At 43.4% G+C, this 71,530-nt stretch overlaps 2 protein-coding genes across 4 annotated transcripts in view; both read left to right on the forward strand.

Annotated features, from left to right (window-relative positions):
- Ggt1 (gamma-glutamyltransferase 1) overlaps nt 1–2,961 on the forward strand; it is a 15,847-nt gene extending 12,886 nt beyond the window's left edge. Inside the window, exons 9-13 of the mRNA XM_047561366.1 lie at nt 1,305–1,492; nt 1,728–1,855; nt 1,957–2,069; nt 2,146–2,259; nt 2,597–2,961. Coding sequence (XP_047417322.1) covers nt 1,305–1,492; nt 1,728–1,855; nt 1,957–2,069; nt 2,146–2,259; nt 2,597–2,743 — 690 coding nt within the window. The 3' untranslated portion in view covers nt 2,744–2,961. The remainder of the gene's footprint in view (nt 1–1,304; nt 1,493–1,727; nt 1,856–1,956; nt 2,070–2,145; nt 2,260–2,596) is intronic.
- A 2,893-nt stretch (nt 2,962–5,854) lies between these two features.
- On the forward strand, nt 5,855–36,248 carry Ggt5 (gamma-glutamyltransferase 5). 3 transcript variants are annotated; one of them, XM_047562919.1, is made up of 12 exons: nt 5,855–6,375; nt 25,386–25,516; nt 25,779–25,874; nt 26,379–26,574; nt 27,174–27,331; nt 27,774–27,920; nt 30,899–31,035; nt 31,372–31,562; nt 31,969–32,075; nt 32,245–32,363; nt 32,501–32,611; nt 35,797–36,248. In XM_047562919.1, exons 1-12 carry the CDS (start codon nt 6,203–6,205, stop codon nt 35,941–35,943), a joined length of 1,713 nt encoding a protein of 570 aa, XP_047418875.1. In that variant the 5' UTR covers nt 5,855–6,202; the 3' UTR covers nt 35,944–36,248. The 3 variants fall into 3 exon arrangements, with proteins under 3 accessions (XP_047418875.1, XP_047418876.1, XP_047418877.1); XM_047562920.1 differs by lacking the exon at nt 35,797–36,248 and adding an exon at nt 33,281–33,304; XM_047562921.1 differs by lacking the exons at nt 26,379–26,574; nt 27,174–27,331.
- Nucleotides 36,249–71,530: the final 35,282 nt, after the last annotated feature.

Consider the following 71,530-nt stretch of genomic DNA (forward strand, 5'->3'; position numbering starts at 1 on the left):
CTGGCCTGGTGTTACTGGGAGCTGCCCACGTCAGAACTTCCCTGAGGGTCTCAACGTCTTAGGTTCAGGATTCATCAAGTCACATGCAATTTGGCCATGATGTCTCTCCAGTCTCTCAAACTACAAGAGACCCCCTTGGTTGGTTTGTTGATAAAGCCCAGGGCAGCTATCTCAAAGCATGTCCCACATCCCAAATTTTTCTGTTTCCATGGGAGTAAATTTGGGCTGAACATCTTTCCCTTGCATTGGTCAGTTAATGCACAAGAGTTGCCCAAACCCTCTTGAGGCATTTTCCTTAATCCTGCTTTGGGGACCTTGGCCAGACTTTCATGACTTTGAATAGCTGCTTGGTACCAACATTATATTTATCTCTCAGCCTGACCTTGCCCATCAACTCCACACACCCGTGCTCGTGGATCCACCCACCTGAGTCATGCTCTTCAGTGCCTTGATGTGTCTAAACTCAAGCCCTTATTAGTCCCAGACCTGCCTCTTCTACAGTGTTTATCTCCCCAGTTAATGGCCACTCTGGGCCAAAGACCTCAAGGTCATCCTCTCTTCTTTCTCATGGTGGGGTTGGAGGTGAGTCACCATTATCTCTCCCTTAGTTGTTCACAGCTTCTCCTTATCCCTGACATGGCCCAGCATGCTCACTCCTCTGCCCCAATCCTGAGTGACTCAGATCAAAAACCCAGTCTGTCATTGGACCTACAAGACCCTATGGAATGGGCCCCAGCCTATATCTCTAATCTCTTCCCCTCGTGTCACTTACTCTCTGCCTGTCGTCCCCAGGCATGTACCACTTGTCTCAGGAACTTTGCCTCATTTTCAGATGTCACTTCCTCTAGGAAGCCCTCTCTGACCACTCTTCCCATACCTCACTCCTCTCCATCCCCCTTATCTGGCTTCTTATTTCCAGCACTTTCCATGCCTGCTATTGTTTTTGAATGCAGGGAATGGTGTCTGTTCCCTGCTGATTCCTCAGCTCTGGGTATGCAGTACAACTCCATAAGTACTTGCGTTAATGATTAAATGTGGCAAGAATCTGGAGGCTTAGGGGAGGGACAGGCAGACAGACACCCAGAACTGTTGAAATGCAACTAAGATAGGCTAGGGAGCCAATGAGATGAGTTATGTGAATACTGGGCCTGTTGTCTGGGCCCTGGGGAGACCCCGAGGGTTTAGGGTGAAGACTGCTTGGGTCAGACCCATTCTTGGGCTTCCCAAGACCTGCTAGGACAACCCTGTGCCCTGCACCTGCCCTCCCTTCCCACCCTCTCAGGTCAGCTCTGGGTCTCTGACAGGTGATCCACAACATGACCTCCGAGTTCTTCGCTGACCAGCTCCGAGCCCGTATCTCTGATGACACCACTCATCCAGCCTCCTACTATGAGCCTGAATTCTACACTCCTGATGATGGAGGCACTGCTCACGTGTCTGTGGTCTCAGAGGATGGCAGTGCTGTGTCTGCCACTAGCACTATCAATCTCTAGTAGGGGCTGTGCGGCTATAAGGAGGGGCAGAGTTGAGAGTGGGGATTGGACTAGGGGCTGCCTCATATCCCATAAAGGGGGCTCCCACTCTCATTTGGGAAACACAGATCCTACCTGGTGGCATGCCCCAGCTGGGCCTCATAGGGAGCAAGCTTGGGTGCTGGGGTGGGTGGGCAGGAACCAGGCAGGGTCTGGTCAAGTTGGGCATAGCTATCTGACCTAGCCCATTGGCAGCTTTGGCTCCAAGGTCCTTTCTCCAGTCAGCGGCATCCTGTTCAACAATGAGATGGATGACTTCAGTTCCCCCAACTTCACCAACCAGTTTGGGGTACCTCCTTCACCAGCCAATTTCATCAAGCCAGGTGCAGGGAGGAGGTCCTGGGGCAGGGGATTTAGGTTGGGAGGGAGTTGGTGTCCTGGACACCAGCTGACCAGGATATCTGTCCCCTCCTGTGGGCCACAGGGAAGCAGCCACTCTCATCTATGTGTCCGTCAATCATCGTGGGTCAGGACGGGAAGGTCCAGATGGTGGTGGGAGCTGCCGGAGGCACACAGATTACCACAGCTACTGCATTGGTATGTGCTACCTACTTGCCTTCCCTAATCCTGTGCCTGGGCCAGGCTGACCCCTCACCACTCCCCTCACCCCCAGGCCATCATCCACAGCCTGTGGTTTGGCTATGATGTGAAGCGGGCTGTGGAGGAGCCCCGGTTGCACAATCAGCTTCTGCCCAACACCACAACGCTGGAGAAAGACATTGATCAGGTGGGCTGGGGGTCTGAGAAACTGAGTCACTGTGTGGGATCACAGGGAACTCTGGGCTGGAGGCCTGTATCTTCTGAGTAGACAATGGCTGGTGTCCTCTGCCCAGGGCAGATGGTCCTTACACCTGCTACCTGGGATATCTTGAACCCTTATGTAATGAGAACCAATCCACGTGTTCCAACAAGACCTCATAGACCAAGGTGTCCCCAACTTGCTTGTGCTGGTCACTTGTCTGGAAATGGCACAATCTGGCCCTGTGAGGCCCATCACCGCACAGGAGTGGTTCAGATTACATCTGGGACCCTGATGAGTTCTCCCTCTCCCCTTTTCTCCACAGGCAGTGGCTGCAGGGTTGAAAACCCGGCACCACCAAACTGAAGTCACTTCCACCTTCATTGCTGTGGTCCAGGCCATTATCCGCACAGCCAGTGGCTGGGCAGCGGCTTCAGACTCCAGAAAAGGTGGGGAGCCAGCCGGCTACTGAGTGCTTGAGATGGGCAAGAATGACCAGCAATCCAGGAACAAGATATTCACCAGAACCAAGAGTGGGACTTTGGGGGATGCATTCTCTCTATAAGTGGCAGAGCAATGTAATAAATGGGGGTTCTGTGCCAGGATCTGGGCAAGCAGCCTTGCTGGCCAGGCTTCCCACTCCCTGGACCTCAGTGTCTTGTGTGTGAAAATGGAGCCATCTAGCTGGAGGAGAATGAAGAGATAGGATCTGGAGGTCTTTGCACTGCAGGTGCTGGAGTGAACCCAGTTCCCCCCCCCCCCTTCAGTACTGGAAATTGAACCCAAGAATGTTCTACCACTGAGCTATAATCTCAGCCTTTTAATTATTTGAAGTACTGGGAATTGAACACAAAGGCACTCTGCCATTGTGTTATATTCCCAATCTGTTTTTAATTTTGTTTTGAGACAGGATATAAATTACCCAGGCTGGCCAGGAACTTTGGATCCTCCTGTCTCAGCCTCCATGTAGCCGGAATTACAGCTGTGTGCCACTGTGCCTAGCAGTCTGGCTTTTAGTAGGAGGAGAGCCTGGTGGGTGGGTGAGTGGGTGAGCAAGGGGCATGCCCATGTCAAGCACCATCTTTTCTCCTTGTGAGCCCCCAGGATCAGGGGCCATTCAGTCCTTTCCCTGGGGTGGGGCAGCTGGGAGCAACACTCCCTAGTATTGACCACGAGGGGGAGCCCTGGCTCTGGCATCAACTTGGTTAGAGGGCCACAGCTGCAGACAGAAGTGGGAGGGAGTTCTTTCTCTTCCAACTCTAGTGTGTCTGGGCTCAGCCTGCCCAGGACACTGGAAAGTGAAAACTCAGACCTGATGAGTGGGGACTGAGCAAGAAACTGAAACAAAACATCTTTGTCAGAGCCATGCCCAGGGTCACTTTCCAAATCCAATTCAAAGTCAAACCCAAGCTTGTGATCAGTTCCAGAAGGAGGCTCAGTTCTCTGGGAATGGCAAGTTGGAGGAGACCCACAGGTGCCTGAGGGGGTATGCATGGATGGCCACTGCTGGGCACAGCATCCCTCACCCTGGTCCAGCCCTTCCAGCCCTCTCTTAAGGTCTTTGGTTTCATCCTTCACAACTTGTAACCCTGTGGGTGAGGAGCTGATGAAGGTTCCTGAAGATGGGGTGGGAAGGGAGTCACAGCCTGACAACCAGTTATCACCCCAATTTGTGAGCCCAAGTAGGGGGCCCCCGAGGACAGGGGCAGAAGGGTTGGAAGAGGGACCAGGGTAAGCTATGTCTGGGCTCTTCTTTAGGACTGGAAAACTTAGTGCTTCCAAAGTGTCCACTGGAAAGTGAGATTTTGTGCTTGCAGGGTATATTCTAGGTCTGTGTCTGAGGCTTAGAGGGTTTTTATCTCTGGAGTTCCCTGGGAAAGAGATGGAGGCTGGGTGATCAGGTATGGAAGTCACTCCTCAATCCTTATTTTAGCCTGAGAGAAAAGGCCATGACCCCATTTTCAGGGGAGAAGATTGAGGCCTGAGGAGTGGGCCTTGCTCAAGGGTGCACAGCCAGGAGGGAGCTGAGAGGCTGTCATGAAACTCCCTGAACTCTAACATGCTGGTTGCATATCCAGGTTCTCTAAGTCCATGGGCTTATCCCCAGGTTACTTTGGGATCTGGGGGACTTGGGTTCTCCTCTGTTCCCTATCATCCCACCCCCTGTCATCTCCTGGATAAGGACATTCAGGGCTCATTCCAGCTGAGCCTCCCCAGCTGAGTCCCTGACCAGGCCCAGCATGACAACAGACGTTTTCCCTGGGTCTTTGCTCTGGCTGCCTCTGCACTCTGGCCTCTGCCTAACCAGGATGGCTGGGAGAGAAGGGGGGATGTTTTACCCCTTGACCCTGCTGTCCTTGTTGTTCCCTGCTCCCTGTGCTGGCCTCTGAGCTCTGAGGACTGTGGCGGGTGGGTGGGCTGGCTCCCACCCAGGAATGTACTTTGGTTCCTGGTTGAGCAATGTCACTGCAGAGTGGAGATCATCTGGTGGCGGGAAGAGGCTCCCACAGCCCACCCCTCCTTGAGGCAGCTGTGGGAACAGGCCTACAGGAAACAGCCACTCTGACCCAGGCTGACCAGGGGCTCTGGACACCGGGCAGGGAGGCTGGTAGGCTGTGACCTGTGCAGACTGTGACCTGTACAGACATAATCCTTCTCTGGGTCTCATTTCTTGGCTATACTAGAAGGTGGGCCCTGACTCCGTGTGGTCCGGTAGGAAGGGAGAAGGGAGCCACGGGGAGTGTTGGGTAGGAATCTAGCTTGTGATGTTTGTGCCCTGTACCCCTGTTAAGCCTAGTCAAACGTGGGCCTCAGTGAGCCCTCACTCCCCCAGCTCCTGCCCAGTTGGTCACCTTGAGGTCTGGGGAGAACAGGAGCTAGGCCAGTGTCCCCAGGGAAGGACCATAGTCGTGCCACCACAGAGGAACTGAGCTACAGAGGAAGTCTGGAGGCCCAGGGAGGCTAGCCTCACTCTCTGGAGACCCAAGGCCGTGTTTCCAGGACAGCTATTCCCAGGGATAGGTGGTCTAGTGGCACTGGGCGCTAAAGTTGGACACATGGCCTGTCTGTATCCCCTGCCATGTGGGTGACACCCTGGGCCCTGGGCCAGACTGCGGCTGAACTGTACAGAGTGACACTGTGTTGGGTCCCCCTTCCCTCTTCAGCCCCATTCCTGTGCCAAGTGGTTGCTGCTGTGTAGGCAGGGCCAGCAAAGGGGGCAGGACTGGGGAGTGGAGCTCCACTGTGGTGGGGAGGTGGCCTGGCCTCTCTGAGCCTGATCCAAGCGAGGGAGCTGGGCTGTTCAAACTGCTTTCCCTGCATTGCTGGTACCGGGGAAATGACATAGAAACCTTATACCCTGGCTCCCCAGACACAGTAGGCACCAGGTCTTTAAGCACATTGGGATGAGGAGACCCTGGGTACTGCCGGGGTTGGCAGGAGGGACCATGGGACCAACTGGCAGTGAAGGAGTTAACCATAGCAGCTGGCTCTTCTCTGCAAAGAAAAACTCCCCCTAGATGTCTGGCCTCCTGCCAGGGCCAAGCACTGGACTGAAAACTGGAAGTTCACCCGGGTAGCCAGATCTGCCTCTGTAGAGAGTGCTTGAAGAGGGTAGCAGCCCTGCCACTGCCGTCTGTCCTTGTCTTCGTAAACCCATCTGTCTGCCTCACTGACCACTGTTCATCTGTAAATGTTTGTCTGCATTTCTGTAAGTCCATCTCTATCCAAATGTCTCTCTGACCATCCTCTTTGTCCAGCTATCTAACCTGTATGTCAACCCATCTGTTTGTTTATCGCCAGCCCCACTGATTTTTCTATCTGTCCAATCATCTGTAAGTCTACTTGCACATCTTTTTGTCCATCTGTCCCTTTGTCTGACCATTGGCCTATCTACCCACCTGTCTCCCCTGTCTTCCTGGACCGCTGAAACATGGCCCAGGGCCACAGGGCCACAGTCAGCTTGGTCCTTCTTGGACTGGGGCTGGCACTGACCATCATTGTGCTAGCTGTGGTCCTCTCTCGCCGCCATGCTCATTGTGGCCCCAAGGCCTTTGCCCATGCTGCTGTAGCTGCTGACTCTAAAGTCTGCTCAGACATTGGACGGTGAGTAAGAGGTGGGTGGCTCTTGACATCTGATCCTTCCTGGAGACTTGGGTAGCAAGGGTGTGGAGAAAGGCACGTGTATGTACATGCTGGCTGGTGGAGTAGGGGCCATGTGGTTTTGGGTTCCAGCACTGACCAGGCCTGGGTACAAGGACCCCTGCACAGAATAGGTGGTAGATATGCCCCCATGGCAGATGGGGAACCACAGGGAAATGCCAGTGTGGGTAGAGATCCTGTGTGAGTCTATTCCTGGTTCTAGGGCTCGAGGTCCATCTACAACACACAGGTTGGAAATAGAGACCCTAACAAGGCTCTGCTGCCTTGCCCCTGGTCTGGCCCAGCCTGACTCTGATGGTCTGTACTGGCTCTATCAGCAAGGCTGTGTCAGTTACCCAAGGACTGGGGGATTTTCCCAGGATCATAGGCAAGAGGGTACGGGGGCTCCATATGTGGGTACTGCCCAGGACTAGTCTCCCCCTTGCCCCAGGCTTCATCTCCAAGTCTCTTAGACTTAGAAAACACCCCCTGCCAGTGCCACGTCCCACATGGCCTCCCTCCATATGTCAGAGCCTGGCCAGAGGGGTGGAGTGACTGACATTTGGCAGGCCAGGACGAGGGTGGTGGTGAAGAGGGGCCACAGCTGGCTCTTCCTGATCTTCTTCCAGGAAACTCAGTCCATGGGAAGCCTCTGCTGCCTGCCACACCACCGTCACTGGGGCGGGACATGGCAGGAAACTCCTCCCTGCCCCTTGCCTCCCACTGAGCCCCCAGAAGTCTGGGCAACCATTCCCTTTCCGCCAGCCAACAGGTCTGCTTCCCAGAGTATCTGCCTCACAGGACATTGTGAGGACTCAAAGTGCTTTGTAAACCTGGGGGTCAGTCCTGCTGCACGGGGGCCTGTCCCTAGCCTAGTCCCCTGGTTCCTGGCTTCACAGCTCAGGTGTGCTTTCTTCTATTGTTCATTTGTCCACCTTTTCATTCATTCCTTCCTCTCTTCATCTGTCCATCTATCCATCCTTCCCAGCTCTGATGGCCTTACCAGTCCCTGCCCCCTCCTGACCCAGTCCCTTATGTTCTCCTCAGGCTTTCTGCTTCCTCTCACATCTGCTCCTAGGACAGCAGTGGCTGAGAGTGGCAGCTCAGGGACAAGTCAGGACAGGCAGTCACTTTGTCTCCCCAGGGTGTTCCCAGGGGATGCAAGGGGTGAGGCCACCTGCCACCTCTAACAATGTCCCCGTCATGTCAGGACATGCTGAGATGTGATGCCTACTTAAACCCAAAGTCACAAAGATACTAATGAGACTGTTGGACCTCAGACCCCAGAGATGACCATGTGGGCCTGTTCCTGGAGTAAGGGGTACTGCCACATATGTCTGAGTAGGGTCTGGGTCGGTTGTGCCTCCCTAGTCTCTGTCTGGGGGTCTCCACCGCACACTGGGATCTCTTCTCTGAGTCTGCTTCCTTGCTGTCCCATCTTTCTCAGGCTTCCCCTTGGTGGAAAGAGCGGATGTGGTTTCTCCCCAGTGTTTTGTTAACGAACCCTCTGCTTCCTGTTCTTGTTTTAAGAAGTTAAGAGTGGGAGGGAGCCTGGGGCTAGTCTTAGCTGCTGCTTCAGAACAGAGATCAGGTGATCCCAGCTGGACTGGGACCCTAGGTTTGTTTTTCAGGACCCCTGGTGGGGGAAAGTGCTTTGGACCCTGTGAGTGTCCTCTAGTTGCTCACTTGAGTATGATAAAGCTGGGGGCCTCAGGAAGGTAGCATCCTCCTGCCAAGATCTCTTCCTGTGTGGCCCCTGGCCACACTGCCACAGCATCTTCTGGTGACTACCCTTAGAAGGGTACTTTCTCCCTCTTGTTCCCAATTCTCCACACCACATTCTGAGCCATCTGCAGCAGCCTGTGTCCCTGAGTGAGGGTTCCTAAGATTTATGTGAGGAACTAAGCCTCACGCCTAGTAAACAAACAATAGGAGCATGGTGACAGTGAGATCCCTTCCACTCTACTCTGTCGTCTCCCAGTATTTCATCCCAATGTGTTAAGATTGCGTGCAAACTGAGTGTTCCGAGGATCTGAGTGTCTTCTAAGGAAACTTCCTGATGTTAGGGAAGTCTTTCAGGTTTTGTGACTTCTGCCTGAAGTGGTTTCTCAGAAATTCTTGCCCTCCTATGAGATCCTCAGTGGGAGGACTTGCTTTTGTATTTGACTTAGGAGGAAATTAGATCCGCCTAGGAGAAAGGACCTGCCTGGCACCATAGTGGGCATGTTTAGCTGGAGCTGACATTCTTTGCCCCGTTATTGCCACTGCTGCCCCTGCAGGGGTAGAAATTTCCAGGGCTGTGGGAGGGGTGAGGTCTTCCCAGAGTCCCCCAACCCCCACCTTGGACTCCCGTGGGCTTGGCTCATGGAGGGCAGAACTTTATCATACTCAAGTGAGCAATTGGAGGTATTCATAGTGCCCCAGAGAACTTGCCCTGTAGGACCCTGAGGAGCAAGCTTCTTGACATCTGGTCTGGCACTGGGATGAGAGGTAGGGCATGACTGAGCCCAAGGGCTGGGTTTTGTTAACTGTTTTATGGAGTCCGTGTGTCACACCCTTAGTACATGGGGGAGCGGGGACATTGGATAAGTTGCTGCACCTTGTGAGCCTCTCTTTCCTTATCTGTGAAATGGGGCTCAGGTTGGTCTCTCCTACATGGGGTGACTCAAAACTCACAGGTGGTGAGGTCTGGGGCTCATCCACACATTGAAAGTGTTCCCTCCATGGCCACCACTCTGTCTAGTGATCTTCACCATGACTTGACCTGGACATGGGTCACCATGTCAGGACCTGAGGGGGTTAGGGTGTGGCCTTTAGTCCCTTTCTCCCAGGGCCATGGCCTTTTATTCTACCTCTTCCTCTCTTCCCAGCTCCAACCTGGGCCTGTGATCCTCATGGCTTTTTGTACTGTAGGCCAGCTCACCAGGAAACTACTGTATTTCCTCTGCTCTGGGACTCCGGAGGAAATACCCTTTGTGCCCAAGGACTATGCGTGTGTGTGCAAATGCATGTGTGGGAATACACATGTCTAAATGGATATATGATAGCAGCGATGATGACAGCAGGCTCCTGGCTCTATGAGGACAAGCATGTTAGAAACATGTAATTCTTCTACTGGCCAGAACTGCCCATATTTCACAGCTGAGGAAACCTCGGCTCAGCAAGCTGAGTTAACTCTCCTGGATCACGCAGCTGGTGAGTTAGGAACACCAGGGCCCTGGATGCCCCGAGCCTGCAAGAGTGTTTGCTGTGGTGCTGTGGGTGTGTGCCTCCCTCTCCACCTGCAGTATATAATATCCTCTTTTGTCCTCTATCAAGTATGTGAGGAACACCTACTATCTGCCAGTCATGGTGTAGGGATGCAGTGGTAACCAGGATGGACAAAGCCCCAGCTTCGTGGTTGGGGAGACAGGCAATACAACAATCTATAACCAGTGTCGGGGGATTGGATATGATCATGGTCATCTGGAGATCCTCTTTCTTGAAGTTTCTTACAATCTTTTGTCCATTTTTCTACCAGTTTGTACATCAAATGTATTTTCTGCAATATCTATTTTTATTCCTTTTAAAAAATGCAGTACAGTTGGGTGCTGTGGCACACGTCTGTAATCCCAGGGGTTCAGGAGCTGAGGCAGGAGGATTGCAAATTCAAAGCCAGCCTCAGCAACTCAGTGAGACCCTGACTCTAAATAAAATATTAAAAAAAGGACTGGGGGGCTGGGGCTGGGTGACTGGGGCTGGGGCTCAGTGGTGGAGTGCTTGTACAGCATGTGTGAGACCCTGGGTTCGATTCTCAGCACCACATATAAATAAATAAATAAAATAAAGGTCCATCAACAACTAAAAAAAAAAATGGAGTTGGGGGCTGGGGTTATGGTTCAGTGGTTAAGTGCCCCTGGGTTAAATTTCCAGTACAAACAAACAAACAAACCAACCCAGAGCTTATTAAACCACACTACCACATTTTCAACCCTAAAACAAACTTCACTTTGTGATTTAATATCATTTTACATATCACAAGGAATAAAAATGTGATTTGCTAATATTTTTTAGGATTTTTGGCTCTATGTTCATGAGGGGTATTGGTCTGTAATTTTCATTCCTTATATAAGTTAGTCAGCCTTTTGTTGTTGTGACAAATACCTGAGAAAAAAGACTTAGAGGAGGAAAGATGTATTTATGCTCACAGTTACAGAGGTTTCAGTCCATGGTCGACTGGTTTATTGCTTTGGGCCTGAGGTGAAGCAGAACATCATGGTGGTGGGAGAGTGTGGCTGAGGCAGTTGCTCAGCTCCTGGAAGCCAGGAAGTAGAGGTGGGGGTGGGGTGAGGACAGGGATAAGACAAACCCTTCTAAGGTATGCTCCTCCAACTAGCTTCCTCTTTCCATTGGTTGAATCCATTGGTTAATCATCAGAGCTCTCAAGATCCAAATACTTCCCCCAAACACATGGGAATTTGGGGACATTTCAGATCCAAACCATAAGAACATCCTTGTCAGGTTTTAGTAACAAGGTTATACTGATTTCATAAAGAACGGGATGTATTCTTTCTTTGGAATGTCTGGAAGAGGAGAGGCATTTTTTTTTTTTTTTTTTTTTTGGATTGGTGGCATTGCATCCTTAAATGTTTGGAAGAATTTGCTGATTCAGCCTTTTGCTATACTTTAGATCTTAAATGTCCCATGTGTTACAGGTTTAGTCCCCCATCTGGTGTTATTGGAAGGTGATGGAAACTTTAAGAGGTGGGGACTAGCAGGAGGTCTTCCAGTCATTGGGGGCATGGCCTCAAAGAGGGTTGCTGAACCTGGTCTTTTCTTCTCTCTTTTTTTCACTTCTTGGCCCTGAGGTGAGCTGTTTTGCTGTGCCATGTGCTCCTACTTTGAGTCAGCACAGGCCCAAGGCAATGAGGCCAACCCAAAACCTCAAACATTGTGAGCCAAAATACACTTTTTCTCTTTATAAGTTGATTATTTTGGTTGGTTGTTATCGTAATGGAAAGCTAAAACTCTTTCTAAGCCTGAGTTACTTGTGTGTGTGTGTGTGTGTGTGTGTGTGTGTGTGTGAAGCTTTTAAATAATGAATTTTATTTCTTTAATAGGTAAAAGACTATCACATTTCTATTTCTTCTTATGTCAGCTTTCCAAATTCTTTCCAAGGAATTTGTCTAGTTTATACAGATTGTCAAACTTATTGGCATAGTGTTATTTATAAAATCCCTGTAATATATGTCATCTATAAGGTCTGTAATGAGTCATATTTAGTGTCCTCTCTCAATACTCTTTAACAATCTTATTAGGATTTTTTAAAATCAAATTCATTATCTTTTTGAAGAATCAACTTTGGGTTTTATTGATTTTATTTATTGCATATTTATTTTTTCTTTCATTGGTTGGGCCTTTATTGTGATTCTTTTCTTCTATTTCCCTTGATTTAAAGTTGCTATTTTTAAAGGTATTCATCTGGAGGTACATCTTAAGAAACACAAATTATAAGATGAATATATAGATCATTGATCTTTAAACTATACTCTAGTATTTGCATTTAAAGCTACAAATATCCTTATTGTTGATATTAGTTGCATTCCATAAATTTTTCGTTGTTATTTTTGTTCCCCCCTAAATTTTTTTTTATTTGTATTTAACTTTTGTGGTGCTGGGAATTGAAGTGAGGGCCTTGTACAAAACAGGCAAGTGCTCTACTACTGAGATACACCCCGAGCTCTAAATGTTTATATTTTTGTTTTGATATAGTTTTAAACACATAGAAAAATGGAAAGAATGCCCATGTACCCTTCACTTAGATTTATCAATTGTTAATATTTTGCTTTATTACCTTTCCCTTTGTATATCTATCAACCCACATTTAAAAAAAATTCTTTTACTTGTAGATGGACACAAAACCTTTATTTTATTTATTTATTTTTATGTGGTGCTGAGGATCGAATCCTGTGCCTTACATATGCTAGGCAAGTGCTCTGCCACTGAGCTACAACAGCAACCCCTCAACCCACATTTTTGAAGAGTAAGTTTCATTCCTCAAACAGATCTGAAATTAGGAATTAGTAGAGAATGGTAACACTTCATCCTTAAATTCTTAAGCATATCTACTAAGAATAAGAAAATTCTCCTGCAAAACCTTACTATCATTGTCACACTCAATAAATTTAGCCTTTATATAATATTTCCTAATACCTGTTCAATTAATTTTTATGGTTGACTCAAATTTTCCCAGTTGATTACAATTATTCTACCATCTGTTTATCCATTATCTATCTATCCTTCCATCCATCCATCTAGTCTCATTCTTATGTCTATTCAGATTCACTATTCAATTAGTTAATGTCATGTTCCTTTAATCTTTTTGTTTGTTTGTTTTGGTACCAGGGATTGAACTCGGGCACTCGACCACTGAGCAACATCCCCAGCCCAATTCTGTATTTTATTTAGAGACAGGGTCTCATCGAGTTGCTTAGTGCCTTGTCGTTGCTAAGTCTGGCTTTAAACTTGAGATCCTCCTACCTCAACCTCAAGAGTTGCTGAGATTATAAACATGCTCCACTGCACATAGCTTCCAGTATCAAGCTGTATATTCCCTCAAACAGACCTGAAATTAGGAATTAACGTAGAGAATGGTATTTTAGAAACTAATATTTACAAATAAGAAAAAAAAAGTAAAAGAAAAAAAAAAAGACAAACTAAGATTTGGAAATAAGGAAGGTTGTTACCACTGGGATGCCATTTCTTCCAGGTTGTTTTCTGTGCACAGGGTCAAAAAGAAACATTTAGAAAATATGGCTCCATCCAAATAGCTCCAATCAAACCCACCGCAATGGAGTTCTTCCCCATCTTTCTTCATCCCATATTTGTTTGTCTTTCTTACTATAGAGACAATCAATATGTTGCCAACAATGTCAACATATTTATTTTCTTGCTCTATCCCATAACACTCACAAAATAGTTTCAGAATTACTTTAATAACATCACGGCAAACAACAAATCCACTAAGTAAACTTCATGTCTTTGCATGATTATTTTTTCTAGCTTGTATCCCTCAGAAATGAACAGTTAAATAAACTATGTTTACTGTGTGGGTTTTATCAGTACAATATTCTATTAGTTTTTTTTTTTTTCCAGTGTGCATTCAATTTTAGGGTCTTATTTTTTCATCCTTTTTTGTTTTAACTTTTTAAAATAAAAACTCAAGAGTACATTAGTATCGTTATATTGTGTATTGTGTGCATGTATGAATATGTAACAACAAATCCTATCAGTATGTACAACTATAATGCACTGATGAAAAACACATGGGAGAAAATGTATATTAAAAAGCATACTCAAGCCAGGTGTGGTGAGGCAAACCTCTAATCCAAGCAACTTGGGAGGCTGAGGCAGGAGGATTGCAAGTTCCAGGCCAGCCTTAGCAACTTAGTGAGACCCTAAGCAACTTAGTCAGACTCTGTCTCAAAATAAAAAACCACAGGTGTTGGTGAGGATGTGGGGAGAAAGGTACACTCATACATTGCTGTTGGGGCTGCAAATTAGTGCAGCCACTCTGGAAAGCAGTGTGGAGATTCCTCAGAAAACTTGGAATGGAACCACCATTTGACCCAGCTATCCCACTCCTTGGCCTATACCCAAAGGACTTAAAATCAGCATACTACAGAGATACAGACACATCAATGTTCATAGCTGCTCAATTCACCATAGCCAGATTGTGGAACCAACCTAGATGCCCTTCAGTTGATGAATGGATACAGAAACTGTGGTATATATATATACAATGGAATATTACTCAGCCATAAAGAATGATAAAATTATGGCATTTGCAGGGAAATGGATGAAATTGGAGAATATCATGCTAAGTGAGATAAGCCAAACTCAAAAAAACAAAGGACGAATGATCTCGCTGATAAGTGGATGATGACACAAAATGGGGGGTGGGAGGGGTTAGTGTTAGGGTTAGAGTTAGGGTTAGGGAGGGGGGCAAGAATGGAGAAAGGAAGGACTGTATAGAGGGAAAAGAGGGGTGGGAGGGGTGGCGGGGAAGGGAAAAAACAGAATGAATCAAACAACATTACCCTATGTAAATTTATGATTACACAAATGGTATGCCTTTACTCCATGTACAAACAGAGAAACAACATGTATCCCATTTGTTTACAATTAAAAAAAAAAGAAAAAAAGAAAAAAAAAAAAAACAAACCAAACCAAAAAAGGGCTGGAGGTGTAGCTCAGTGGTAAAGCACCACTGGATTCCATCCCTAGTATCAAAATTAAAAATTATACACACACACACACACACACACACACACTCAAAAGTCTTATTCCCATTTATATAACATTTACCCTATTCTTACCCTTTTAGAGGGAATCATTTACATTTGTTTCTGATTAATGCCCTCCCTCCATGTTTCTTTCTTTTTATAAATTCTTCTTTTTTTTCAGTCTGGGAATTGAACCCAGGGGCACCCTATGACTGAGCTATATCCCAGGCCCTCCATTCATTTTTTGATTTCTAAATATTTTTATTTACCATTTGAGTTTTAATCTCACACATTTGTATAGGATAATTCAAAATTGTTCCCAATGATAATCTGCTCAGAATTGCATCCTAGTTCAATTGATCTCGTTTCCTTCTCTTTCTGCAGTCAGCCTCACACTGTTGTAGCACCAAGAAGAAAACAGTTGTTGGTCACTTTCCTTACAGTGACATAGATTTTGTGTGTATATAAAATACATTGGGCAGGCTCTCCTTAAACTGTGGTTTGTATGACAAGGAAAAGGTAGAAAGAAATAGGAGAGTCTCATTATAAAAGAAACATGAATATATTTTGATGCACTAGGTTGCTTATCTAGCTAAGTCAGTAACTGTGTATATTATCTGCCTTATCACTGCTAAGTGTGAACATTTATAATTCAAGTTGGGAAGGAATCTCAGATACAATCAGTTGAACCTCTTCCATCTTATGGTTAAGAAAAGGGATTCAAGGAACTTAGGTGAAGGGCAGACAAGTACAAGAGCACAGCCTCAGGCCTCAGCTCCTCTGTACACAACATTCGTAGATCTCCTTAGATAGACTCATTTTCTAGTTATATGTATAAATATTGGCCCATGAATCACGTTTTTTGTTTCAGTCTGAGGCATGTCAAAAAAACTACTCAATTTTTATGTTTCCTCTGCACCACTTTTTTGATCTGGGTTGTAATGATGATGAGGATTGTCACCCCACTTGAGCTTAATGAAATTGCCTTCAAGTTTGCGGGTTAACATGAAAGCAGGATGTCACCAATTATCATTTATCTTTTACCCACAACTTTACATTATTACCTGTTTTCAAATCTAAGGAATAGATCAGTGATTCTGGATTTACCTTTAAAAGACAATGCCCAAGACAGTAATTAAGACCAGAGTGAAATGGTGCAGTTCTAACACACCAATCTGGAGGAATTTCTTTCTGCAGGTAAAAGGTAATATGTATTATAGAGAGAAATCTAATATTAGAAGGTATTCAGAGTGCCGGGTGTGGTGGTGCATGCCTTGTAATCCCAGGGGTTCAGGAGGCTGAGGCAGGAGGATCACAGGTTCAAAGCCAGCCTCAGCAACTTAGCAAGGCCCTAAGCAACTTAGCAAAACCCTGTCTCAAAATAAAAAATAAAAGGACTGGAGATGTGGCTCAGTGATTAAGTGCCCCTGGATTCAATCCCTGGTACCATCCCCCCCCCAAAAAAAAAAGATACTCAGTGGTAGCTCTCATTGTCCGGTATCTAAGAATGTGCTATACACACACCAAGAGGAATCTTAATGGTGGTTGTTTCTGCTTCAAAATTGCAAGCAATTTAATAAACTAAATGGAAAGATTAAACAAAATAACCAATACTAAATTTTATAATGCAATAATTCACATTAGCTTTTCAACTGAATGTAATAGAGCTTATTTACTTTCATAACATTTTCATAACTATAAAATTGAGATCTGTTGCTGGCCATGGTGACACACGCCTGTAATGACAGTGACTAGGGAGACTGAAGCAGGAGGATTGCAAGTTCAAAGCCAGCCTCAGCAACTTAATGAGGCCCAAAGCAACTTTGGCTTGAGCCCTGTTTCAAAATACAAAATAAACAATAAAGGACTGGGGATGTAGCTCAGTGGTTAAATGACCCTGGATTCAATTCCTGGTAATAAATAAATAAATAAGTAAATAAATAAATAAAAATTTAAAAAGTACAGTACTGACCAATGGGCTTGACTAACATGCATGTGACCCTAAATTCAATCCCCAGTACCAACAAAAATATAAAAGAAAGAAATACTGAGTACAGCATATCATTTATGAGGTTTCATTTCAGGCTGATTACACTGCTGTCCAACAGGAATAAGGCCAAACCAACTGCCTTCTATATGCAATTTGTGCTTTCCTGGTTAGAGAAGGTAGATGAGAGAGTTGTCTTGGATTATTACAGTTGGCAAAGAATTGATATGAGTGACTTTCAACAGGTTATTTACAGAGGCCATATCTGGTCAAAATGCCCAGCAAAGTCTCCCAGTATACAGTCACTTCGACAGTTTCAGAGCTTCATTCAGTCCATTCTAAGCTGACTCCATTGCTCTGGGCCTGAGGTGAGGCAGAACATTATGGTGGAAGAGAGTGGTGGAGGAAAGCTGCTCTGTTCACATCAGCCAGGAAACTGAGAACTCCCTAGTCCTTTTTAATTTGTTATTTTGAGATAGGATCTTGCTAAGTTGCCCTCTCAGGTCTTGAACTTGTGGTGATCCTCTTACCTGAGTGAGACCCTGTCTCAGAATAAAATAGAAAAAAGGACTGGCATCGTGGCTCAATGGTTAGGTGCACTGGGGTTCAATTCCTGGTATGAAAAAAAGAGAAGATTTAAGTATTACTATATTATATAGTCATATATTATGTTACATATGTTCTACTGTATTATATATAGCATATTTTTTAAATTAAATTAAAAGTGTTTTTAGTGGTAGGGATCAAATCCAGGGCTTTATTCATGCTGGGAAAGTGTTTTACCACTGCACTACACCTCCAGTTTATATTATAGATGTTATGTACTAAATATAATCATAATATTAGAGCTATAAGAGAGAGCACCCTTAGTTCTTTCTTTTATGGGTGTTTACTCTTGGCTGGTAGTTAATTTTATGTATCGACTTGGCATGGCTATGGAGCCCAGGTGTTTGGTCAAATGCAGATTTTCCTCAGCTTATGATGTGGGTACACTCCAATAAACCCATCATTAGCTGAAAATATTTTAAATTAAAAATGCATTTAGCTGGACATTGTGGCACACACCTGAAATCCCAGTGGCTCAGGAGGCTGAAGCAGGAGGATCTGGAGTTTAAAGCCAGCCTCAGCAACTTAGGTAGACCCTGTGTCAAAATAAAAAATTAAAAATGGTGACTGAGTGGTTAAACATTCCTGAATTCAATCCCTGGTACCAAAAAACAAGCAAACAAACAAACAAACAAAAATGCATTTAATTCACCTAACCTACCAGACACCTAGCACATTGCACTGCTGAGCGTTAGTTGTTTTCCTCTCGTGACGGTGTGGCTGACTGGGAGCTGTAGCTTGCTGCAACTGCCAGCATCAAGAGAGGGCATCATACCAATACTGCCAGCCCTGAAGCATATCCAAATTCAAAATCTGAAGTACAGTTTCTACTGAATGTAAAGTCAAAAATTTTAAGTTCTGCCATTGAAAGTTAGGGGCCATCTGTACTAGTCTAGATACTGTGGTGAAAGTACCCTGTAGATGTGATTAACATTCTTAAGCAGTTGGCTTTGAGTAGAACAGATGACGGTTCACGGTGTGGGTTGGCCTCATCCAATCCGTTGAAGGCCTTAAGAGCAAAACCTGAGGTTCCTGGCAAAAAAAGAATTCTTCCTCAAGACTGTAACAGAAATCCTGCCTCAATTTCTGGGCTGCTGGCCTGACATAAAAATTTGAACTTAAGACTGCAGCATTACCTCTGACCTGAATTTATAGTGACTTGTCTTCCAGATGTTAAGCTTGCCATCTCCCATGATTATGTGAGCCAATTTTGTTAAAATAAATCTCTCTCTCTCTGATGATGTATATCCTATTGGTTTGGTTTCTCAAAAGAAATCTGATCCAGTTTCCTACCATGAATAATACCCAAACTTGCCAGAAACCTCTACTTCCTTCTGTGATATATCTTTAAATATTATTATAATTGCTAATAATGCTTTAAAGTCTCCTTTATTTGGAATTCAAATTATTATTATTATTGTTATTTTGGTGCTGGGGATCAAACCTAAGGCCTTGTTCATGCTAGCACTCCAGCCCTGAAATTAATCTTGTACAGCTTTCTTCTTAGTATTTGCAAGACATATTTTTTCATCATTTTACTTTTCACCTTTCTGAACCCTTATAGAGAAGGCATTAGTTGGATTTGACTTTTTATCCATTGTTTAAATTTTTTTTGCATTATCTTTTTATATGTAATGTACTTAATGATTCATTTGGGCTTATTTTTTAAAATTTATTAGTGCATTATAGTTATACATAATATTGGGGTTCATTTTGACATAATTATACAAGCATGGAATTTAATTTGCTCCAATTCATTCCCCAGTACTTCCCCTTTCTTTCCCCTCCTTCCTCCCCTTTCATCTGGATTTAAATCTACTATCTAACCATTTATTGTCTATTTTCCATGACTGTTCTCTTTTTTCTTATCTCCCTTCTTGCCTTCTTTTGCACTTACTATTATTTTATTGTATTTTATTTGTTTTATAATTTAATTTCCTCCCTCCATTAGTTTGGTTAAGTATGTAGTCTTAAAGATTTTTTTTTTTCCTAAAAGATTACAGTATATTATTGTGTCAGTCAGCTTTCTGTTACTGTAACAAATCCTGAGATAATCAACTTAAAAAGAGAAAAGTCTTACCTTGGCTCACAGTCTTGGAGGATCCAGTCTATGATTGGTTGGCTCTATTGCTTTTGGGCCTATGGTGAGGCAACACACAACATTGTGGGGACTGTGTGGTGGAGCAAAGTCACTCATCTCATGTAGGGATGCAGAAAAGAGAACGAGAAAGAAGAGACTGGGCTCCACAATCCCCTTTTGAAGGCATACCTGGCATGACTTAAAACCTCCACAAGGTTCCACCTCTAAAGTTTCTTCTATCTCCCAAGAGTTCCACTCTGGGAAACAAGCCTTTCAATATAATTCAATTCAAATTATAGCAATTATTTTGGAGATGACAGCATGCTTTATTTCCTTACCAAAGTCTAGTATTTTTATCCTCTTCCTGGTTAATGCAAGAACCTTGGGACACTAACTAAATTTACTCCTTCATGACTATATGTTATTTTTTTTTGTGCCAGGAATTGAACTTAGGGGTGCTCAACTATTAAGTTACATCTGTAGTCCTTGTTATTTTTTATTTTGAGACAGGGTCTCACTAAGTTGCTTTGGGCCTAGCTAAATTACTAAGGTTGGGCTCAAACTTTCAATATTCCAGCTTCAGCCTCCTGAGCTGCTGGGATTACAGGCATATGCCATCATGCCTGGCCTCCAGTCCTTTTTATAAATACAACCTCACTATCCTCCTATTTCAGCCTCCTCAAGTTGCACCACCTTGCCTGGCCTTATGTCTGTGTATTTTAAGTGTGTGTGTGGTATATATACAAATATACCTGTGTGTTTTGGGTGTCTTTAGATTTACTTATATTAATAACATAGAGCCATATAAAAGTAAAGAGAATTGGATAATGAATCCCCACACATCCTTCATCCACCTTCAACCCCAATCTTACAGCCAAGTTGATTTTGTGTATACTCTCACTATATCATTTCAATGCAAATCCCAGATGTGATTTTACCCTTAAATATTTCATCATTCTTTATTAATTTTATATTTCATAATTTTCTATATTATTATATTTTGTACAAAGAACACTTTTTTAGATTTACCAACTCATTTATCTCTTCTGCTGCTTTTCATTCTTCCTAGCACCTCTGAGCTTCCATCTGGAATCTTGTTCCGGCTTGCCTAGAATACTTTTCAGCATTCTTTTAAGCATAGATCTGTTGCCGTCCTAGCTCCAGTTTCCATTTGTCTGAAAATGTCTTTATTCCACTTTCGTTTGTGGAGGATATTGTTCACAGACAGAGAATCCTAGGTTGGAAGATATTTTTCTTTCTTTGCTTTGAAAAATTATACTCTTGCCTCTCGTTTTCCTATTGAGAAGCCAAAGCTCAGTCTAATTTTGTGCTTTAAAGGAAATCTGTCTTTTTTCCTCTGGCTGCTTTTAAAAGTTTGGTCTTTGGCTATGAGCAGTTTTATACTAAGGCTTTTAGGTGGTCTTCAATCTTTGGCTTCAATCCTTCAATCTATGACTTAAATTTTTAAAAATCAGTTTTAAAATTTCTTAGCACTGTCTGTTTACTTCTTCCCCATTCATTTTCTTACGGAACTCCAATTTCAGATGACCTAAACTTCTTAATGTATCCCTGATGGTGTCTTAGTCAGTGTTCTAAGGGTTCTGTTCTTTCTCTCTCTCTGTCTCTCTCTCTCTCCCTCCCTCCCTCCCTATCTCCCCTCTCTCCCTTTCTCTTTCTTTCTTTTTTTTTTTTTTTTTTTTTTTTGATAGGGTCTTGCAATATTGTCCCGGCTGGCCTTGAACTCCTGGGTTTGAGAAATCCTCCTGCCCAGTCTCCCAAGTGACTGGAACTACAGATCTGTACTACTGAGCCTACAAAATATCTAAACTAAAATACAGAGAAAGCCAGGCAGCGGTAGTAAATACCTGTACTTCCATCTACTTGGAAGACTGAGGATCTCTCAAGTCCAGGAATTCAAGGATAGCCTGGGCAACATAGCAAGACCCTGTCAAACAAACAGGGAAGTAGGACTAGATACAGTGATGCATGCCTATGATCCCAATGACTCAGGAGGTTGAGGCAAGAGGATCACAAGTTTGAGGCCAGCCTCAACAATTTAGCAAGACCCTAAGCAAAATAGTGAGACTCTCTCTCAAAATAAAAAAATAAAAAGGACTGGGGATGTGGCTCAGAGATAAATTATCTCTGGATTCAATGCCTAATACCCCCTCCCCCCAAAAAAGATCCTAATTCCATTTTTCATAGTTGCTATCTCTCTGATGAAATTCTGAATTTTGTCATTTACATCTTGAAATATAGTTATTTAAAAGTCCATGGTATGGCTGGGTGCAGTGGTGCATGCCTTTAATCCCAGTGGCTCAGGAGGTTGAGGAAGGAGGAACACAAGTTCAAGTTCAGCTTCAGCAATTTAGCAAGGCCTTAAGCAACTTAGAAAGACTGTCTCAAAATAAGTGATAAATAAAAAGAGCTGGGGATGTGGCTCACTGGTTAAGCACCCCTGGATTCAATCAATAGTACCAAAAAAAAGTCTGTCGTCTGATAGTTTCATGATCGGGGCATCCTATGAGTCTTTTGAAAAAATGGTCTGTGCTCTCCCTTGAACTTTGTTCCTTCTGTCATATTCCCTTTTTGCTCAGCTATTTTTAATTAAGCATTGGAGGGCATATATAAAAATTGTTAAAAATAGCTGGCACAGTGGCACAGGCTTGTAATCCCAGTGGCTCAGGAAGTTAAGGCTGGAAGATTTGGAATTCAAAGCCAGCCTCAGCAACCTAGCAAGGCCCTAAACAACTTAGTGAGACCCTGTCTCAAAAAATAAAAAGGGATGGGAATATAGCTCAGTGGTTAAGCACCCTAGGTTCAATCCCTAGTACAAAAAACATTCAAAATAACTTATGGAAATAGTTTGAAGCTGAGGATTCTAAAATTCTGGGATCTTCTTTATCCAATTCCAGAGAATGAGATTATTTGAAATAGGGCCACAGTGCTCTGAGGGCTAGTCTAATTCTGGGTGACTGGTAAACCTAGAAGGACCCATTCCCAATGTGGGGAGTTTGCAGTATCTCTTCCCCCAGCCACGTGAGGATGTCAAAAAGCACTGTTCTGCTTCTCAGTCATCTCTTCCAGGATTGGCAGTTGTTTTGGGGGAAAGTAGCTCCAAATTTATTTTTACGTGGTGCGGAGAATAGAATCTGGTGCCTCACATGCTTGAGGCAAGCACTCCACCATTGAGCTACAACCCCAGCCCAGCAGATGTTTTCTGTTTGCCTGGCTTTTCTTGTTCTCTGTGGGAAGTTTGGTCTGAATTACCTAATCTCCCATCAAATGATTTTCATTTGACAAATTATTTTGTTAAAATATAAGGGAACAAGGCAGATGTGGGGTACCAGGTAGGAAGCCATTACAATAACCCTGATGACAGAGGTTGATGGTTTGGACCAGGATGGTGGTGATGGAGGTAGATCCCATAGGAATTTTGGCAAATTGGATATAGGGATGGAATAAAATGACCACTAAGGATGACTCTAGGATTTATGGATTGAACAAAAGGGCAAATGGTTATGCTGTTTTCTAAGATTGTGAAGGCAAGGACAGGAACTGTGTTGGGGGCGGGCATGGGAGGGAAATAAAAGTGCAATTTAGGTCATGGTAAGTGTGCAATGCTTCATCAATACCCAGGGGAGGTACCTGTGGATGGCTGTGCATGTGCATCTAGAGTCTAGTGAAGAGGGCTGGACTGGAAATAAAATTTGGAAGGTGTCAGCATAGAGTTTGCCTTTTATGGCATGAGTCTGGATGAGCTTATCCACAGACAAACTGAACCTGGGGCCCTCAATATCAGGGGGTCAGAGAGGTGGGAGAAAAACCTGAAATGGAGTGGATGGCAAAGGATCCCAGAAGCTAAGTGCAGAAAGGGCTTCTAAGGCTGGGCATGGTGGTGCACGCCTGTAATCTCAATGATTCTGGAGACTGATACAGGAGAATTCAAGTTTGAGACCTGCATCAGCAATTTAGCCAGGCCCTAAGCAACTTAGTGAGACCCTATCTCAAAAAAGTGGGGGGCTCAAAAGACTTAAAATCAGCATGCTACAGAGATACAGCCGATACAGCCACATCAATGTTCATAGCTGCTCAGTTCACAATAGCCAGATTGTGGAACCAACCTAGATGTCCTTCAATTGATGAATGGATAAAGAAACTGTGGTATATATATACAATAGGATATTACTCAGCCATAAAGAATAATAAAATTATGGCATTTGCAGGCAAATGGATGAAATTGGAGAATACCATGCTAAGTGAGATTAGCCAATCTTAAAAAACTAAAGGACGAATGATCTCTCTGATAATCGGATGATGACACATAATGGGGGGTGGTAGGGGGGCATGAATGGAGGAAGGAGGGACTGTATAGAGGGAAAAGAGGGGTGGGAGGGGTGGGGTGGAAGAAAAAAATAGTAGAATGAATCAAAAACTATTATCCTATGTAAATGTATGATGACACAAATGGTATGCCTCTACTCCATGTACAAACAGAGAAACAAGATGCATCCCATTTGTTTACAATAAAAATAAATTTTAAAAAAAGTGGGGGGCTTGTGTTGGGGCTGGGTTTGTAACTCAGTGGATGAGTTCTTGCCCAGCATGTATGAGGCGAGGCACTTGGTTCAATTCTCAGCACTGCATATAAATAAAATAAAGGTCCATTGGAAAAAAAGAAAGGGCTGGCATAACTCAGTGGTAAAGTGTCCCTGGGTTCAATTTCTAATATCAGTACCAAAAAAAGAAAGGACTTCCAGGGGGAGGGACAATTGACAGATTGGCAGTTTAAAAACAGGTTGGGAAGGAAAAATGAGGCTTGCTCCATTTAGTGAAAGAATGAGAGATAGGATCTTGGTCTCTGATGGGAATTTAGTGTTTCCCATTCTCAATTTACTATTTGGTTTTGATGATGGAGTTTATTCTTGTTAAAAATGTGCAATCACGCCTACAAATAGCAGACTTGTTTCTTTGATGCTTTTGACTTCCTTCCTTCTTTCCCATTTCGAGATTACGTATGTGCATGTGGCATCCATGTGGACCATTTGGGCCTGCAGCAGGGATACATAGCTCAGGAGCGGGAGAGTTAGAGTTCAGGATGGGCTAGTCAGGCCACAGGTAACTGAACCAAGGGAAAGTGCTGGGGTCAGAGGTCCCAAGAAGTGGACCACAAGACCTAGTTCTACTCCCTCTTTGAGTCTTGATTTCCTTGTCAGGAACTGGAGTTTAAGTTCTGGCTATTGAGGTGCTGGGGAGGTTCTTGGATATGGGGGGCAAGAAGCAGCCTTGGTGAGATGTTCAGGGCTGTGCCCCAGGGACAGGGGTTATCACTACACAGGCTATTCCAACCACACTTGAGAGGTTAAGGGCCCATTCCTTGGACAACTAGGGAGGTGGAAGCCAGAGAACATTTTCATAAACTTTGGACGCCAGGAGAAGCTGTGAGGCCCATCAGCCCTGTAGTGTTCTGGTGGTAGGACAGGATCCTGAGCTTACCTACCAAAGTCCAGTCTTGAAGGGTTTGGGGCCAGTGTGTCCCCAGTGAGATGAGGAGTGGAGTCCTAGAGTAGGCTTCAGGGTGGCCCAGGCCTGCTTCTGCCTGATGCAATGAGCCAATGCTACAGGGAACACCTAGGGAACCATGGCAGCAGAAGCACTTTGCAAGTGCAGGCCATATAGCACATCTCGTAGAGTGCCAGCCTATCATGCTGGCGGCCCGGGTTCGAGTCCCCAGCACTCTGGATTTCTGGAAATAACAAACAAAAGAAACCTACATTCCAGAAGCACTTTGCAAACTGAGTGCTTCATGTAGGACAAAGGAAAAGGCAAATGGCATCATACTTTGCAATCCGTAAAGTGCTGTGGATAAGCTAGCAGCTGGATTTGAGAGGACATCTCAGTGTGTTTTTTCTGACCTAACTTGGGGTTTAGGGCTACCAATCTGTTACTCTTCCCCAGTGAGCTCCAACTTAGTGAACTCAGGTGGGAAGGCTGGGGGTGACAAATCAGGCAACTGATTCTGCGCCATGTCCCCCAGAGCCATCCTCCAGCAGCAGGGCTCACCTGTGGATGCCACCATCGCAGCCCTGGTCTGCACCGGCGTTGTCAACCCTCAGAGCATGGGCCTGGGTGGAGGGGTCATCTTCACTATCTACAATGCAACAACAGGTAGGCCCCCGTGTGATACTCCCCCCACTGTGGGGAGAACAGACTTGTGCACAACCACAGGGTAACCAATTCCCATGCCCCTTCCTGGGTGATCTCAGTCTCCCCTACTCTAGCGCTTTGTCTCCACTGTGCTAAGTCCTTGTAGGCAAGTTCTATCCTAAGTATTAGCACAGAGAAGGAAACTGAGACCTAGAATAGGCTGGGGCCTATGGTTATACCTCTGATGGGCTATAACCATTCACTTACCCTCCCCCGACTCCAGGAAAGGTGGAAGTCATCAATGCTCGGGAGACGGTACCAGCCAGCCACACCCAGGGCCTGCTGGACCAATGTGAAAAGGCTCTGCCGCTGGGCACAGGTGAGGTCCTAGGAGGGGCCCCCCAACTCCACCCCACTAGACCACTGGGGCTGACCAGAACACACCCTGAAGGGGCAGTGTGCCTCATGAACAGGCTGACACCCGACATGGGAGGATGAGGGCTGGAGTAGGAGGAACCCATGCAGAGCCCCTCACCTGCTGGACTTTGGGGAGTCTTCCTGGAAGAGGGGTTCTCTGAGTGGGGAGGGGTGATTCAAAGTTAGAACCAGGCTGGTGGAGATGGGATAGAGGGACAGGGTCTGTTTCTCCAGTTTCTGGAGCCAGTTTGTGCAGGGCTCTATGGACCTAGAGATGGACTTTTTATCTGCACAGAAAGCAATGGGGAGCCATGGAGTTCTGTGTAGGGAGGGACATGGTCAGGACAGGACTCCAGGAGCTCACTCTGGCTGCTGTAGCTGGGGTGGGGGATGAGTGTGGGGGTAAGGAGGAAGCCCTGGGTGGGCCTGAAAGACACAGGGCTGAGGGAAGGGATACGCCATGCAGGGGCCCAGTGGATTGGGGTGCCTGGGGAGCTCCGTGGCTACGCAGAGGCCCACCACCGCCATGGCCGTCTGCCCTGGGCACAGCTGTTCCAGCCCACTATTGCACTCCTCCGAGGGGGCTACCGCATGCCCTCTGTCCTGAGCCAGTTCCTGAACAGCAGGTTTCTGCAGCCTTCCTTACAGGCATCGACCCTAAGGTGAGCACACACCTTGTTTAAGGCCGCTTTCTATTTGACCCCAGCCAAACCCCCGCTCTGCCTGGGCCCCTCCTCACACTGGAGAGTTGACCCTAACATAGTGCCAGGGTCTTAAGGCCCGGATGGCCAGTATTTTTCTTCTTAGGTCAAAACCTAGCTCAGAGATGCTAAGCCAGGAGGAGTTTAGTGCCCAAGTCATGGGAATTCAAGGGTGTGGATTTGGGGTCTGCCATCTACCTTCAGGCCCAGGCCTCCTTCTCTCTCTCTTTGAGGTGGTAGGAGGGCTTTGGCTGTTCCCTGCCCCACCAGTCAGCCCACTGACAGGTCCTCCCAGGGTCACTGGGAGGGCAGGCCTTGGGTGAACTTGGACTCACTAGGGTGGGTGCCCTCTCTGGACCAGGGCCATAAGTAAGGTGGTGGTATTCAACCCTTCCTGCTTCTAAAGAATCTGTCCCCTCATTGTCTAACCCAGTGCCTCAGGGCCCCTGGCCAGAACTGTCATTCCCATGCAGTCCCTAGGATCTCAATAGAACCCTGGCAGGAGTGACTGCCCTCTGGGACCTAGCCTGACCCTAAGGTTGCCCCTCCCCATTCCCCAGGCAGCTCTTCTTCAATGGGACAGAACCCCTGAGGCCTCAGGACCCATTTCCATGGCCTGCGCTGGCCACCACCTTGGAGACTGTGGCCACGGAGGGCGCAGAGGTCTTCTACACAGGGAGGCTGGGCCAGATGCTGGTGGAGGATATTGCCAAGGAAGGTCGGCTGCACTGACATTCCAATACCCTGTCCCTGCCAAAGAAAGAGTCAAGGGGGTTAAGGGTAGGCCCTGCTAGAGTGCTGGCTGCTCCCAGGTCTCAGAGAGGCAAGGCACGCAGCCTAGCCACTGCTGGCCTCAGTGGCCTCTGTGGTCAAGGAATTCAAAGAGCAGAGCCCTGGTGAATTAGGGCCAATGGAGGGGATTACAGATCTCCACACAGGCCTGGGCAGCTGGGTTGACCCACCCTCCCAATTCCCCTCTCATCTTCTTCCCCTCCCCACACCTGCCTTCCTGTGGTCTCTGTCTCCCCACCCCATACCACGCACACCATGTCTACATGGCTAGGGTGCAAGGGGATTCCCATTGTGTATCCTGGGACCCTCAGCAATCCTTTGCCTCAGTTTCCCCATCTGTATCTGGAGTCCTTTCCATCTCATCCCAGGGAGCCTGCTGACTCTGCAGGACCTGGTTACCTTCCAGCCTGAGGTGGTGGATGCCCTGGAGATGCCCCTGGGAAACTACACCCTGTATTCACCACCACCACCTGCAGGGGGCGCTATTCTCAGTTTCATCCTCAATGTGCTGAGAGGTAAGACCTATCTCTTGACCAGAGCCCTGCCCTGATGGGAACCTGAGCTCCTAGCCCAGTCATGGACTTGGGTGGTGTATTAGTCAGCTTTTCATCATTGTAACAAAATAGTTGACACAGTTACTTGTAAAGAAAAGGAGTGTCAGGGACAGAGGGATATAACCCACTGGTAGAACACTTGGCTAGTATGCATGAGGTCTTAGGTTTGATCCCTAGCACTGTGAAATAAAATAACCAAGTAAAGTAAAATAAAATGAGACCTTAGGTTTAATCCCTATCACTGCAAAATAAACTAAGTAAAGTGAAGTGAAATAAAATATTAAAGAAGAAGAAAAAAAAAAAAAAAAAAAACTGAGCTTGGTGGCACAAGTCTGTAATCCCAGCTACCTGGAAGTTTGAGACAGGTTCAAGACCAGCATGGGCAATTTAGCATGACCCTATCTCAAAATAAAAAATAAGAATGGCTGGGGATATAGCTCAGTGGCAAAGTGACCCTTGGGTTTAATCCCCAATACCACAAAAAGAAAAAAAGAGAAAGAAAAGAAGGTTTACTTAGTTCACAGTTTCAGAGGTTCAAGGACATGCTGCCTGCACTGGCTCAGTTCTGATAAGGGTGCCATGGTGGGTGATGGATGGTAGATAGCAATGAAGGGCAAGCAGTAACATCTCAAGTCAGAAAACAGAGAGAGGGGGGTGGGGCCAGGCTTGCTTCTTTCATAACAACCCTATTGTGAGAACTACTAAGAGTTTGCAAGCAAACCAGCCTCCAACAGCACACCCCCAGCACATCTTAAGGATCTCCCACTAGGCCCCACTCTTAAAAGTTCTATTACCTCCTAATACCACCACCCTGGGAACCAAGCCCCCAATCACAATGGGCCCTTGGAGGACACCTGAATTATATTCCAACCATAGTAGGTAGCCATTGCCTTTTCCTGCCCAGCCCCCTCCTCCACAAACTGGGTTAGCAGATGCATACTGTCCAAATCAGGGCTATAGACACTGGGCGGGATGGTGTGTTTTAGAATTGGTCCTCTGGGGGATTGGCCCATTCTTGAGGTTTTGCTAAAGGGACTGACATCTTTTTGCTAGTGGATGACTTAGTCCCAGGATATAGGAGCACTTAGACTCTGCAGGTAGTGAGCTTCTCATCAGAGGTATGCACTCAGATTGAGGTACCACCCAGGATATTACAGCTTACAGGGGGTGGGGTCCTGGCAGTGCCCAGGTCTGAGCCTGCCTGAAGTTGACTGTATTAGTGTCCTGTGGCTGCTATAACAAATTACCATGAACTTGGACCTTAAGACAACAGAAAGGTATTCCCTTGCAGTTCTGGAGGCTAGCAGTCCCAAGTCAAGCAGTGTGCAAGACCACATTTCCTCTGGGGCCTCTAAGGAAGAACTTGTTCTTTGCTTCTTCCAGTTTCTGGTGGCTGCTCGAATTCTTTGGCTTTGGTTGTATAACTCCAGTATGTCTCTGTGAACATACAGTAGTCCTTGTCTGTGGGGAACATGTTTTAAGACCAGAGGAAGCCTGAATCTTCAGATAGTACCAAGCCTTGTATACATATATACTATGTTCTCTCCTACATATGCATTCCAATGATAAAGTTTAATCGTAGATTAGGCACAGTAAGCCAAGCATGCTGATGCACATGAGTAATCCCAGTGACTCAGAGGCTGTGGCAGGAGGATCACCAGTCTCAGCAACTTAGAGAGGGCTTAAGCAACTTAGCAAGATCCTATCTCAAAATTTAAAAAAGGATGGGGATGTATCTCAGTGGTAAATTGCCCCTGGGTTAAATCCTTGGCACACACCCCCCCCCCCAAATTAGGCACAGTAAGACATTAACAACAATAACTAAGTACCTTTCCACTTGAAGCATGGATTCTCTTTGGCATATCTGAATCGCCACATCACACTTGTGTTAATCAACATTTTGTTACTATAAGAAATATCTGAAATATATCAGCTTATAAAGAGAAAATGTTTATTTTGTCTCATAGCTTTGGAAGTTTCACTCTGTGATTTATTGGCCCCATTGCTTTTGGGCTTGGAGCAAGGCAGTACATCATGGAACATGTGGCAGAGTTAGCGGCTCATCTTATTGTGGCCAGGAAGCAAAAGAGAGCAAGGAAGAGATCAGCATCCCACAGTCCTCATCAACAACACTCCCCCAATGACCTAAAATCTCAACTAGACCTGACTTCTTAAAGTTTCACAACCCCTCCCACCCACAGCACCACACTGAGGACCAAGCCTTTTAACCCTTGGGTCTTTGGGGGAGAGTCTAGATCCAGACTCAAGCACTATGCTTGGGTACCTTGGGGCCTTAACTAAGTAAAATAAGTGTACTTGAACATAAGTACTCTGATATGGTGACAATTGATCTGAAATAGCTACTAAGTGACTAATGGGTAGGTAGTATATGCAGCATGGGTACACTGAACAAAGGGATGATTTACATTGCAGATGGGATGGAACAGGCAGCGTAAGATTTCAACATGCTATTCAGATTGACACACACCTTAAACTTAACAACTGCTGACTGAGGGTGTAGCTCAGAGGTAATATGCTTGCCTAGCATGTGTGAGGCCCTGAGTTCAATCTCTAGTAACACAAAAACCAAAAACTTATGAATTGTTTATTTCTGGAATTTTCCATTTTATATTTTCAGAATGGGGTTGACCTCAGGTAACTGAAACTGTGGAAAGCAAAGCATGGATAAGAGGTGCTACTGTATCAGCTTCTCTCCTCAGTTTGTCTTGTCTTGCAAGGATATATGTGATGACATTTAGGGCCCACCCACATAATCCAGGGTAATCTCTCAAATTCCTTAATTTAATATATTTTGTCATACAAGGTAATTGTCACTCTTGTGCTGTTCTAGGGATTAGGACATTGTTGAGTCTTTTTAGGGGACCAGCATTCAATTCATTAAGCAGAGTGACCCCTGCCTGCATCCTGCTCCCTCCCAGGGTTCAACTTTTCCACGGAGTCGGTGGCTGGACCTGAAGGGAGAGTGAGCATGTATCATCACCTTGTGGAAACACTCAAGTTTGCCAGAGGGCAAAGGTGGCGGCTGTGGGACCCTCGCAGACACCCGGAGGTCCAGGTGAGGTTGCCTGGGATTAATGGTGGGTCTTCTTCCTTGCCCCAGGACTCATCATGAAAGGAGGGTCTGGCCTGCCTGGAGAGGCTAGAAGGATTTATATGTGGGTCTAGGCCAGGGTAGCCTGGGAGTGGTTCAGAGAAGAAAGAGTGTAGTGGTCCTGGTGTCTGGAAGGGATCCAAGTATGGGGGACAAGATCTGGGGATAGTCTGGGCACAAGGGAGACCCTTCTCCCCTCCAGGTAGAGGATCAACCAAAGGAGCTGAGCTTGTTCTACCCTCTGCTCTGAGGACCTTACCTGGCCCCTCACTGACCATGTTACCTGCTTTCTTGCCCCAGAATGCCTCCAAGGACCTGCTAGGGGAGGCTCTGGCCCAGCACATCCGCCAGCAGATTGATGAACGTGGTGACCACCAGCTCAGTCACTACAACCTGGCCGGAGCCTGGGGCCACAGGATGGGCACCTCTCATGTGTCTGTGCTGGGAGAAGATGGGAGTGCTGTATCTGCCACCAGCACCATCAACACACCGTGCGTGGGGTTGGGAGCAGGCGGGCAGGCCCTTCTCCTTTGCTCCTGAGACCTAAACTCCCTCCATACCCATCTCGGTCTGTACCTCCTGACCTCCCCTTGCTTGTCCCCATGGGGCTGCACCTTGCCTTTGTTCTTCCTTTCCTCCAATGTGTCAAAAGGAATCATGCACAGGACATCTCTGCTGAAAAGGTTACTGCTGGGTGGTCCTGAGCCAGGACCTGCCTGGGATGGGCCTTATTCAGAAGGATATCCTGATGAGGGAAGGAAAAAGGGGATACTTGGGGTCTTGGGTGGCTCCAGGCTCCAGAATGCTGGTAGAGAGCTGTAACATAAGGGATCCTGAGAAGCTGGTGCTCTGTGTTGATGGGAGTCCAAGCCCAGGCTCCGTCTCCCCTGCCTGCAGCTTTGGAGCAATGGTGTACTCGCCACGGACAGGCATCCTCCTCAACAATGAGCTACTGGATTTATGCTGGAGATATTCACCAGGTTCCAGTGTCACCCCACCACCAGGTGAGAGCTAGGCCTCCAGTCTAACTTTCACAGGCATGCCCTGGAGAGAGGAGGGAAGGTGGGCAGCTGTGTGCCAAACTTAGGATGAGCCACTGTTTGCTCAGTGGTGAATGGAGACAGGGTGGGTTGTACTCCTGGAGAGTTTGGGTGATGCCTATTGGGTCCCCAGTTCCAGGCGAGCGGCCGCCATCATCCATGGTACCTTCCATCTTGGTCAACAAAGACCAAGGGTCCAAGCTAGTGATTGGTGGAGCTGGTGGGGAACTAATCATCTCTGCTGTGGTCCAGGTGAGTCTGGGAGTTGCTGACTAGAGTAACCCCTCTCTAGGTGACCTGTTTTCTGACCCTCTCTGGAGTGGGGGTGGGAGGGTTGGTATGGGGTGGCTGGTGACTTTTCCTCCCTGCATATTTCTTGTCTCTCCCAGACCATCATGAACAAGCTGTGGCTTGGCTTTGACCTGACAGCAGCCATTGCAGCTCCCATCTTGCATGTCAACGACAAGGGCCATGTGGAGTATGAGCCCAGTTTCAGCCAGGTGAGGCTGAGTTCTAAGCCACCACCCCAACCAATCAAGTCCATGCTACTCAGTGTCCTCTGGGACAAACTCAGCTTCTGTGTGTCTCAGGCCAGGCACTGTTCACCTTTGGGGGCCTTTGGCTACTGAGTTGAGAATCTCAGTGGGTGAGGCCCTTGTCCTATCTCATGACCTCCAAGACAGATGCCTATGCATCTTCCCTTGGTTCCTGGCCTTTAATGTGATTTTTTTGGAAGCTAATTTTCCTGGCTATGACCTCTCACACTCTCCTTCGTGGCCATTTGTTTTCTTGTGTAGTTTGAAACTCTTATTTGGGAGTTTATTCATAAGAAGAAGTTATTTTTTTCTCTGGGAATCTACAGAATGATTTTTTTCCAGATCACTAGGGATCATGTTAGTGTTAGTTCTTATAAACTGGTTTTTTTTTTTTTTTTTTTTGATTCCTCCAGCAAAGCACATGGTACAAGTCCAGGGGCTGAATTCTCTAGGCTGGTGATCCATTCCCTCCCCAGATGGACAGTCAGCTTCCTTGGAGCATCTCAGGGCTGGTAGATGCCCATTTAAAAGCTAGCACTTTTTGAGGTTGCAAAATTTAGGTCTAGGGTCAGTTCAACTGACTGAACTTTAAGGTTCTCAAAGCAGCCTCTCTGTCTCAAAACTGTCTTCCAGGGTCATTAGAATTCTGAGGACTGTATACTGGGGCCTTTAGTTCAAGGTGGGTACATACAGAAGGTCCTCCATTCATGATGGTTTGTGTTAAGTATTTTTCAACTTTACAATTGTTCAAATGTCATATGCATTCAGTAGAAATCATACTTCAGGGTGCACTAATTGTACATTAGTGGTGAGTACCCATAAAACCTTTCTATTTTTCACTTTCAATCTAGTATGCAATAAATTATACAACATAATCAACACTTTATGATAAAATAGGCTTTGTGCTAGATGATTTAGCCCAACTGTGGGTTAAAGTAAGTGTTCTGAGCACCTTAAGGCTAGGGAGGCTAAGTTATGATGTTTGTTAGGGTAGGTGTATTAAATGCATTATCCACTTTGGATAGTTTCACTTTGCAATAGATTTAACCCCACTGTAAGTGGAGGAGCATCTGTAGTGTCAGAGAACCTTGGTGTTCAGACCATGAGATTAAGGACCTCAACCTATTGGGTTGAGACTCTTGGAGTCTGAGGCTTCCCCTCCTTGTGTAGTTTCCTCCCAGTGACCTTGATTACTCTTTTGGAGCATCAGGGTCTAGAGAACTTAAGTCTGGAAGATCCAGCAGCCAGGGCACACCCTCTTAAGTTCTTCCTCTTTGACCTTGACTAAAGGTCCCTTACTCGGTGAACATCAATTCTCAGGCTCTCTGCAAACCTTGGAGACTGGGAACTGGGATTAATGGAATTCAGTGACCTGTGAAGCCAAGATTGTCAACTCCCCTGGGAAGTCAGAGTGTCAGACATGTAGATCTAGGACTTGCCATGGAGAAAATTCTAAACCCTAAATTGGAGATTGTGAGTGTCCAAGGACTTTCACAGCCAGAGTCCAAGGAAAAGGCAAAGAACTTCTTGGAGTTCGACCACTAGATTCTGAGAAATGGGGCCTCTAAGGACTGAAAATCTAGCTTTGGCTTCAGCAGTGAGGATCTTGGCCTACAAGTCAAAGGACATTGGGCGATTCATATGTCAGCACAGAGAAACTTAGAACTAAGAGTTCAGGTCTCCAAAGACCCTTCTCTGCCAGTGGCTCAGGTAGCGCATCATCCAGTGACCTCATATTGGAAGTCCTTGTTCTGAGAACTGCAGAGACATCTCTGTACCTGGATATCTCTGGAATCTTGGGCTCCTACGGGCAAGGTTCTTAGCCTATTAATCCAAAATGGTACCTGGAAACATGGGGCCAAAGAGTTACACGTCTAGGATTGTTGCCCCTTTATGGACTGATAAATGTGGGTAGGAGCTACTCTAAGGTAAAGTATTTAGTATCTTAGAAATGAGCATCTCAGGGTTAAGGGCCTATTTTGATCTCTAACAGCTTGAAAGTCCACAGATTCAGTGTCTTGAAGCTGAGCTACTAAGGCCCACGGCCTGAGTATCTCCCACTCCTAGATCACTCATGCTTTTTCCTTGGGGCACTAGTGTATTTGGAGTCATGAGTGGCCAGAGTAGATTGGATCTGGAGCTTCCGGTTCTTCTCCTAGCTGAATCCTCCAACCACGGACCCTAAACTTATGAGTTTAAGATCAGAAGAATTTGACTACCACATTTCTGGGTGTCTAAGGTCTAGGTTCTTCTCAACTGTGTCTTGAGATTGTAGGTGCTATATGGTATAACAGTGCTCAAGTTAGCAGGCACATGACACTGTCTTCCTCAATGTCCCAGGGATCCCTGGGCACAGAGACTCTAAGGTAGAGAGAAAGATCTTGAGTAGGGAATTTCCTCATGTATGAAGTGCTTGGTAGGCTTTACTTTCAAGAACCTCAGAACTGGGAACTTCTCAGCCTAAGTCCTTGGAAGCTACCTCCTCCATCAAAAATCTCCAGAATAGCTGGGTGTGGAAACACACACCCATAATCCTAGTGGCTCAGGAGGCAGAGGCAGGAGGATTGCAAGTTCAAAGCCAACCTCAGCAAAAACGAGGTTCTAAGCAACTTAGTGAGACCCTGTCCCCTAAATAAAATACAAAATTGGGCTGGGAATGTGAGTCAGTGGTGGGTGCACCTGAGTTCAATCCCTGGTACCCCCCACTAAAAAACCCCAAAACCTCCAAAACTCCTCAGATTTGCACTCTGAGGCTCTGGTATCTTCATGCCCAGGACCAAAATGCATCTCAATGTCCATTTGGCTTGAAAGATGTCCCCACTGCACAGTCCCCAGAGACAGATCTGCCTCTTTAACTCAGTCTTTTTTTTTTTTTTTTTTTTTTTTGCGGTGCTGGGGATCGAACCCAGGGCCTTATGCTTGCAAGGCAAGCACTCAACCGACTGAGCTATCTCCCCAGCCCCTTTAACTCAGTCTTGATCTCTTCAGGCTATTGAGTAAAGTCACAGACTCTATGGCCTGTGACCAGCACCCACCCCATCCACTACCCTCCCCTTTTTTGCTCTGTTTTCCTATTTCCTGTCCAGAGTCCCTCCCTTCTGGAGGTGGCTGAACCCCACTCCCCTGTGAATATCTTCTCTTGTCTCTAGGAGGTACAGAAAGGGCTACAAGACCGTGGCCAGAACCAGACCCAGAAGATGTTTTTCCTGAATGTGGTCCAGGCTGTGTCCCAGGAGGACACCTGCGTGTATGCTGTATCTGACTGGAGGAAAAGTGGAGAGGCTGCAGGCTACTAAGGAGACAGCTCAGCTCAGAGCCAGGATTTGGCCTTACCATAAGACTTGTGCCTTGGCTGGAGAAGTTCATGGGAGAAAGCATTTTGGCAGGATCTAGACCCCTGGCAGGAGGGTCAACCTGGAACTAAAAGAGGCAGGAATTGGTCTCGCAGATGGATGACTGTGGGGGGCTGAGCCTTGTGCCTGACCCCTCCCCCATGGCCCCTGGTGGCCCTGCCTTGGCTTCTGTAGCATTCCCTTGGCCTCTTGCCCACCTTCTCAATCTGTGTATCCAGCAGTCCAAGATTAAAGAGGAGTCAGATGTAGCCCAATTCAGTGATTCTGAGCAGAGGAGGGGACCCTCAAATAACACCCAGTGGGGTGCATGCACACAGCAAGCTTCTATGGTCCTCTACAATGCACCACTACAGAGGTGGGGAACTGAGTCTCAGACAGGCTGGGCCTCACCCAGGCCACGCCTGGACAAAGGCAAGCACCCCCCACATACACTCTGCTCCAGTCACAGCATTTTGGGGCACTCAGCTGTGTGGCTAGTCCCAGTCCTTACCTATTGGTGGGAAGGCAAGGACCTGAGCTGGAGCCCTTGCTCTACCAAACTCCTAAAGAGCCCTGAATCTTGTGTCCTCCATGTCAGGAAAATGATGGACAAAGCAAGACCTGAGACCCGTAGTATCCCCAGTACTCCATGTTCTTGACACCAATTTCCCTCATCCTTGGCAACACTAACATTTGGGATAAAATGATTCTTTATGTTGGGAAGAGCAGCATCCCTAGCCTCTGCCTTCCTGATACAATAGCACCCACCACCACATACACCAAGACGTGACAATTCAAACTTGGGACAGTGCCATGTCACCCCCCACACCAATGACTATATTTCTTCTACTAGGATCTGCCTACTAAAGTTTCCACTGCCTCCCAGTTGTTCCACCTATGTCTTCAACACAAGGCTTTCGGGGGATATTTAAGACCCAAACCATAATACAGAGCTTCTTCCCTTGTACCCATCAACCTAAAATAACAAAATGAGAGATTCTTCAGAGATACTGAGTTTATTTGGGAGAAGCAGACTATGAAGGGAATATGCTTTGGTATATTCAAGGAAGTAAAGGTGAAGGGGAGTTTATTTTTTTAAATTTTATTTGTTCTAATTAGTTGTACATAACAGTAGAATGCATTTATATATTTTGATAGAGTGCAATCTCTCATTTTTCTGATTATACATATTGCAGGATCACATCAGTCATGCAGTCATGCATGTACACAAGGTAATAATGTCTGTTTCACTCTACTATCATTCCTGGTGATGGGGAGTTTTTAAAGGCAAACTGAGGAGGATTTCATAACTTGTTTTGAAATAACCATCCTTAGCTACAAGGGTCAATAATGAGGGTGGTGTCAGCCCAAGGTCGAACAGACGGTTGTTGGATAGAAATATTTCTGGGTAAGGTTGTGGTGGCCTTTGTGCAAGGTTGTGGTTCTGGCAGACTTTTGTGACAGTTCTTGTTATCAGGCATACATGTGCAAGATCCTCTCCTTCATCACCACCCCACTGTATTTATTTATTGTTAGAGTTTGACAGAAGTAACTCCACTGAGTTCTGATAACTTTTTTTAAATAAAAGTCTCAGGCCCAATTTTCATCAGCCTTAACAAGATCCTCTCCTGGGCAGTCTTTATAGTCAGGGGCAAGGATGGGGAGTAGTAACTGGCTTTAGGTCTAAGTGGCCTCCCTTGAGAGCTGCTGGTAGCATCCTTCTGTTCCAAAACCAGGGGGCCAAAGGAAACCAAGAAAGAAGGAGGCTTCTGGGCACAACCCTCATCCATTGCATGGTAGGAGCTTGACTCTGTGCTCCCAGACCAGACCTGCACCTGGCCCCAGGGTCCAAGGAGGCTGCGCAGAGCTGTCCTGGGAAAGCCTTGCATGTCCCTCTAAGCAGTGCTTCCCAATGGCACCCACAGAACATGATAACTTCACCCCTGCATGTCTAGAATGGAGAGGGGAGTCTTTTAGGTGTGCAATCCCAGATCTCTTTCCTAACTCACCAGTGCAGGGTACACCCCCTGTACTCTTGGCCATCCCTAGGGTTGTCTCCCACGCTGAAGCTCAGTCACCATTTGTGAGCTGATGAATTCCTGCCCCAGTTCTGGCTATGGTATTTAGAGGTGAGGCCTTTGGGAAATGCTCATAGTATTAGGTAAATTTATTAGGATAGAGCCTCCATAATTGAATCTTGTTTCCTTTATAAGAAGAGGGAGATTGGAGGACTACAGGTAAAACCTCAGTGATAGAGTAACTTGCCTACATGTATGAGGCCCTAACTTCAATCTGCAGCATACGAGAGAGAGAGAGAGAGAGAGAGAGAGAGAGAGAGAGAGAGAGGAGAAGAGAGAGAGAGAGGACAGATACACAGAGACACATGCTCCCTGACTCTCACCATGTGATGCCTTGTGCCACTTTGGGACTCTGCCAGCAAAAAGGCCAATTACCTTGAACCTCCAGATCTGTGAGACAAATAAATATCTTTTCTTATAACTCACCCAGTCTGTGGTATTATATTATTGGCAATAGAAAATGGACTAATGGATGGGTACAGTGGTATGCCCCTGTTGTCCCAGCTAATTGGGAGACTGAAGAAGAGGACTACTTAAATACTGGAGTTCAAGACCAGACTGGGCAACATAGAGAAATGAATCTAAAAACAAAAGCAAAGTGGTGGGCCAGGTGGTGCATGCCTGTAATCCCTGTGGCTCCAGGGGCTGAGGCAGATTGTTTGCAAGTTCAAAGTCAGTCTCAGCAACTTAGCGAGGCTCTAAGCAACTCAGCAAGACCCTCTCTCTGAATAAAATATAAAAAGGGCTAGGGATGTGGCTCAGTGGTTAAACGCCCCTGGGCTCAATCCTCAGTACCAAAAACAAAACAAAACAAAAGACAAAAAGAGAAACAGCAGTTTCTAGCAGTGTACCAGACCCTAATAGGGTCAGGTGAAGCCACTGACCAAGATTCTACCAGTCATGGTGCAAATTGACCTACTTAGAAAGCACCGGGTGGAGGCTGAGGCAAGAGGATCCAAGGTCAAGGCCAGCCTCAGCAATTTATGGAGACCATGTCTCAAAATAGAAAAGGACTGGGGATGTAACTTGGTGATTAAGTGTCCCTGGGTTCAGTCCCTGATACAAAAAAGAAAAGAAAAGAAAGCACTGAGTGGATGGTCTATTTTACCCACCTCAATCCTGAAAGGAGCAGACTTGGATGCCTAACGAATAAATGATAAGCCCCTAGTGGATGGCAAACCAAAAAAAAAAAAAAAATATATATGTGTCACAAGAGCGCTGCACCAAGGAGATAAGACACCATCTGGACCAGAACTGGAAACAAGCCAAGAAAAAGGGTATATAAACTCCCCTCTCAGACAGCTCCCTGGCTCAGCCCAGATCTCCTGACGAATCCACGAGCCCCATCGACCATCCACCCGCCGAGACTGCCGAAACTCCGCTACTCTGACGGCTTCAAGATCAGCGGAGACCTGCCCATCCTCGATTCTGGAGAGAGTTCCGAGACCAGCCGAGTCTGCTCTCCGGCTAAGATAACATCGCATTCGGGGTCGTCGGAACCCACAAGGCAGAGAGGACTTTGGACTATTCGATTGAGGTGTGTTTATTTGCCATTCGATTTGATTGATGTGTGATATTAGAAAGATTAAGGTTTGTGTTATCCCGAGTGTATCAAATAAAGCCAATTTGTTTGGAACCAAATTCTAGTCACTCGCCTCTCTGCCGCTTGTGACAAATCCACCATAGCATAGACCCTTACTCTAAGTAAGTGACATGCACATTTACAAGAATGCAGAGTTCTTTTCCAACAGGGTATTGACTCCTGAGTTGAATGCAGGCAGTGTCAGAACCAGTTACATATAAAATCACTTAATTGCCTCAGTTAGACTACCTGGTACCTATAAGTATGGGCAGCCCCAGACCTGAAAATGTTTCATGTACAGATGGGTCCAGCAGGGGGAACCCAAGCACCTGAACTGCTGCTGTAGCATGACCTGTCACTGACACTACCTGGTTTGAGACAGAAGAAAATCAGAGAAGCCAACTAGAGCTACTGGTGGTATGGTTGGTAGTTACTCAGGTGCCATGGCCACTGGTTATTTGGACTGTACCAAAGCCTTACACTGCGGGTGGCACAATGCTAAATGGCACAATGGTCTGTAGTAAAACGACCTTTCTGGGGAGCCTCAATGTGGCAACACATGTGAGAATGGTTACTTGTACCAGGGGCACAATTAACCTGTACATCATGGTCCTGATCGTATTAAGACCTCTGTTCCTGGAACTAGTGGGAGTGGAAGGAAAGAAAGAAAAAGAAAAAGAATGTGCTGAAAAGGTAAGTATGATCTGATGGTGGACTGACAGTGTCTGGGGCATCCATTTCTCAGGACGTGCTGCTCAGGATTGGGCCCAAACAAATGATGGCACTTTCATTTGCCATATAGCACTCAGGTCGCATGGTTGGTGGAGAGAAGGAATGGCTTATTAAAGCAGCAGGTATGCTCCCTATTAAGCAAACTCACCTTGGGCACTGGACCTAAGTCCTTGGAGAAGTGCCAACACACTTAAATGAGCATATGAATGGCACACTTTCTTCTTATGGTCATCTGGAGACTCTGGTCCTCCCAAAGATAATCCAGGTCTAAGCCGTGCATCCAGATGCAATACTTCCAGAGTTGATGCATGAACAGAGAGCGCTGCTGCTTTGTACACTACAAGCATTAACTCCAGGGTAGGGGACAGTTCAGTGGAGGTTCAAAGACTTATTCTCCTTGAATAAATCTGTTATTTTTTGTCATTGTGTGAGGAGCTATGGCCTACCTGACTAGGTCCCCATTGATCCTATTAGACTCCGAACCATGTGGTCATGGCTTAGCCCCTAAGTGTACTAAAGGAAATTCTTCAGAAAGCTAGAGTTGGCTTTTCAGACTGGCATGCCATTTTGCCATCAATTTTAGGAATCACTAAGGACTCCATCCTCTTGGCTGATGTGTGTGGCATGCGCCACTGCACTAGCCTCCAGCTGCTGCTCAATGTGGTTGAGAAGAGATGATGCCACTAATTTTGTCTCATTGGATAGTGCATATTTTTCTTTATAGATCTGTACAAGACATTTATTTTTCTGTCCTTAGCTGTAGTCTCACCAGGCATAGTAGGGCGCACCTCTGATCCCAACTAATCAGTAGACTAAGGCAGGAGGACCACAAGTTTTGAAACCAATCTGAGCAGTTTAGTGAGACCCTGTCTCACAATTTAAAAAAATGGGCTGAGGAGTGTAGCTCAGTAGGATTCAATCCCCAGTGTTTAAAAAATAAAATAAAATAAAAATTGTGGTCTTTTGCTGTTTCTTTTCCCCCTGATATCTGGGCTTTACCAAAACAAAATTAATGCCTAGTTGATTTCCTATCCCTTCCATGGGAGATATGCTAAATTGCTAGTTTGATTCCTGGGGTTTCTGGTAGGAAGAGATGGTGGTTATTATCATTTGCATAACTGTTCTTTGTCTCTTTTCATGCATGTGTCTACCATTTTGGGTAGCTGCTTACAAGCTGGACAAATGGGCTTGCCACTCCCACCTAAGAGATGTTAAAACCCCTCACAGCCTCAGGGCAAGGGGCGGGGGAGAGGGGGCATGTGTGGTTGAAAGAGCTGATTAGCAGGAGTGGAATATATGGAGACAGTTTGACAAGACTATAGCTCTCCTGAGTCTTAACCACTACAATTACCCTTGAATAACCCTGACTGGATTTTTCCTGCATAGTTTCTCAGAAAAACATAGATAAAACCGTTACAGTCAAATGTGGGGCTTTACAATCAGATCCTGGCTCCAGGATGTACCTGGCTTTTCCATATTATCTTAAGATAAAACCAGGATGAAGTCACTTTTATCCTAACCCAAAATATACCCCTCTCTCTGACCCAAATTGTGAGATCAAACTGGTCTTGCTGATCCCAGAACCATGCTTCTGTCAGTAAATTCCCCAATAAATTGTACTCTGTGCAATCCCAAATCTATTTGCCTCACTTTCTTTGGTCTTTTGGTACCTTGGGGCCTCATACACTAGAACTGGGTTATTCTGCAATAGCTCCTGCAGAATACAGTTAATGCAGGACTCAGAGGAAAATTTGTTGCTTTAAATAGTTGCTTCAAAGTAAATAAAGCATCTAATGTAAGAAGTTAGTACTTTAGGGAGGATGAGGCAGGAGGATTATGAGTTCAATGCTAGCCTGGGCAACACAGTAAGACCTTATCTAAAAAAAAAAAAAAAAAAAGGAAAGAAAGAAAAAAGAAAAAAGAAAGTTGGTAAGGGAGCAATCAGAACCAATAAAGAATAAGGAAACCAGGCACCACGGCACTTGTCTGTAATCCCAGCAACTCAGGAGGCTGAGGCAGGAGAATTGCAAATACAAGGCCAACCTCAATAATTCAACGAAGTGCTAAACAACTTAGGGAGAACTTTAAGAAACTAAACTTTAAGAAAACTAAAAAAGGGGTTAGGAATGTAACTCAGTGGTAGAGTGCTACTGGGTTCAATCCCCAGTAGAACAGAACTAAAATACAATATTAAAAAGGGCTGGGAGGCACACACACACACACACACACTTGAAGCCGGAATCAAGGACAGGTAGTTAGTGTAGAAATAGGGGATTGGGTCAAATCAAGGAAATGAAGCCCATGAAGTCATCTGCCTCTGGAAGTTGGAGACTGCCCCTGGAAGAATGGAATGTCAAGGATCTCCAGGGCCCATTCATTACCAAGTTTACCTGCCCTTTTTTTTTTTTTTTTTTTGCGGTACTGGGGATCGAACTCAGGGCTTTGGGTTTCGCGAGGCAAGCACTCCACCAGCTGAGCTATCTCCCCAGCCCTTACCTGCCTTTATCAAGGACTGCAAGCATGGAGCTGCTAATTAATGACCCCTGGGCCCTTAACTGCCTGAATCACCTTGGCCCTCTCCCTGCCCATGGTTTCTCACTTAATGCAAAACCAGGCCTAGTCACGTAGGCAGGAAGGAGAGAGATGAGGGGGGGAGAGAACTGTAGAACAAAAGAGACTTTAACCTATAAAAGATGTAGGGTGTGCTTACTTCTTGGGACTTCAGAACATCAGCCATGGCCCCCTTCTTCCTGCTGGGAGAAGTCTGTATTATTACTTTTAAATAAAACCTGCTTAATATGCTTGCCTTGGCGTGCTCCTCTAGTGTTCAAACTTCAACATTAGAAGGAGCAGAACTCGTCACCGGTGAACAGCGGTATCACACCGACTCATACATACATGATTCCGATAAAAATAATATGAATAGGTGATAAAAGAAATGATATTAAGCTGTGTGTGGTGGTATAGCTATTTGGGAGACTGAGGCAGGAAGATCTCAAGTTCAAGGCCAGCCTCATCAGCTTAGTGAGACCCTGTAGATGTAGCTCAGTGGTAGAGCACCCCTGGGCTCAATTTCCAACCAAAAATAAATAAATTAATTTAAATAAATATAAAAGACTGGGACTATAACTCAGTGGCAGTGCTTACTTAGCATGTGGGAAGCTGTGGGGAAAAAAGAAATAATATTCAATAAGTGAAAAATGATGATAAATGATATGCATATGTGAATCTGGTTCTAAAAAGTGTATGGAGTTTTTCTTTCATTGTTCTTTTTCTTTTTATAGTGCTGGGGATCAAATCCAGAACCCTGTACATTCCTGGCTCCACCACTGAACTATGTATGTCTCTACCCCTGGATATTTCTTATACTGTTTTAATTTTTGTCATTTTTTAAAGTTTGAAATTATCACCAAATAAAAAATGTTAAATTTTATGTTAAAAAGGGGGAGTGGACTGGGAGGCCAGGTGCAGTGCAGATACCTATAATCCCAGCAGCTCTGAAAAAGGAGGCAGATGAATCTCAAGCTCAAAGACAGTCTCAGTAATTTAGTGAGAGCTAAAGCAATTTTGTAAGACCCTGTCTAAAAATAAAATATAGAAAGGGTTGGGGATATGGGTCTGTGGTTAAGTGCCCTGGGTTCAATTTCTGGAAATAAATAAATAAATAGGGCTATGCTGCTCCTGCAGAATACTCAAGGGTTCAATTTCCAGTACCACAAAAGAAATAAACAAATTAAATAATAAATGATATTGAAGAGGGAAATATTTCTTTCTAACTTTGGTCTTTGTAAGAGTGTTATTGGTCTCTGTAAGAGCATTATTTAAATACTTGTTCAAATTGTAACATTTCTGTGCTAGGTTTGAATTATTGTTCTTAGGTAAGCTCCTTAGTTATCTTGAGACACTCCTGCCTATGATAAAGGTCATTTCCCAATATCACTTACAGATGTTCCTCTGCCTTTGTTGTGCTTTGATAAATTACATATCGAAAGAATTCCTGCTCATGGTCCTTTGTCACATGGGCCAAGAATTAAAATCCACCAGTGTTATACTGGTTAAAAAATGACTTCAAATTTCCTATAAAATCCCTGTGTAACCTCAACTCAGGGCCAAGAATTTCAGAGAACTAATTCATCTGGGTCTGCCAACGTAATAAACCTGCATTCTCCAACCCTCCAAGTGGTGCTTGGTCTCTTGCTGAACACGATTTCCACAATATAATCATATAAATATCACAAGAAAAAGTTGAAACAATTTCATTTGCTTTCTTAGAGTACGAAATGCCTTTTCAGGTATGCCATAAAGCCAAAAAGCCATAAAAGAATAAATTGAGCCCAACACAAAGAAGTAATAAATGTCTGAGGTGACAGATAAGCCAGTTACCCTGATCTGTTTATTATGCATTGTATACGTGTATTGAAATGTCACATTGTACTCCATAAATAGGTACAATTACTATGTCAATTCAAAATAAAAATAAATCCAGGTGCCACTGTAATTTCAGTGGCTCAGGAGGCTAAGGCAGAAGGACCACAAGTTCGAAACCAGCCTCAGCAATTTAAAAAGACCTTAAACAACTTAGAACCTGCTTCAAAATAAAAGATAAAAGGGCTGGGGATGTGGTTCAGTGGTTAAGTGCCTTGGTTGAATCCTTGGTACCTAAATAAATAAATAAAATATACAAAAAAAAAAAAAAAAACTTAAAATATGAGCTGAATGTGTTGGCACACCCCTGTAGTTCCAGGTACTCAGGAGTCTGAGGCAGGAGGATCACTTGCACCTGCAAGTTTGACACCAGCCTAGGAGTAGTGAGAACATGTCTCCAAAAAATAAATAAATAAATAAATACATAAATACATAAAAATAAAAAAAAAGTAAGAAGAAGAATCCCTGGGCCAGGGATGTAGTTCAGTGGTAGAGCTTTGAATGAGTGAGGGTTTGGGTTTGATCCCCAGTGCAGGGTTATGGAAAATAGCATTCCTACAAGATAGCCCCGAAAGAAAAATGGAGAGAGGTGCAGCTCAGGAGGAGGGAGGGGAAACCAACCAAGGATTAACTTCCCAGCAAATCTTTTCCTAATACAATGGGACCTGAAGGAAAGGGGCACCTCTGAGTGCTGGGCCCTGGACTTTAACATTTCCCCATTGCAAATTAACCCTAAATGGAGGCACAGCAAATATTGAAACCAGAGAAAGCAAAACAATGGGCAAGATTTGAATACTCATCCTATCTCCCCAGATAATAATGAGTTTCAACCTTTTTACAACTACACTCCTAAGTTAAAGTTTTGTTTTTTTTTCTTTTTTTTTTTTTTGTTTTAGGCAGATATTTATTCTAAGTTAAAGTTTTATCCTGTACAACTAGACCCTGACTATTCAAACTGCATGTCTGCAGTCTCCAATGAAACTATAAAATCCAGACTCCTTATGTAACTTGGGGGGCTGGCTCCATGCCTGGAAAATGGGCCCTCCCATGTCTGATTGATGGACCTCATTGCAGAATAAAGAAAATCTTGCTGATCCAAGGTTTGCTTCCTGTCTCCTGCCTCCATCATTTGTGAGCCATGAGCTTACACCCAGCGCTGCAAAAACAAACAAACAAATAAATACAAATTGAAAGCACCCAGAAAACCACTCCAGATGTGGGAACTCACACAAGAGATTTTACTAAGCAGAAGAGCAAAGTTTCTGCCCTTAAGGACAAGGGGGTGTGGAAATGGTAGGGGAGCGAATCTTACTTAAGTAGTGGAAAGTTGTGGGTTACTAACAATCTGACCAATGACTGATGAGGAAGTCCGCAGGCTAACAACCTAGGTTGTAAAATGGTGTGTGTGGGGGGATGGGGAGGGCAGAATAATGGCCGCAGAAAAATGGCAGGGGAGAAATTGTTGCAGCCTTGTTAACTCATTGTCCCTTCATTCCCCTGTTTTTTTTTTTTTTTGAGAAGATCCCTTTTGGGCATATGGGTGAAGATCCATCTTCAGTAACTACTTCTGCTGGGTATGGGCATAGAGCTGATTCAGGGGAGAGAGATGTCATTGCAGTAGGCAGGGGTTGGGGATAGTTCCCCTGGGGAGTGCACTTGTATCCAGACTTCAATTCTTCTTTATGAGGTCCTGATAGTCCTGTAATACAAGATGATTAATAGTCTGATAAGAAATTTTTTGAATCTGATTTTGTGCCAACTTCAATGCACAGGGGGCAAAGGCCAATATGATGGCAATTATAAGGAGTAGGGGGACAAAAATGGGAGAATAAGTTGCGGTAATTGGCCCAAAATGGGCCATGAGGATCCTCAGATAAGTTTGTTCCTTCTCTTCTCCAAGTCCTCCTGCAGCTGTTTGATCTTGTCCCTAAACACCTGATTGGTTGACATAGAAGTAGCTCTCTTCCTGTGAGCTCTTCCCTTTTTCTAGTGAACCCAAAGGTGGCTTCCATTGGAAGATATGCACCTGGAAGCAAATTGGAAGAGAGGCACTCCTGATAATTTTGGGGTGATATCCACCTGCTCTGAGGGGATGTTGTTGAAAGCTGAAGAGTTGCTAAAGTCTAGGGTGCTAGTCAGGAGATGAGAGAACCCTGCTGTCATGCACATCCAACATCCCTGTGCCATAAGAGGGTTAGTTAAATTGAGTATGTGGTTTGTGGTGGCAACTATCTGTGTTAAGAGTGGATCCTCTGAGCATTGACTGTGAACATATGAAAAATGGGTAAAACATCCCTGGGGACAGTAGAAGTCACTCCTCCAGCAGTCCTTTGGGTAATCTGGGAGGGAGGAAATGGTTGGCACCTGGACAGATCTATTGAGGAAAACTTCAATAGTTATGAAAATGGCAGACAGGGCAAATGGCGGGGAGGCAAGAATGTCTGGCAGTCCAATCCTCATGGCTGGGTGTGGTTGTCTGGTGTCTCCGTGTTCTGGACCTTGGTCTCCGGAATGGGAAGAGGGGTGGAGAGCTTGATGGCCTTCAGCCTGAGGTGGAGGCGTCCTATTGGGGTGGCTGAGTACTGGATGGAAGAAGTTTGAGGGTTAGAAGCTGGAGAGAAGTTTGTGGATTGAGAGTAGAGCTTAACCCAAGAAACGTATAGCCATCCTGGTAAGCCTCGCACCTTGACAGTAGTTGGCATAACCAGGATCACCATATAGGCTCCCTGCCATTTGGGAGATTGAGGAGCTGTAGCCTCCTGAGGAGTGATAAGAACTTGGTCTTCTATTTGAAGAGATTGAGCCAGGGTACCAGACAGGTAGCAAGGCAGGGAGGAGTCGGAGTAATTCCATAGGGATTCCCGAATGTGGTTTAGGAGAGGAATGAATATATGAGAAAGAAGAGGGGAAGGAAGGGGCACTGTCCCACGGGTAAGGATGGGACAACCATGCACAGCTCAAAAGGGGATATTTTGGCAGGTTTCTTTAGGGGTAAGTGAAGACGCAGAAGAGCAAGAGTCAGGAGTTTAACCCAGTCAAGGTGAAGTTCTAAAGAAAGTTTGGTTAAGACATTTTTAAGAGTTTGGTTTATTCGTTCTACTTTACCCAGTGACTTTGGGTGAAAGGGAATGTGGAAATACCAAGGAACTCCAAAAGCGTTGGCAAGTTGTTGGGAAATTCGGGAGATGAATTCAGGCCCATTATCTGATTGGAAGGTAGGCACTCCAAAGTGAGAAATGATTTTATGAAGGATGAAGGTAGAGACAGTGCCCTTTTGTTCGAGGTGGGGATGGCTTCAGCCCATACTGAGAAGGTGTCTGCCATGACCAAAAGGTATTTAGATTTTCTTACTGTGGGCATGTGAGTGAAGTCAAGCTGCCAGTCTACCCCTGGAATGGTGCCTTGAACCTGGTGAGTCAGAAAAGTGTGTGTGGGGGGCGTCTAAAGGCTGTAAGATTGGTTCATAGGCAAGCTTCACATGCAGAGGAGGGTTCCTTCAGAAATGAGATGTCAGAGAAGGATAGTTGCAAATGAGTATTAGTGAATTGTGAGAGCAAAGAAAGGTTGGGTGGAATAGATGGTGGATGTAGTAAAGTATCTCCCTATTGGGGGGGCAGTGGAGGTAAGGGATCATGGAGAGTCATGATGGGGGCTGGTGTGGATGATAGGACAACACTTCTAATCTCCTCATCTGCCTTGTTGTTGCCTGAGGAGATGAATGATTGGTCTGTCTGATGGGCCCGGCAATGTACAAGGCCTATGATTGCTGGGAGGTTTAGGATGTAGCTAGAGTTAGTGATGGAGTTTCCTTGTGTCCTTTTGTGGAAAGAAGGCCCCTCTCTTTCCGAATGGTGGCATGGGAAAGGATAATGAGAAAAGTGTATTTGGAGTCAGTGTAGATTGTGAGGGATTCTTCCTTTGTGAGAGTGAATGCAGGGGTGAGGGCGATTAGTTCCACCTGTTGGTTGGTGGTGTTGTTAGGTAGTGGTCCTGACTCTACAACCTTTTCTGGGGAGACAATGGCATATCCAGCCCATTGGATCCCTTCATGGAGAAAAGAACTCCCATCAGTGAACCGTATGAAAGTAGGATTGTGTAAGGCCCCCTCCTGAACATTGGAGGGGAGGGGGAGTAATTCTTCCAGAATCTCAAGGCAGCTATGGGTTGCTGAAACATGTATGTTGGAAGGCAGGGGTAAGAGGGTGACTGGATCTAAAGGAAGGCATGTCTTAAAGGAAATAAAAGAGTCGTCAATAAGAGCAGTTTGCAAAACTAACACCCAAGAGGGTGGTAGAGTTTGCAGACCCTTGTAAGTAAGAAACTCAAACAGATAATGAGCTGATTTAGGAGAGGAATGAATTTGGGGCTCCTCAGTGGGAGCCCCAACGGAAAGATTTTTTGACTCCTGGGTTAAGACAAATGCTGTGGCCAATATCCTAAGACATGGTGCTCAGCCTCTTATGGAGGGGTCTAGCCTTTTTGATAGGTATGCCATTGGGCTGAAGGTGGGACCAAACTTGTATCCTAAGACCTCCAGAGTGAACTCACTTTTCTCAGAGACAAACAGGTAGAATGGTCTGCTGATGTCAGGGAGATGTAGGGCTGGGTCTTGAAGAAGGGCTTTCCTTAGGGTCTGGAAAGGGGTTTCCACTGGGTTGGGAGAGGTTCAGTGGGAGCACCCTTTGAAGCCTCATACAAGGGGACCTCCAGGATGGAAAAATTTGAGATCCAGGATCATAAATATCCTGCTAACCCTAGAAAGGAAAAAATTTCTTCCTTGGTAGATGGAATGGGCTTGTCCTGCAACAATGCTTTTCTCTCTACAGTGATGGCCTTAAATCCAGGTAAGAAGCTGACTCGTAAGTAAATAACCTGAGGTTGGGAAAGCTGTACCTTTGCTGGAGAGACCCTATACCCTCTGTCAACCAGAAAATTTAGAAGTTTTATAGTGTCTCCTTGGGAGTCCTTGAGAGAGGGACTACATAGAAGAAGATCATCAACATACTGTAAGAGGAAGGAGAAAAGAAAAATAAGAGAGGTGAGATCATGAGATAGTGTTTGGCCAAAGAGGCGAGGGCTGTTCTGAAATCCCTGTGGGATAACTGTCCAGGGCAGCTGAGAAGAAACGTGAGTGAGAGGGTCAGTCCAGGTGAAAGCAAAGAGATCCTGCAAGTTAGGATGAAAAAGGACAGTGAAAAAGGCATCCTTAAAATCCAAGACAGAGAAGTATGTGGTGGAGGAGGGGATAGAGGAAAGCAAGGTGTAGGGATTGGGCACAATGCAGGAGATAGGGACAACTGCCAAGTTGATGATGCAGAGATCTTGCACCAAACTGTAAGATCCATTAGACTTTTTAACAGCCAGGATTGGAGGGTTATAGGGTGAGTTGGTGGGATGCAGGAAGATTTTCTGCCTTAAATCCTGGATGACTTGTTGAAGCCCTAAGAGCTTCCTTTGGGGAAGGGAATATTGGACTTGGACTGGGTAGGATGTTGGGTCCTTCAGGTGAATGAGTATAGGCAAGCATGTGGCTACAGTCTGTGGTGTCCCAGGCTTTGGGGTCAACAAAGGAGGGAGGAAGGGAATATGAAGACTCAGGTTGGTGTGGGAAGTCATTATTATTTAGCAGAATCAGACTAGGTTGAGCCTTGGGATGCACAGGCTTGGCTTCTAGGAACTGCCAGAAAGTATGTGGTGCTATGTGGGAGTGGTTCCCTGCCTCCTTCTGGAATATTCTCCCTTAAGAAAATGGTTCCCCTAATTCCACCCTATCCTGTCCATCACAGAGGAGGCTCCTCCCAGTTCTTGCCTACTTTACCTGTATATTATAAATAAAAGAGTTGGGTGAGATCTCGCTGATAAGCAGATGATGACACATAATGGGGGGTGGGAAGGGGGCAAGAATGGAGGAAGGAGGGACTGTATAGAGGGAAAAGAGGGGTGGGAGCGGTGGGGAGGAAGGGAAAAATAACAGAATGAATCAAACATCATTACCCTATGTAAATGTATGATTCCACAAATGGTATACTGTTACTCCATGTACAAACAGAAACAACATGTATCCCATTTGTTTACAATAAAAATAAATTAAAATAAAAAAAATAAAAGTCCATCAACATCTAAAAAAAAAAAAAAAAAAAGAGTTGGGTGAGTTATTGTAAGAGGCTAGAGCTAGTATGGCCAGACCCATCATGCCCCCTCTCATTTAAAAAGAGTATTGGCTCTCGTGTGTTTATTAAGTAGATAAGTTTGTTGGGTAATAGAAAAATCACCAACATGATCCTCTGGCAGTTAACCCTTTTCTCATCCAGGCAGGATGTGGCAGAGGGGACCCCCACAGGTTGGGTTGTATATTCTTGCAAAGTCATGAGGAGAGGAAAAGCAGAGGAGTCTTGGTGGAGGTGCACGGTGGGTGAGAGGGAAATAGGGGCACCCAATTTTGTTAGGATGTCCCTTCCCAGGAGGCAAATGGGACACATAGGAATTAAGAAATGAGTGAAAATTTGTCCAATATGGCAACTTATTGGAGGGGTTTGTAGGTGGTGGTATGACTTTCCCTCTGTCCCAATAATAATAGAGGATTTGGCAGGGGAAGTGGGTCCCCCAAACTCCCACAGCACTGAGAAGGTGGCTCCAGTATCTATAAGGAAAGGGAGCTGCCTGCCTGCCACTGTAAGTGTCACTTGGGATTCCTGAGCAGTGGTGGTCATCTGGTATAGAAGTCCTGGGCCCTTTCAGTCATCCATTGCCAGTCCCAGTAAGTCAGTGGGGTAAGGGGCCCCCTGCCCAACGACCTCAATTTAACCTTTATGTCTGGGTAGCTTTGGGAAAAATAATGTCATGAGAGGCTGTCATCCCTCTGGAGTTTCAGGGTCCTGATTAGAATATTTAAGCATAGCCTCTGTGAGGCGACTCAGAAAGGTGGATGGGTTTTCAGTTTTGTCCTGTATTACCTCCTGAAGTTTATCATAATTAATGGGTTTAATGGCAGCCTTTCAGAGACCTGCAAGAACACAGATTTGGAACTTATCCCACTGCAGACACCTGGTTCTGGTGTTATAGTCCCATTGGGGCTCCCTATCTGAAAATGCTTCAGCCCCAATGGGGTGGATTGGGGTTAATTGGTGAATCTCATCTGCATAATTGCGTGCCTGTTCCCAGACTCTCCTGTGCTCCTCAGGGGTCAAGGTGTTGGACATGATCATATAAATGTCATGCCAGGTATCTAAGGGATGCACTAAGACAAAAGACAGAATTTCAGTTTAGTACAGCTTTCACTTCTGAGTCATTCTGTCCCAAAAGACTTTTAAGAGTTTGGACTCCTGAGTCTCTGGAGCCTTTCTTATCACATAAAAGAAGCCGAGACTTCCTGGGGTTAGCATCTATACCTTTCTAATGTCAGAGTGTGGGAAGGTGCCCCAAATTCAGTCTGCTTCAAATCCGGCTCCCCATTAATTCCTACTTGAGGAAATTGGGGCTTCCATGTCATCTTGCTGGCAGTCCACTGGTGAGCATAATAAATCAGATGCTTATTCCCGAAGGAGGATGCCAATTCTGAAATACTTAATAGCTCTACTGTAATGTATAAAGCTGCTCCCCAGTCCTTTCTGTTGCAGCCATTTTCCCCACCTCCCAACCACTTATCAATCTGTGAACATCCTAGCTAGCTATTGGTTCATCAGTCAGCTTGCAAGTATCCTTCTCCATTATTGGTCCCCTGATAGCCCGGCAGAATTCAACCGCCATCTTTTCTCTCTAGCTTTTCTCTCCCCCTGACTTGCTTTCTTTCTCCTCCTCGCTTTCCACTCTCTCTAGCCCGCACCCTTTCTCTTTCCTTTCTCATTTCCTCTCATTTTCTCTCTTACCCTGCAGGGAGACACTCTGTTTGCTTAATAAACTTCCTTATGTGATTTCCTGTGTATGGCGTGGTTTCCATGGGATCTCTTACATCTACCATTAGGAGGGACTTTAACATTAGTTCCATAAATCCCGGCTGTTATCCTTTAAAAAAATTTTTTTTGAACCTTAATTAATTAATTTATTTATATGTGGTGCTGAAAATTGAACCCAGTGCCTCACACATGCTAGGCAAGCCAAGCACTCTACCACTGAGCTGCAACCCCAGTCCATTTACCTTTTTGATGGGTTTGAGAAATAGGAAGTCCAGAGGTCAATTTTCAGAATATAATATTTAGCCTTAATTGAGATGTAAGATCCAATCGTAGCCATTTTAACTATACCATGCCCCAATTTTAAAATTAGCCAATTGTATAGGATTGTAACCCAAAGCTTCTCCTATCAGATCTAGGAGTATTGATGCATTAGGGATTAAAACAGGTGGCCTGTCCAACCACATGTTCTTGCTGAATTTTCTTTGATTATAGACTCTTCTGCCAAATTACTCCTGAGAATGTGTTTAACTCCTTGTGGCACCCAGTATTTCTAACAATGGGATTTGACAAGTGACTCCATAAGATTTACTGCTCTGCCTCTGAATGATTTCCTCGGAAGATTCTGTTGATCATTTGCCAAGCATCTAGGCTTCCACGTTGTGGGAACTTTGTCCAGTTCTTATCATCTGAGTCATTCATATGGGAGGGAATATGATACAGTTTAAGTCACCATCAGAAGACCCCTTTTAAACCAATTAAAACAACAATTTTTGGAAATATTAGCTCTTTGGCCAGAAAAATACTGTTACTGAAATCTTGGTCCTTGTCCCTGATGTCAATTCAATAACAAGGACACAGTTTTGAGAAAAGGGGAAAGAAGTTTTATTGTATTGCTTGCAAAGGAGAAATTCGGGGGACTTCTGTCCCACAGGCTGTGATTCTGATTATCAGAGGGAACAGAGGGCTTTTAAAGAGGAGAATCAAAGGTTATAGTCCAGGTGTGTCCTGTCCAGGTTGTCATTCACTTGTTGATTTGGGAGATTCAAGTCTGAATTACTTCATTCCTGTGCTGTGTGTGCTTAAGGACAGATAACTCAGCCTAGGATGGGAAGAAGGGTAATTTTGTTTCCCCTAGGTTGGGGAGAGGGAAAGGGAGAAGAGAAAAAAAGAAAGAAAACAATATCAACAACAAAAAACTACTGTCAGTTTTAAAATAAACTGCAGTTCCAGTCTTGGTGCTGCATGCATGTAATCCCAGCAGCTTGACTTCCTCAGACTTCTGAGGCAGGAGGATCCCAAGTTTGAGGCAGTCTCAGGAAATTAGTGAGGCCCTAAGCAACATAGTGAGACTCCACCTTAAAATAAAAATACTATCAAGAGCAAAGCAATCCATCTAAAAAGAACAACAATAACAACAACAACAACAAAAAGAAATCCAGTCTATGTAGTAGATTTGAACTAATAAAGTCAATCTCTTTAACTTTATCATCTTTACCAGATCAGGGAAAAGCAACTTGTTTGCAAAACCAATCTTTTCAGATCTCAGAGTGCCTGTCAGCAGTCCTTTTCATACAAATCAAGGTTAATCATCACCAGGCTAGAAAGTATCTTTAGAATTTAGGTACAAATTTAGGTGCGGTTATAAAAACTTTGACAAGAATTAATGTCATTCAATCAAGTAAGAACATGCATATACACTTAAGTGTACTTTGTGAAACTAAGTCACAACACAATGCAAACAGTTTAATTGAGAAAAAACCCTTTTTAAAATAGCCAATTTTGCCAGATCCAGTGGTGCACACCTGTAATCCCACTGACTTGAGAGGCAGAGACAGGAGATTTTAAGTTCCAGGCCAGACTCAGCAAATGAGTGAGATCCTGTTTCAAAACAAAAATAAAAAATACTGGGGATGTAGTTCATGGGTAAAGTATCCTTGGTTCTGAGGGAGATGTAGAAGGGCTTAGGCAGTCAGGGCAGGATGGCCAGTGAGGAAGTCGTGGGGAGGACCAAGATCAAAGGAGCATGGAGAGGGTCTTCTGATGAGGTCACTTCCTGGTAAATGAAAGCACTCACAGACACAAGTGGGGAACCCAATCAGAAAGACAGTTCTGTATTCATGCTCCTAAGTAGGGGATCCAATAGAAAAACTAAAACAGATGAATGGACAGAGGGGGTGCCAATTAATAATAACGAGGAGTGGATGGACAGGGGAAGAGATAAAAAAAGAAGGAAATTCTAGAGACCATAAAAGAAAAAAAAAAAAAAAAAAAAAACAGACCAAAACTCCCCCATTCGATTCCCAACTCTGAGGCCCCTTTTTTCTTCAGAGCAGTCTCTCTGTATCTATGTCACCTTTGCGATAAACCTACTTATTTCTTACTATCTCTGTGTCCTGTTCTTCCTTTTGGCTGAATGGACAATGAACCTAGTGAAGGATTATGGAAAATAATATTCCTAAAAGACAGCTCCCCAGGAAAAACGGAGGGACAGTGTGGCTCTGGCGGAGAAAGGGGAACTTGACCAAACATAAAACCTCTCCCAGTGCACACTTTCCTAATAACAATGGGCTCTAAACTTAGCCCTTCCCCCATCACAAATTAGCCCTAAATGGAGGCACAGCAAATACTGTAACTCTGGGAAACAATGGATCCCAGAATAAGAACAATGAGTTTCAACCTTTTTACAACCACCCTCCTAAGTTAAAGTTTTAACTTGTACCACTGATACTGCCATTTACCGGTGATGAGTTCTGCTCCCTCCAATGTTTGAACACTAGAGGAGCACACCAAGGCAAGCATATTAAGCAGGCTTTATTTAAAGGTAATAACACAGACTTCTCCTGGGAGGGACAAGGGGGCCATGGCTGATGTTCTAAAGTCCCCAGAAGTGAGCACAACCTATATCTTTTATAGGTTAAGGTCTCTTTTGTTCTCCAGTTTTCTCCCCCCTTATCACTCTTTCCTGTCTACATGACTAGGCCTGGTTTTGCAGGTGAAATGTAAAAAGTGAGAAGTAGATGGGGCAGGGGGAGGGCCAAAGTGATTTAGCCAGGCAAGGGCCCAGGGGGCATTAATTAGCAGCTCCTTGCTTGCAGTCCTCGATAAAGGCAGGTAAATTTGGTAATCAATGGGCTCTGGAGATCTTTGACATCCCATTCTCCTAAGGAAAGTCTCCAACTTCCAGAGGCAGATGGCTTTCATGGTCTTCATTTCCTCGATTCGACCCGATCCCCTATTTCTACACTAACTATCTGTCCCCAATTCTGGCTTCACGACTAGCCCCTGATGGTCAAAAACTGCACATACACAGCTTCCAATGATTACATCATCGTACTCTATAAAACCAAAATCCCCTCTATAACCCATACCTTTTGGCCCAGGGGACCCCGGGTGACCCTTCACCATTGAAATTGGGGTGAAACTTCCATCCATCAGTCTCGAGGAGATAGGTACCCTGCCCTGCGACCCTGCCTTTTGGCTCATGGGACCCCGGGGATTCACCATTGAAATTGGGGTGAAGACATTCCCCCATTTCTGGTGGCACAGTCCAGTTTGGTGTCAGAAAGAATCCAGGGGATGCTTTGGTTTCAATCTGACATCCCATTCACCTCCCCTCCCCACAACATGGAAATCAGTCAGTCAATTACCTCAAAATCCAATGCCTCATTAAGATCAGCACTCGAATTTGGTCACAATACAAATTAGATAATCTGTGCCAATGACCCAAATGTGGAACATTTGATCAAGAAATTCTCCAAAAATTAAAAAAATTATTTATTGCAAAGTGGCAAATGGAATGAGGTCCCAGCCCAAAGTCAGGTAAAAAGCTTTATTTTAAGCCCCTACCCTCAACTTACCTATGGAGCAAAAATTAAACCTGCTTGTCACTGAGAGAAAAATAACCCTAATCAGTCCACCAGCCAGTGGCATGTCTCAGTAAGGAGTACAATATAGCAGCCCCCAAAAGTAATGGGAAATAATGTTTCATAATTTTCTGCATCCAAACCCAACCTGTTTACCGACCAGAGAAAAAAGCGTTAAAAGGCCCTAGGCAGCAATTTCCCCTGCCTAGCCTTATTGAAGCCTGCATTGGAATGTAAACTGCAATAGCCAGCAGGCCCAGTGAGCCAGCCACCAACCTAAGACTGAAAAAAAAGTGTCCATTTTAAACTTCTCCTGGCTGCAACACAGAAAAATGATTTTAAGACTCCCTCTCTCTCTCTCTCTCTCTCTCTCTCTCTCTTTCTCCCCCTCTCTCCCTCTCATACTGCTTTACAGAAAATAATTACATTACAGAGTGAATTTTCCCTTTAAAAACTAAATTTGGTTAATATAAAAACAGTATGGCATACTAAATGTGTTCATATCTTCCAGGTATACAAGTCTTTAAAGCAGAAAATTTAAAAGAATATTTTTATCAAGCTGCTGTTCTCCAAACTAAACTTGTCCGTGATGGTCATTTTAGACTTATAAGAATAGCGTATTTTATTGGGGATTTATTCATATCATTTAATGTTCTATAACTGAACCTCATCCTTTTGTTAACTTCTACACTGGGATAAAAAGTAAATGTATTTCTACATTCTATCAAGGACAGATAATTCTACTTAGGATGGGGAAGAAATGTAATCCCGTTTCCCCCAGATTAGGGAGGGGGAGTTAGAGAGTGGAAGGGAGAGAGGAAGAGAAAGAAACTGCTATTTAAAAAATAAGTCTGGGCTGGGGTCATAGCTCAGTGGTAGAGCACTTGCCTAGTATGTGTGAGGCCCTGAGTTTGATTCTTAGCACCACATATAAATAAATTAAATAAAGGTTCATTGACAACTTAAAAAAAAAAAGTCATAGTAGCAGGGCAGTCAGGATTCTAGGACTCTATATTCAAATCATGAAGTGGACTACTATTACAAAGAAACTGAGGTTTTTTTTTTTTGCTTGTTTTTTGTTTTTGTGGTGCTGGGGATTTGAACCCAGAGCCTTGTGCTTGTGAGGCAAGCACTCTACCAACTGAGCTATCTCCCCAGGCCCCCTGAGGTTTGTTTTGTGGGAAATAGAAAGTCTAGTGGTTCACTTTCAAAATCTAGTATTCAGCCTTAATTAGATTCAATTGTAGCCCTTCCCTTTTGCCTTCCTTAATTCTAAAATCAGTTAATCATGTAGATTGTACCCCCAAACTCTTTCTATCAGGAGTGAGGGGCAGTACCTTGTTAGGGATAAATATTGGTGGGCGGCTGGGCCAGGTGTGCATACTCACTGGCTTCGCTCTGGGAGCACACCCTCTGCAGTTGGACATTTTCCTTGCCCACCCACTTCCTAGTGAACACTCAGCATGTGTTTGATTTCTTGTGGCACCTCGCTATTTCTAACAGTTTACAGAGAATTGTAAACATTCTTTAAATCTGTTTTAACTGAAGCCTAATTAACAACAATTTTATTTATTTGTTTGTTTTTGGTACCAGGGATTGAACCTAGGGGCACTTAACCACTGAGTCACATACCCAGCCCCTTTTTTTGTTGTTGTTATTTTATTACTTATTTTGAGACAGGATCTTGCTATGTTACTATTTAATACAAAATGGCAAGGGGTCTAAGGCTCCCTACGTCTAGACCTTCCTTTTCTTCCACTCAAACCCCTCCCTGTGACAACCTTGTTCCACTTTGCAGTTACTAATTATGGACTCACAGCTTTCTTCTTCTTTCACAGCCCCAGAGATAACTGATGAACTCCTCCTTACAGATCCCAGGGTCCCATTGCCTCCCCCCCACCTTCAGATTCTCATCCCCAAAGCTCCACTGCTCCTGCATTACAATGAGGGCGACAAAACTCCATTGCCCCTGCCACCTCAGGTGGCATGTCCAAGGAGCTCTGGTTACAGGAATGGTGAGTGACTATGCAGTTTCATTTGTGGTCAACACTGGGGCAAGGCTTTTGCTTTTAACTCAATGGCATGGACACACATTCATATCAAATACCCCAATTATGGGAGTCTCAGAGACCCCTACATATCCATTGCAAACCCCCCGCCCCTTTTTGCACATTTGGATCCCTTTAATTATCCCATTCCTTTAGAGTTGTGCCAAGTTGCCCCATTCTCCTATTGGGCCAAGATCTCCTTTACAAATTAAAAGACTCCATTATCATTCCCCCTTCAAAATCCACTACTATCTTTTTAATACATTGTGGTCTCTACCTGGTTCCTGTGCCCCCTAAGCCTTCTGATTATCCTTTGCTTGCTATAATTAATCCCACAGTCTGGGATACTTCTCAACCTAAAATAGCAAAACACCTTTCCCCGGTTCATATCCAACTTAGAGACCCCAACCACTATGTAACCCTTCCCCAATATACTTTAACACCCTTAATCCTCAGAGGTTTAAAGTCCATCATCTCCCATTTATTATAGGCCGAACTCATACCAACCCACTTGCCACATAAATCCCTCATTCTAGGAGTAAAGAAATCCAGTGGCCATTTTCAGCTAGTACAGAACCTCAGAAAAATCAATGGGGCAGTTGTTCCCACACACCCTGTAGTGCCCAACCCTATACCCTTTTATCTCATATCCCAGCCTCCACCACACATTTCTCAGTATTAGACCTGAAAGACACCTTCATCATTCCCTCATGCCCACTTTTCACCTTTACCTGGACAGACCCAGACACTAACTACTCACAGCAGCTCACCAGGACTGTTTTCCCTCAAGGTTTCCAAGACAGTTTCTGCTACTTTGGCCAAGCTCTCCAACATGACCTGGCCACCCTAAATTTCTCCCCTAGCCACCTTATGCAGTATGTAGATCATCTTCTGCTCTGCAGCCCTTCACTAGAATATTCCACACATCACACTAGCATCCTGCTTAACTCCCTGGCCTCCTGGGGGCACCAGGTTTCTCAATCTAAGGCTCAACTCTGCTCCCCTCAGGTACAATATTTAGGCATCCTATTAATCCTCACATCCTGCACCAGACCCCCAGAGAGACTCCAGGTTTTAAAAGACATTCCCCTCCTGACCACCAAAAGACACATGCTGTCCCTGTTAGGCCCTTTTTCATTATTTTCAGGAAATCAATGTAGTGATATGATTTTACAAAATCCAGGCTATTATTACTGTTGTGTCAAATGCTCATTAGATGATTCTTAATTATCTCTTAGCCTCATTGGGAAGTATCATATTTAGTTGTAATAACATATATGCTTAAACAATCATTATGACATTTAAACCTTTGTTTAAATTTGAGAGTAAAAGGCTCATCACTGATATTTGAAATAGTAGCTATTAAAGCTACTGAATCATTTTATTAATACTTAAATTTCAGGAGTCATAGCATCTTAACAGAAGGAATCATGCCCATAAATATAATGAATGTGGGAACAAATAGAAACTTAGAAGAATATATTAAAATATATAGGAACCAAATTATCATTGAAGAAATAACTGTTAGAATATAAATGTGAATTATTCATCTCTCTAGTATAATATCAATGAGTTTGTTGGATTCTAATTTGGTCTATATTACATGATTACTAGTAATGTAAAGTAATATCCAAATAATAGGGAATAGTCCAAATTACATGGAATTTCAAAAATCAGAATGATTATATATTTAATCTTATTTTATATTCTGAAACAGTTTTAAACAACTCAATTATTTGTTTAGTTCCTTAGATCTTTCATAGCATTAAAAATTTAGATTAAACATGGTTGTTTGCAAATTTTTTTCAAGAAGAATTAAAAGTGAAACATGTAGTGGCAATGTTGCAATGTTAGGCCTTGCTGGCTTTGAATTTTCTAGGGGAAAATATTTTCATATAACTGTCTTCCATCAATTTTTTAAAGCTAATCCAAAAACATATCTGCCACCTTTAGAGATAATATGTAGCATTGGCAAGACATTTGTATATTTTATCCATTCAGGAAAGGCACCAGATTCCATCACAGAACAATTAAGACAGTAAGATATTGGTGGATATTTCAAAGAAACAACTGGCTTTATATGAGAAAGTCCCATTCCAATAACTGTTTGAACATACAGTCCTAAGTTCCAAGGGTCAGTATAATTGGTTGGCCTAGGTATTCCTTATGCTGTCTTTTTCTTAAAAGTTACATCTAGACAGCCAGAGTCTATCATGGGACCAGCATATAGATAAGTTTCCACTGCAGCCAGTGTAGTCAAATCGTCACCTGGATGGGTGTAATGTGAGTATCTGCAAAACCTCCCATCATATGAATATCATCAGTAAATATTGGGATTGATTCTCCAGTCCACATTATTGGATGTTTTAACAGTGGATCTGGGAAAGGGGCCCAACAGATTTCCCATATATTTCACTTATCTGAGAGCTCAATAGAGCTAGCATAGAAATATTGTGGTTGGAGACTTAAGATCTCCTTATTGTAAAATCTGGTACATTCTATTACTCCATGTGTCACTCAGCAGCGGTGAGACTCCTAATATCATAATTTCTAGACAATATTTTTTGAAATTAAGTAGGTTTACATAGGGATCTCTTTCTCCCTTTTTATTTTTTATTTTTTTAATTGTAGAAAAAAGATAGCTATAAACTGGAGCATTATTAACCTTAAATTGTAGACAATGACCTAGCATTGTACAAATATTTAAACCATAAGAAGTGACTTAATAAATATTCTATTTGGCCAGGAAAATTAATAAATGTTACCTATTATTAAAATCAATGTTGGATTAAAAAGGGCATTATAATAAAAGAAGACCCAATTTCCACCAAATATAGGATCTGATTTTGCCTCTAATAGTGAGTTGAGTTACAAAGCTGTAAAATGCAGCTTTGATGTCAGTACAGACATCAAAAATTAGTCTTATGACATGTTTGTTTTATAGGCAATGGCCTCATTAGTCTAAAATAACTTAAGCTATTATATTAGAATTGGTAGCATCTGTCAGGATAGTGATTTAATAAATTACTTAAAAATCTTAAAATTTATGTCATTGATCTAGGAATTATATTTTAAGGGATCTATGGAAAGATAATCTCTATGTATAAAGATATAGTTGTAGGAATATCTTTAATAACCTTGTTTTTAAAGTAGAAAAACTAATCCAAATGTCCAACATAGGATTTTGGATAAATGAAGTATATGACAAAAATCTGGCATTAAAAGTAATGTTGTAAAAGAATACTAATTATGTGCAATCTAAAATAATGTTATAAGTTTAAAATGAGCAATATAATTCTGTATGTACAAAATATGTGTATCTCTGAGCTTATGTATGAAAGCAGTTTAGAAGATTTAGTAAATATTAATAATAGTGGTTAGAAGCTCAAAAAATTTTTTTATGTATACTTAATTTTTCTTAAGTGGGTCTCCTGACAAAATGTAGGGAAGGTACCTAAATCTTGAAACCATCTTTAACCTCTTTATCTGAATATTATTTTATATAACTTCCATATATAATTCTTTGGATTAATATAAATTAAGTAGCATAATCTAATATTACATCTGAAACATGAAACAGACAAGCCAAGAGCTTCCATCCCTTCTTGGGGGAAGCCGTCAAAATACTTCCATATTCCATATTGTTAGACTTTAAATAAGCCATTATCTCCTGAATATCCTCTAAAAATATAGCTAAGTTTACTTTTTAGTGTAAAGAGTAATATAAAAAGTGTATAACATATTTTTTTAATTTTGAAATATTAAATAATATAATTAATTTTTAAATTAATTTGTTATTATTATATAAGTTTGCAAGAGAACATTATTGAAAAAGCTTTAGTTTGGGGCACATCAGCTTAACACAATGTTTCTTAAAATCTCATATTTGCAAGACTTCTTTATCTGGAAAACAAGAATATAATTAACATAATAAGTTAGTACAATTATCATTGTTAATTAAAATATAGTCATTGATGTTTTTATATTAATCAAATTTGGCTTTTAAAGAGAAATTGGAAATTTGGAATGCAAGGTGGTATTGTGAAATAACAGCTATTGTTTAACCAAATTGTAGAAACCATAATGTCTTTGAAATTAGCCTTTTTTTATATAATAGAAATTCAACAGGCAAAAGAAATTAATTTATTAGAATGAGAAATTAATGTTTTAAGTATACTTTTTTCTTCTATCCTTCAGTTAGAAGGTCCAATTAATAGGGGTTTGTGAAAAGATCTCATCTATATTTGCAAACAGCCTTTATGATAGAAAACTTTATGATAGAAACAATAGATTTTAAAGAATAAAAAACTTTCAATAACCTTAGCTGATTGTGTTAATTGTACATAGTAAGTTTAATTATATATATAGCCAATTTAATTATATGTAAAGCTTTTGAAAGTTATTTTGCACAAATTGTGTTTGAATTATTTTTTCTTCTCAAATCTTCTTGAACAGTCACTATCCATGTGCCGAATGTGGGGGTCCTCTCTGCCACATCCTGCGTGGAGGGGCAAGGGCTAACTGCCAGAGGAGGAAGTTTGCAGTTTTTCTATCTATTACCCAAAAAACTTATCTACTCAATGAACACTCAAGAGCCAATACTCTTTTTTATATGAGAGGGTGTGTGACGGGTCTGGTCATTCCAGCTCTGGCCTCTTACAACAAGATGGAGTAGCCCAACTCTCCTTTACTTATAAGATACAGGTAAAGGGGGCAAGGACTGGGAGGAGCTTCTTCTGTGATGGACAGGATAGGGTGGAATTAGGGAAGTCATTCTCTTAGAGGGAAAATTCCAGAAGGAGACAGGGAGCCACTCCCACGCAGTGCCACATGCTTTCTGGCCGTTCCTGGAAGACAGGCCTCTGTGTCTCATGGCTCAACCTAATCTGATTCTGCTAAATAAGGATGGCTTCCCACAAATAATGAGTGCTCATGAATTAAAGTTCAAAAAAATGGATCCAAATACCTTTAATTCATGTGATTTAAAATCTTCAATTTAAATTGGGTAAACAAATAAAGGTAAAAAAGTCTTTAAAAAATTACAAGTTTCTCTAGGTGGTCAAATTAATATGCTGTTTATTATAAAATATATAATATCCTTTATTTCTAAGACTTTTCTTCAACAAGGAAGAGATGGCAAATATTGTTCAATACACTTGTCTGATACCTTGATTTTTACAGTAAAATAAGCAAATTGGATTTGACATGTATGTAATTAATCATGAATGTGTTCCTAGAGATATCTAATTAATTTACAAAGTTAAAATGCTAACTGTTAATATAACATCAAGTACTCCTAACTTCTTAAATTCCACGGTATGATATACTTGAACATTGTATTTGCATAAATTGGTAAAAAAAACTGATGTTATTTTATGTACAAAGGGTCCAAAATTTCAACTGTGTTTTCAGTTAGAGTACTATAAATAACATAAAGTATTTTCTCTTATGAAAATGGAATAATTTATTTAAATTCAGAAATTTCATAAACCTTGTTCCACAATGTAAATTAAAAAAGGGGATCAGCAGCTAAAGAAATTTAAAGGTTCTAGGTATAAAAATATATTTAATAGAAGGGAAACTGTTTCTGGGTAAGAAAGTCTTTGTGTGAAGAAATAAACAACATGATTGTCTATGTAAATAAAGGGCAACTTTCAACAAGTTTATGTGTAACTAAGTTGGTTGTATGTATGTGAGACAATCAATTTAAAAAAATTTTTTTTTTCGAGGTACTGGGGATTGAACTCAGGGCCTTGTGCTTGCAAAGCAAGCACTCTACCAGCTGAGTTATCTCCCCAGCCCCAATTAAATTTTTTAAGGTTTCCCCCTAAGTCAAATACTAATGTACCAATAAAAAACCAAGGTTTGATCTGTTAGCACAAAAAGACTGGGTAGGGTGCAAACCTTACCAGTCATCTCAGCTGTTTATTCAGAAATGAAGTTTCACACAGGAATGGGATGCAGGGATGAAATGGCATAGGTGGACCCACTTTCCTGGTGGAAAATGAGCCACTGAACAAAGAAAGGGACTGGGTTTATATAGGTTATTTTGAAGGGTGGTCTAGTGAGCATATCAGTTTGGGCACTCAGGAAACAGGTTTATGAGTGTAAACTCGGTGGGTTCAGCGAGCATGGTTAGCGGTCAAATAAAATCAGACAGAAAGCAACTGGAGCAAGCATTATTGGAATTTGGCTCTCAGGTAACATTCCCAACCCCTGGGGGTACAGCTCAAGTAGGGACCCGGAGAAAATCACACGTGGCCCTGGCTGCCCAGGTTTTTTTTTTTTTTTTTTAATTTATTTTTATTGTAAATAAATGGGATACATGGTGTTTCTGTTTGTACATGGAGTAACAGCATACCATTTGCGTAATCATACATTTACATAGGGTAATGATGTTTGATTCATTCTGTTATTTTTTCCTCCCCCCCACCCCTCTTTTCCCTCTATACAGTCCCTCCTTCCTCCATTCCTGCCCCCCTCCCACTCCCCATTATGTGTCATCATCCGCTTATCAGCGAGATCATTTGTCCTTTGGATTTTTGAGATTGGCTTATCTCACTTAACATGATATTCTCCAATTTCACCCATTTGCCTGCAAATGCCATAATTTTATCATTCTTTATGGCTGAGTAATATTCCATTGTATATATATACCACAGTTTCTTTATCCATTCATCAATTGAAGGACATCTAGGTTGGTTCCACAGTCTGGCTATTGTGAATTGAGCAGTTATGAACATTAATGTGGCTGTATCTCTGTAGTATGCTGATTTTAAGTCCTTTTGCCCAGGGTTTTTATAGGCTGGGATGGGAGGGGGTCCTGTTGAGTGACAGGTGGATGTGAAGAGTCAGTGGAATTTTCTAGCCCACTTGATGGTCACCTTTGGCGGGCTGGCCTTTGTTCCAGCTGCTCAGCTCTGCCCACTACAGTCACCTAAATTTCTGACCTAACAATGAGAATTTGAAAATTTGTTTTTTCTGGACAATATTTTTACTTGGAGAAGAATGGAGGGTCTGGGGTCAGTGTTCAGTGTTTATCTCCTTCCCTTCAGGGTCCCCTTGTACTGTTACTGGGAAAGGATGTATTTGGGGAAGAATCAGTGCTTGGGCTTCCTTTTTAGGGATTGTTCTGCATTGGGAAGGAATACACTGAGGAAGCAATCAATGTATGGTTTCCTTTTTCACTCCCTTTTCTTAGACCTCACTGTTTTGGGGTTTTTCATTTTCCATATCTAATATAATTTATATGTTAAACTGACAAAAATTTCTTTAAAATTAAAAAAAATTTTGTTCTAATTAGTTGTACATGACTGCAAATATACATTTTGATAGATCATACATAAATGGTGTGTCACTCTTAACATTGTGCCTATTAAGTTTTATTCTTTAGAGCAACTAGTCTTGAAGGAATTAGGGTTTTATACAACTCTGGTTAAACAGCAACTGTTTATTGTACTGCATTACAGAGTCTAGATTTTTCTTTAAAAGCTAAATTTGATTAATATAAAAACATCAATGTAATTGTGGTGCTATTACTCTTCTTTGTATATTGAATGTGTTCATATCTTCCAGGATACAAGCCTTTAAAAGAACATTTTTATCAAGCTGCTGTTCTTCCAACTAAAGTTGTCTGGAATGGTGATTTTAAACATGTAAAAATAACAAATTTAATTGGGGATTTATTCATATCAATTAATGTTCTGTAAATGAACCTAAATCTTATGTTACTTTCCACACTGGGATAAAAATGTAAATGTATTTCCAAAAGATAATAAGAGCCTGGTCGATTTAAAGGTTAATAACATAAAACAAAAATATCTTGCCAATTTTCCACACAAAAGGAAATTTAAAAGCTCTCTCAGTCTTTCTTTAATTCATGTTTTAAATGTAATGTTATAATACATTAATTAATGTTCATATAGACTCTGGAAACAATATATACAATCTTTGTAAAATGACATTTAAGAAAGAGGCAAAGGTCAACTTTAGAACTAGAACACTTTACCTAAAATTCGCCAAGAGTCCCACCTTACCTAAGATAAGCCTCTGCCTCCCACTTACTACATGTTAGAATGGCTCCAAAACAGGCTGAACTTCAACTCATTTAAAGTTGTGATCAGGTGAATGTTTGTTGTAAAGATTACTGTGATTTCAAGCAGGGATATAATATATATTACCACCAAAATTCAAAATAGTTATTACACAAACTGAACATGTATTTACTCTTGTTAATTTCATTTTGTATTTTCATTATAAACTCTATAACTGTTGCTGGTTAATGTTTTACAGAGGTACTACTTCAAGAACACACAACTGGGGCTGGGGAGATAGCTCAGGCGGTAGAGTGCTTGCCTTGTAAGCATAAGGCCCTGGGTTCGATCCCCAGCACCCCCCCCCCAAAAAAAAAAAAAACACACACAACCCAGGCTAATTTGAGATAATAAGCCATCTCCTACAAGAGAGATAGGATATAAGGTTAATTTCTAGTACTAAAAGAGACCCCAATTAAATATAAGGAGTAAATGACTGTGAGGTTATGGACATTGAAGTTAAAGCTCAGTATTCTTATTTTAAGGCTGGTGAGACTGGCTTGCTAGATGTTTAACACCAAGGTTTAAAAATTGAGTCTAAAATGAAAAACAAAGAAAACAAATATTTGGCTCTTGCCCTCTGAGTCAGCCTGAGCCGAGGGAACTAGAGAACTTCTCTAAGGAGATTTGCAACTCTGGGCCACATGACTTCCTGATCAGGGAGATTAATGATACCACTGGAGAATGGAAAGCTAATCAGTGCATTGCTGCAAAGATGAGGGTCACTGGAGAAGGGAGACATACCTGATGCTTCCAAGAGAAGCCATCTCATCGAGGAGATTCTAACCCATTCTAGCAAGCAGATGGCATTAAAAGATCTAAGAAGCTGCTCTTAAATTCCCCAAGAGTGACCCCTATGGAAACTCAGCTGACTCTTAACAGCAGATAGGAACAAGTTCAGTTTGACCAGCTTGATCTTAAACACCTAGCAAAATAGTAATAACAAAAATACAGCCATATCTGGGCATTTAGAAGAAAAACAATAGTTCTTTTAAATAAACTTAAGATGTCACTTGTGTCACTGACACCCCCAAACTTCTGAGGTTTGTTCTTTATGAGGCTTATATTTATCCCTGCCTACCAAAATTAAATTAGCCTCTGTACCTTAGTTTTCCTTACTCTTCAAACTGACATTTAACCCCACAACCAAAGCCTACCCATTTCAATAACAGCACACACTAGAGTAGGAGAGCCCCCAACTTTGATTTTTTTTTGGTGCTGGGGATTGAACCTAGGGCCTTGTGCTTACAAGGCAAGTTACCAACTGAGCTATCTCCCCAGCTCCAAGAGCCCCTTATTAACTTATTCCCTTATTAATAAGGCTAGAAACACCCACCATGATTAAAGAAGTCTTCCTTGCAGCTTGTGTATAAAATCCTTATTTTTTATTGCCTGAACCTATTCAAATATAATGCCCCACAAAACATGTATTATTTAACATACATTAACTGTACATTACAAAAATGTGACAATCAGATTATATGGTAGAGTCTAGGACAAATTGTTATAAAGGCCAATAGCCCCCTGTCTCCCTGTAAAAATACTAAATATTTCATCTGGTGACTAATAGCTGACATTGTTATCTTGGCTGGAATAATCGCCTCCAAATTTTACTGAAACCGGCAAACTCAAGAACACAATGATCTGGAAATTCTAAGTGATGTCCAGCAACAAAAAGATTCTGTCTTATAGCTAGGAAAAAATATAAGATTTACAGTAGACTCAGAGACTTCAATGCCATTATAATATTACTCATTTTAGCATTACTAGAGTTCCATTGGATGACACTGAGGTTCAATGGCAGAATGTATGTAATCGTTTAATGGGACTTGATCATTTTCATAATGCTTCTTCAGATGTATTAAAATTACAGTCTCAAGTCCTGGCCTGGCTAATGCCCAAATACCTACTTTTGATAATGAAGAAATTTGGAGCAGTTTAGCTGAAGGGAATCTTTTTTTCTTCTTTTTTTTTTTTTTTTTGCAGTGCTGGGGATCGAACCCAGGCAAGCACTCTACCAACTGAGTTATCTCCCCAGCCCCTGAAGGGAATCTTTTAAGTACTTTTCTATACATGTAGCTGGGTTGCTAGCCTTGATTATACTGTTAATTATATCCCTGACCTTATTTTATGTAATTTGTGAAGCAGGACGGAGGTGACTATACTGCCAGGAAAATGTGGTTCCAAGATTAATCATGCTTGCTATGCTCCAAAGTAACCGAACCCATGTACTCATGGGAAGAACACCCCAAATCTGATTTGGCTTCCACTAAAATTAACAAAGTTCTGAATTATGGTACACACTAAAATCATTTTTCTTAACACTGACAAATTAGCTTTTAGAAAGCTAGTCTTCATTAGATATGCTACAATTATTTCCCCTAACCTAACAACCTAGTTAATCTTCACGTATTACTATAATGTTATTTTCCTTCCTATTTTTAGTATTACACTTTTTTAATAAAGTAGTCAGCTCAGCAGCAACTGCCAAAAACATCCCAGAACATCCCTCTTCCCACGGCTCCCTGCCTGAACTCCTGGAACAGCATAAAAAGAGTTAACATCTCTCGGAAGACCTCAGGACTTCCCTCTCACATCCCCCTCTTCATGCCCCCTTTTTCACTTCTGGAACTCTGAAAGGAAGCCCTCCCCACCCTCTGCTTCAACCCCTCCCAGCTCAAAGGAGTTGGAGACATTGCCCAATTTCCTCTTTCCTTTCAGAGTCTGGAATAATAGAAATGGAGAATGAGAAAGCCCCAAGATGAGACCTGAGGAAAGGAAGTGAAAAAGAAGGCCATGCACTGAGAGCCTTCATCTCCAAAGACAAATGTTTTCCAGGTGCCAACTGCAGACAGGGAGGAGGTGTTTTATCACCTTAAGGAAATGGTCTCTAGGAGGCCTTAATCTCTTCCAAAGTAAATCCTCTCCAGACACTGACCACAGACCACCCACTCAAGAAAGTTCAAATTCCTGAGCGCCCAAGGAAACTGATATGTACACTAAACCACTCCTCAAAATAACCTATATAAACCTAGTCCCTTTCTTTGTTCAGTAACTCATTTCCACCAGGAAAGTGGGTACATGGGTGCCATTTCATCCCTGCATCCCGTTCTGGTGCGAAACTCTTCCTGAATAAACAGCTGACGTGACTCGTGAGGCTTGCTTGTGTCCTGCCTGGTATTTTTGTGCCAACACGTGGGATCAAAACAGAAGTAGCACCAGGTGGCTAACCCCTGTAATTCCAGTGACTCTGGAGACTGAGGCAGGAAGAGAGCCAAGTCCAAGGCCAGCCTCAGCAACTTAGTGATGCCCTGTTTCAAAATAAAAAAGGGCTAGAGATGTGGCTCAGTGGTTAAGTGCCCTGGGGTTCAATCCCCCCACCCTCCTCCAAAAAAAAAAAAAAAAAAAGTGAGCTCACCAGACAATAAATCATGAGCTCAGAATAAAACAAATGCAGATGAAATTAGTCCTTTCAATTTTAATAAAGGTCCATCTGATGAACAAAGCAAGAAGTATGCTCAGGAAATGTTTTGTGTCAGTAAAATGTACTGCTTTTAGGAAATTCCTTCCTACAACAGTGGACTTATGTGTCATGGTATCACAGGGGAGTGGGGAGGTTGAGTCAAACCAGTTCTTGTGTCCTGATAAAAGAAAATTTAAAGTCAGACACAAAAAGTCAAGTAAGATAATTTTATTATGAGTGAAAATAAAGTAAGGCTCAAGTAAAGCATGCTCTCAAGAGAAAGAGTGTGTTGTCTCTGAGCAGAGAACAACAAAGAGAACAATCCTGCTTCCAAATTTATTACTGTTTGATATTTACCAGGAAAACTGGGTTCCACCTTCCATTGTCTTTACCAGATGTTTAAATCCTTCTTTATGTCGGGTGGGGAGGTCTTTGACCCTAATTGATCCTCTTTGGAACTGTCATGAAGACTGTCCTATTCAGGTGGACTTCACCTATAAGTCAATTCGTTGTGAATATAGGTGCTGGGGTCAAAGACTGGGACAGACATCATCTTAATGCACCTGAGCTATTAATGAAATTTCCATTTTGAAATATGTTGAGAAAACTATAATCATAAATCCTAATTTTACAAAGACTTCAGTAGACCCTTTCAGGAGTTAGCCCCATAAATCTTTCTTTCTGGACCTTTTTCTTAATTGGTTCTCTTTGTTTCTACATGTTGATTCTCAGGGTCAATACACCTGCTGTTGTTCTACAAGTTACCTGATTGTTATTTAAAGGCACTTTCAAAGAAACTCGTGATCATGTTAACCAAAGCTCAGTCCTCGCCCCAATGCCAGTCCAATAACAAGGACACGGTTTTGAGAAAAAAGGAAAAAGAATGTTTATTGCTTTGCTAGCAAAGGAGAAACACAGGTGACTCCTGTCCCAGAGGCTGTGGTTCTGCTCGTCAGGGGGAACAGGGGTGACAAAGTGGTTGCAGAGGTGATTCAAAGGTACATTCCACATGTTCTCTGTTGGACTCGTCATTCAGTTGTTAATTTGGGAGATAGTCATTTCTGAGATCTTATTCTGCCATCCCCTGTAGTCTGAATTTCTTCCTTCCTGTGGTGGGTGGTGCTCAAGGACAGATAACTTGGCCTAGAAGGGAGGAGAAAGGTAATCTTAATTCCCCTGAGGTTAGGGATAGGGAGAGGTTAGTGAGGATGAGGGGGAAGAAAAGAGAAAGAAACATGTCCTTTTAAAAATAAGTTGCAATGGCAGAGTAGCAAGGGTTATACTCAAAGAATAAAGTGGACCACTTTTACGTTTTCCCATATTGAGAACAAGGTGACATCTGTGTAGCCATGTTGTATGAACAAGTCATTTCGGG

The sequence above is a fragment of the Sciurus carolinensis genome, chromosome 8, assembly GCF_902686445.1.
Source record: "Sciurus carolinensis chromosome 8, mSciCar1.2, whole genome shotgun sequence".
Lineage (NCBI taxonomy): Eukaryota > Metazoa > Chordata > Mammalia > Rodentia > Sciuridae > Sciurus > Sciurus carolinensis.

What these genes read in the sequence shown, in the direction of transcription:
- Ggt5 (XM_047562919.1), top strand. Translation starts at nt 6,203, where the DNA reads ATGGCCCAGGGCCACAGGGCCACAGTCAGCTTGGTCCTTCTTGGACTG. An exon ending in GGCTCTGCCGCTGGGCACAG is followed by an intron (nt 25,875 to 26,378) that starts GTGAGGTCCTAG and finishes TACGCCATGCAG; the next exon opens with GGGCCCAGTGGATTGGGGTG. An exon ending in ATGAGCCCAGTTTCAGCCAG is followed by an intron (nt 32,612 to 35,796) that starts GTGAGGCTGAGT and finishes TCTTGTCTCTAG; the next exon opens with GAGGTACAGAAAGGGCTACA.